Source organism: Glycine max, chromosome 18 (genome assembly GCF_000004515.6).
Source record: "Glycine max cultivar Williams 82 chromosome 18, Glycine_max_v4.0, whole genome shotgun sequence".
NCBI lineage: Eukaryota > Viridiplantae > Streptophyta > Magnoliopsida > Fabales > Fabaceae > Glycine > Glycine max.
In genome coordinates, this window is record NC_038254.2 from 4,388,161 (window position 1) to 4,446,146 (window position 57,986).

Sequence of the window (57,986 nt, forward strand, 5' to 3'; positions counted from 1 at the left end):
GACAAATTATGAGCAAAAGTAATTTCTAAATTTTAATTTAAAAGTTTTTTCCCCCATCAATTTTCTTTAGGTACGTACAGGGACATGGGGGCTCAAGATTATTATATTATGCAATTTCAATTTCTGTGGAGAGAATCCATTGACTTATTTCAGTGGTGAATAAAATAACAAAAGTTTAATTTTGAATGAAGAGTATGAATAAGATGTAGACTTGTTGTGATTTGATGTTCTCATGTGCAATGCCGTGGACTGAGTGTCTGAATCGCAAAACATTTTACTTTCGATATTGTATCATGTTAGTAACAAATAACAAAGAAGATAAAATTTGTAGGTAATTAACTCTGGCATGTATATGCATTAATTGTTGAACAAATTTTTGTGTGTACTGGACACACACGAACTCAGTCTCTTATGAATATTGTAATAAGATAATTATCATCGGAATCAAGACGGCTTGTAAATTATAAAAAAAATATTCCACAAAAAGTTTGTTGGAAGTTAAAAATTAAAAAAGTTAATTGATTAAGTTATAAGTATTTGATAAAATATCTCAAAAGTATAAAATAATATAAAATAATCAAATCATGAAAGATAATTAATAAAAAATTAATAATATATTGAGAATAAAAATAAAAAATTAGAAACTAACATTTTAAAAATATTATTATTTCAAGTGGTATTTTAAAAAAACGTTAAAAATTACTAAAAAAATTTATTTATCTAATATTTAAATAAAATTTTCAGCAAGTAAAAAAAACTAAAAATTAAAAATATTTTATAAAAAATAATCAATGTAATTTTATTGTGCGAAATAACTAATCATTTATAAAATTATTTTATACAAAATTACTCCGTAATAATCGCCCTTATCATTATATACACTCCTTGCAAAAGAAAAAAAAGGTAAGGATTTTGTTATTATAATGCTGAACTTAATGAATTGATATTATAATAACAATAGTTTATTCGGCTCAATTAAAATTGTCTCCAGTAAAAAAAGATCATAAAGGTCTTATAGACAAAAATATATTAAATATTTTTAAAATTTTAAGACAATAAATATTTCGAATTTTTATTTAATAATTTTGTATGAATATTAAAATTATTAATTAATAAATATTACACTATTCCGAATAATTCACTCAAGCACAACTAAGCAAACAAGACAAATAAAATTTGGGACACAGTAAAGGCAAGCCCCAATAAAATGTGTTGGTCACTTAATGCATGTGATTTGGTGATAAATTCTTTTCTAGGATTCTACTAAGGCATTCACAGCCTCTAGTTACCAGCCAAGAGTCATTAATTGATAGTAGTTAAGATGAAAAGGAAGAGACAAGAACATGAAAATGAAAGCAAAGTTGACAACTTTTTCATATTTCCAAAACTGGCCTTTTTTCTTATCAAGAAAATGCAGGGTTTATAATTTTGGTGTCAGGTAATTAAAATTAAGTTAAAGTAAATGTAGAAATAAGTGAAGTTTAATATAGTAACTCAAATCATTAATCCGATAATTATACAAATTAGATTAATAAACTTAAAACAATTATTTTTTCATAAGAACTTAATTCAACATCATGATGATGCATAAGTTATTATTGTAAATCTTATTATTTTTTATTCTACAAATACAAAAAATAACAATTATTATTTTACTCAGCTTAATATAATTCTAAATAAATCTGCACGTCTAAAATTTCATAATTAAGCTATTATAATCACTGTTTTCTTTAAGTGTAGCAGCATATTTATACATTTGAAGTAATAATAAGTTTTTGAAGTTTTAACATAATTAATAAATAAATTGCCTGAATTTTAGAATTTTACCCAAAAAAAACCATTTTAAAATTTTCATTGTGTAAATTAATAATGAAAATACCTACAAACCAGTAGTCTACATAAAATTGGAATAAACCATTATTTTATTAATACAAATAATGCTTGATCTGTCAAGCTAACCTAAATGCCGACCTAAATTTACACACTAATTTAAGGTGGACTTTACGTAAGGGAAAAACATTGTTGTAGACTTTTTCTTTTTTTGAGTGTAAGAGTCATAAGTATAGAAATAAAAAAAAGAAATATAATAAGTCATGCGATATAATAAAAAGAGAAAAAAGAAGATAAAAATATCTACAAAGATATAAATATAACTAAGAAAAGGGTGGAAATTATCAATAATATAATATAACATAAACAATAAAATGATATCTTTTTAATTATGTTATCAGAAGTTTAATTTTAAAATTTATACATATAAAAATATATTAAAAAATATCAATCGCTTAAATAATTTTTCACACCTCAAAGGATACCTTGAAAAAGGTTAGATAGAAAATATAACAGAAGAAAATTAGTAGAAAGTCACCAAAACCATAAATTTGCCTTTTCAATTTTGATGTTGCATTTTCTATTAATTAATTTATTTAAAATTTTTGGCGAAAAAAAAAACATAATAGAACTGAAAGAAGACTTTTTCATCTTAGCCGTTTAAGGAGTCGTCATCTCATCACAGATAATCATAGTACGTGTGCATTGTTCTCTCTCTCTCTCTCTCTCATATCAAACCACTCTAAAACTTTCAGTTACAAAAATGATAAACAAATATCAATATAAAAATTGAAGAAAGTCTCAACCTCTCTCTCTCTCTCTCTGGGTCTGGGTAGGTCAAGAAAGAGAAGGTTGAGTTTGAGGAGGTTAGTGTCCATTCCATTCTGCATTGCCTTGCTGTGCTGTCAATTTTATTCATTTTTTTTTGTTTCTCTATCTTCATTTAATTTATCTGCAAAAACAATAAAATTAAGTCACTTTATTCAATGTTTTTATTTTTTATGAAGCTTCTGTCTTCTGTTTCTGTACCTTGTAGCTGCTGCTATCATTCTATTTCTCTCTAGCTTAGAATGCTCCTCAATTTCAACCAAATTCCCTTGCTTTATGGGCTCTTTGTGTTCTGCATGCTCTTCCCAATGAAACCCACTTCCAGATTGTGTTAGTAACAACTAGTTGAGATTCTGAAGCATAAGCACCCCCACCAACTTCAGTTTCTGCTTCAGCAAATGCTACTTCTTGTGTTGTTTCATCTCTCTGAATTAGTGAATTCTGAGACAAACACATGCTTCTAAACCTCTCCCATGCTTCCTTTCAGGTGACTGTTCACTTAAAATTTGTCCTTTTTCTCTCTCTCTCTGCATATCCAGTGGTACAGTACTCCTAATTTAGCATGCAGATCTTGGTTCTTTGAGTTTTTGTTTTTCTTCGTAGTGAATGCTTCTCAACATTGGGGGTCTGGAATGTGCTTCCAAACCAGTTTTGTTTTCTTCTTGATGATAATTGTTATGTTTGGAACACCTGCTTTTTGGTTTTTGCTTAGGATCTGAAGGTAATTGAGGAGATTTTTTTTATTTTTCACATTATTGTAACTTTAGTAGGTAAACTTCTTTGACTGTTTCTGATCTTGTAATTTCCTTCACAATCTATCAAGTGGGGTATGCTTTTGAAGAAAAATTGAGTTCTTTGGCCAGTCATTTCTTTCAATGTAGAAAGTCAAGTCATTCCTCTTACTTCTTGGGAAGCCAAAAAAGGGGAAAACAGGAGGGAAGCTTGTGTTGGTTCGTAATTGGCTATAAAATTATGTGTTTCAGAGAATAAAGTGCAGAAATGTTAGTTCCAGTTATCAAACAGTTCATGAAGTTACCACAAAGCTAAAAAAGCCGCCTACTCCTAAGAGTCCAAGACTTAATTTTACAGTGAATCTTGTCCTCTCCTTGGATTCTCCCTGACTTTTCTATTCTGCCAACATCTTGGAAATTCTTTTTTGTTGCACATGAATTATATTCTTGTAGCAGCAGAAAAATTTCATTCACTTTCTAACTTAATTTCTCTTTATGTTGTCTAGCATAATCTTATGTCTGCGACAAAATTAGGAGGGATTGATTATTCTGATAAACCAAACATTGTCCATGTCCTTTCTTGCCAAAGCTTTCTTAACAAATTGTCTTCACTGCTGATTGTTCTTTGTATTTGCTTTATAATTTAGGAATGGACATGCTTAAAGTGACTATTTTGACTGTATCGAGTACATTTTTTGAATAGTTGTCATTTGATATGTTTTCCTCTCCGCTGATTGAAAAAGATCCAAATGATGCAAGTACTTTTGTTCCTCTTAATAGAACTTTTTTATTTCTTTTTTTTTTTTGGATTGTGACTGTTGTAAATAACATCCAAGTTGCTGAGCTTAAGTTGCTTTTGTTCTGTTGTAACTTTATAAAAATGTAGCTAAAGTGAAGTATGCTTCTTCTATTTTACAGGATTTAATTGTTTAGAGAAGATACATAAAGATTCAATGTGATAAACTCTTGAAAATAAGTTTCCTTTTAATCTATATTTAATGGTGTGCTGGTGTAGTACATTTCTTAGCTGTAAAACTAGAGCTTCAGTAGATATTTCATGTTCTTTTGTTCATGGAAAGTGTATTCTCCTACTGTCTCTCTCTTAATGGTGAAGATCTTACAAGTAAGCAAAAGGAGACAGCAAAAGTTTACCTGGGGCTTGCAATTGACTATATGTTTCTCAATTAGGATGCTTCCTTTTTATTAATCGTGAATGGTTCTGTTTTAATTGTTATTTTCTGAAATGTTGTCATTAGAATTCTACTACCCGAGTTTATTATATATTGTTTCTTCATTCTGCTGGATCCTAACTTTAATTTATGATTATGGTAATAAAGCAGGAAAGTATGACAGCCCACAAAGTTTACTCCAAATTTAACTGTCAATATCTTATTCCTTTCAGCAAACAACTCTCCATGAAGTTCCATTCTACTTCAGTGGCATCTTTTCTTTTTGTCATAGTTATTCTCTTTCCTCTGGCTATTGCTGATCTAAGTTCTGATAAGCAAGCCCTTCTTGATTTTGCTAATGCCGTCCCGCATCGTCGAAACCTGATGTGGAATCCATCAACCTCAGTCTGTACATCTTGGGTAGGCATCACTTGCAATGAAAATAGAACTCGTGTTGTTAAAGTCCGGCTCCCTGGAGTTGGACTAGTTGGCACCATCCCATCCAATACACTTGGCAAGCTTGGTGCTGTGAAAATTATTAGCCTTCGCTCCAACCTACTCAGTGGAAATCTTCCTGCTGACATTGGTTCTCTTCCTTCTCTTCAGTATCTCTACCTCCAACATAATAACCTTTCTGGTGATATACCTGCCTCATTGTCTCTCCAACTCGTTGTACTCGATTTGTCATATAATTCCTTCACCGGTGTTATTCCGACGACATTTCAAAATTTGTCGGAATTAACTAGTTTGAATCTCCAGAACAACTCGCTATCCGGACAGATACCTAATCTCAATGTCAATCTGCTCAAGCTTTTGAATTTAAGCTACAACCAATTGAATGGCTCAATTCCTAAAGCTCTTCAGATTTTTCCAAATTCTTCCTTTGAAGGAAACTCTCTCTTATGTGGACCACCTCTAAAGCCATGCTCTGTGGTTCCCCCTACACCTTCTCCTTCCTCGACTCCACCTCAATCAACTCCTGGAAGACAAAGCTCAAAAAACAAGTTGAGTAAAATAGCTATCATTGCTATTGCTGTTGGAGGAGCTGTGGTGCTATTCTTTGTTGCTCTTGTTTTCTTTATTTGCTGTTTAAAGAAGGAAGATGACAGAGGCTCCAATGTAATTAAAGGGAAGGGTCCTAGTGGTGGTAGGGGTGAGAAACCAAAAGAAGAGTTTGGAAGTGGGGTTCAAGAACCTGAGAAGAACAAGTTGGTTTTCTTTGAGGGAAGTTCTTATAATTTTGATCTTGAGGATTTGCTGCGAGCTTCGGCTGAAGTTCTGGGGAAGGGTAGTTATGGTACTGCATATAAGGCCATACTGGAGGAGTCAATGACAGTTGTGGTGAAAAGATTGAAAGAAGTTGTTGTAGGCAAGAAGGACTTTGAACAGCAGATGGAGATTATGGGAAGAGTTGGACAGCACACAAATGTTGTGCCGCTTCGTGCTTATTATTATTCAAAAGATGAAAAACTTTTGGTATATGACTATGTCCCTGGTGGCAACCTACACACACTCTTGCACGGTATGCATTTCTTTTACTTAGTTTCTGATTTTCTGTTAAATATTCAAAATTCTAAAATTAAACTTGTTTTCTTTTATCCCTTGTGTGGGCTTGTTTTATTTGTTTAGAGACATTTGGATGTTTGAAGTCCTTTTGGACTATTTTATTTTCTATCTACAGTTGTAATTGTCCTTGTTATAGTATCTACTAAAGCCATCTAATATGCTTCACTTTACCGTAAATTGGATTTCAATTTGATTGCAGGTGGTAGGACAGGTGGAAGAACTCCATTAGACTGGGACTCTCGAATAAAAATATCCCTTGGAACAGCCAAAGGACTTGCCCACGTTCATTCTGTTGGTGGTCCCAAATTTACACATGGAAATATTAAGTCCTCAAATGTCCTCCTCAACCAAGATAATGATGGCTGCATTTCTGATTTTGGCCTTGCTCCCCTTATGAATGTTCCTGCTACCCCTTCTAGAACTGCAGGTTATCGTGCTCCTGAGGTGATTGAAGCCCGTAAACACTCTCATAAATCCGATGTGTATAGCTTTGGTGTCCTCCTTCTTGAGATGCTTACCGGGAAGGCTCCTCTCCAATCTCCGGGACGTGATGATATGGTTGATCTCCCTAGGTGGGTTCAGTCTGTTGTTAGGGAAGAGTGGACGGCCGAAGTTTTTGATGTGGAGCTAATGAGGTACCAAAACATTGAAGAAGAAATGGTTCAAATGTTGCAAATTGCCATGGCCTGTGTGGCAAAGATGCCAGATATGAGACCTAGCATGGATGAAGTAGTGAGAATGATCGAAGAGATCCGGCAATCTGACTCAGAGAACCGGCCATCTTCTGAAGAAAATAAATCTAAGGACTCAAATGTTTAAACTCTATAGATTAACAGTGCCTTTCGCTTAACCAGGAAGTGACAATAAAAGGGTATATAAGAGTGCATGCTCGGTCACCTTTCTGTCCAATTGTTCAATATTTCTCACAGATGTTCCTTGAGTTATTTTCTGTAGTTAGGTTGCTTTTCTTAAATTCTTATGTATTAACATCCTGATTCAATTAATGATCTCGATTCAAGCACATTTGGTCCCTTGTAATTGTTGTTATGCTGTTTTAACACCATTTGGATATGTTTATTAGATCACCTTATCCATGACTAGGTAATGTTGAGAGAAAAAAATCAACCTCTCTTCAGTCTTAAGTCTCTTGTTACATCAATAATTGCTTTCAAAACAATATATTCAGTTTAGCTTTTCGTGGCTCCTCTTTAGTTTCCTTCCCTTCTAAACAGGTTTCTCTATTTCCCTCTCTCTGGGGAATTGGAGCTGCTACAGTCATCATGGAAGACATTAAATGTCACTTAATATTTCAGTTGCTTGCATGTTGCTTTATTTAATAAAAGATATAATGAAATTACTCTCATCCCACCATTGGCACAGCACAGATGATGTTAGCAAGAGAAACATGAGTTCTGATGGAGACAATAAACTCCCAAAAGGATAGAACAAGGTTCATATCATCAAAAGGGTGACCAATCAGAACCATCAGTTCAGCAGCGATAATGCAATTGGATCTTATTAGTCACTTACTTTAGAAATGGGGTTTAGTTAATCATTGAGAAACATGGTACAGGAATAAATTAAGGTGGCCATTTCAAATGCATAAGTCTCTTCTAGATATAGTCAGACTTGAGAAAATAAGTTAAAGAAACTAATCCTGACACCCATAATTGATGAGCTTTTACAAGATAGTTGATTTTGATATCTTTCAACAATGTGAAGAATGCTTGTAGACTCTTACTCCTCTCACTGCAAACTTTGTGCATCACCAGATATAGTTTCTCCCTCATTTGCTAAGAAAAAAAAATTATGTCTAATGTCAATTTTGTGAGAAAAAAAAGGTTATGGTGTCACAATTTTGTGAAATGCCAATTTTTTTTTTTTTTATCAAGAATTTATGTTAAGCACTGATCCGCTCATGGTTGCAAAAGTCAAGGGTCTTTCAGTTAGGCACATAAATTCCACTGCCATTCCTACTTCCCCTTGAAAAGAACTAGAACCACCAGCAGCATAGACACTTGTGCAATATTACGCTTATGTGTAAAAGATTAATATATTTTAAACAACAATAATTTATCATTCATTTAATTCAGGAAAAAAAAACAACTCCTTTTGACGCAACCTTCAATTTATATATATATATATATATAAATATATATATATATATATATAAATATATATATATATATATATATAATTAATGTTATAACAATAAACATTGATTGCCTATTTAAAGGTTGTTCACATAGCATTTTGCTTTGTAACATACTATCGAGTACTCGATTGCATTCGTCTAATAATCTTTCTTTCTCTCTCCTAATTTGTTAAATATCTACATTACATTATATGAATATCTTAACTAACTAACTAAGAATTTTAACTATACATGTCAACTATAGCTAGGCGAAACTGCATGCCCCTCTAAGAACCTCTCTTGCCTCCATATGTTTATCCGCCAACCTTGATTTACCATATATAGCTTAGTGCATTTGTGGTGACACAATCTTTGAAGTTAAAAAAAGCCACCATACAAATAACCAGTCTTCTTGGCTAATCATGTTAAACTAAGTAACGTTCCTTGGACACAGGTGTGGTGGTGAAATGGAGGAGGGAAAGAGCAAGCCGGCGTTGGCGAAAAATCCAAGTGGTAGCCTTCGACGTGTCCTCCGGCCGCCACACGGGCTCCATTCCTCCATCGACCACCTTGACAAGGGACGTTACCTCCCATGTTGTTGCTTTGCATGTTGTGCATGGTCATGCCTTATCATGTTCCTCTTAATCATAGCCATTCTCTTTCTTGGCATCACCTACTTGGCTTTTCTCAAGTCAGGGATGCCAAAAGTCAACGTGAGAGCCTTCAACATAACAAAGTTGCAAGTTGATGATGGGTCACAAAAGATGAATGCGGTTATAGGCTTAGGATTAATATTCTCTAACAAGAATGATAAGCTTAAGCTTTTATATGGGCCTCTTGATGTTGATGTCACTAGTGAGGATGTGCTGTTGGGGAAGAAAAAACTAGGTGGCTTTTATCAAAATCCCTTGAATGACACCCAATTGGACATGACCATGACATTGGAAAATGCTGATGTTGACAAGTATGCTGCGGAGGACTTGATATCAGACATCAAAGCCTATGAGATGGTGTTTGATTTGTATGTGGGTGGACACATTGGTTTTCAGGTTGGGAAATTGCAGATGAATAATGTTCCCTTTCTAGCATCTTGTCATCAAATCAAGAGGGAGGATGTGGATTTTGGAAGAAAGCCTGAATGTGATGTTAAGCTGTTTGCTGCCAGGTAAAATTAATTATCTTGACATCATTGTCTGTTTTCAAAAGTTTGTGTTGGAAATACTGAATAAGGCTAGGTTTTTTTATTATTGTTTTTAGCTTTTGGTTGTTTCAAAAAGCTAAAACAAACACAAGAAAATATAAAAACAAATATTTTTTTTTTCAAAAATTAAAAAATGTTATTCTTAAAAACAAAACTGTAACAAACAGACCCGGTATTTGTGAGAAAATGTCTTGAAAAAAATACGAATTTGTTTTATATATCTACATAAGTTGGTAATGATTTCCATGAATATTTCTATGTAATCTGTGTAGTGAATGATCCCATTGGTTTGCAGTAATGCAAATATGATATAATAAAAAAACACAAGTTCTCCTTTGGAAACATTAGAAATTAACCATGCACTTTCCACGCCTAAATGATGTTGGTTTGAGGAATCAACTCTGTTTTGATGTAATGTAACATATAAATGTAGATGTATAATGTATACATATTATGCTTATATCATCTTGTACGTAGATTTTGGATACGACACAAAAAAAATTTAGAAGCAAACTAACTAATATACTAACGACTTTCCTAATTGTTGATGTGTACGTACAATTTTGCTGCAGGCCTTCAACAAACTGAAGAAAGCAATTACAAACAAGTTTTGCTTAAGCACAATTTTATCGCATCCTTCATCGGAGGAGGACGAGTAATTTATTCATAGGGATGAGAGTTTCTGCAAATTGCCAAGTTTATTAACAAGCCATTAGAGACATAAACATCTTTGAAAATTTTCATTCTAGATAAAATTCGGTCCTGTTCATTGTGAACATGTATATATGGTCTAATTAAAGACCTTGTTATCAATGTTTCAACCACTTATATAGTTGGAGAGTAGACAAAATTAACAAAGAAAAGAAGATTGATTTACTAATTTGACCAAACTTCTTGATCTTCCCCTTTTATGCTTCTGCAGAATTAGTTCTTTGAAGCTCTAGATAAACAGAAAGGCTTTTCATTTACGACAGTGTCAGCATATCCCAATGGAACAGCATCATTTTCAGTGATTACCTGTGAATCACATAATCATATCATTAAAAGTGAAAAATATGGCAATAAAGTGAATTGAAAAGGTGTTATATGGTTAATGACAAAAATAACCAAACAAAAATACAAGGGATACATGAAAAGAGAACACAATAAAGCAACTGTGAAAATGGGACCCGCACCCGTGGACACCCATCCAAATCGTCTGATTTTGATTGGAAAAACCTAATTGATTGAGTTCGAGTTTCAATTTTCCCTGCATTTCAATTTTACCTGTACCTATTAAATTACAAAAATACCCTTTATATATATATATATATATATATATATATATATATGGCTTCTCTCTTGTGGATTAATTTGTTTCTGTAATTCTTATGTCCTTCTCGGTTGGATTATTAAATTTTTCCTTTATTTCAATGAATTTTGGGGGTGGGGTTGAGGGAGGTTTTGAGATTCGGGGGCGGAAGTGGGATAAACAAAAACCGCCTCGATGTCATGCCTAGACTTATCAGTAGACTCAATAATGTCGATCTAATTCTCCCCACCCTTTCATTATTCCAGCCCTGATGTTCAAAAAACAAAAATCCTATTATTGAATAGCCAAAGCATGCTTAAATACAACACACATCATAAAAACATAGGAGGTATCTTAAACTGAGTCATGTTTAACACTTTCAGCAGAAAAAAATCTAACCTCTATAGTTGATGGATAATCACATGATATCATGATAGATTCTGCTCTCTTACATTCCCTGGGTGAAGGAAGGCGCTGCCATAATTCTTCCATGACAAAGGACATAAAGGGATGAAGCAATTGCAGTCCATTGTCCAGACAAAACCACAAAGTTTCTTGTGCAAAGCGTCTGTCGGAAGCAAACTAAACTAAGGATCATTGCCAATAAAGTAAGGCTTAATAACTTCAATAAATAACACATCACACAATTGATACTGCCACCAAGAATACCTTCTTCTGTACTGCTTCTGATACTGCCTCTCGCGGTATGCCCAAAAAATCAGAGCCACCATTGGAGTTTATTTTCCCATCATCCGTGAAAACATTAACGAATTCAAGGTTGTGAAAGAAGGTATTAATTAAAAGCTTGCCTTCATATTATAACAATACCTTCTTTTACAAGCATGGCCTTATCTATAGGTGGGTTTGACAATGGACATTTGCAATATGTTTTGTCTTTATGTAATGCTTTTTATTCATAACCTACTGAATTATAGGTTTTTCATCGATGCTCATTTCAAACTATAAGTTTCTACACAAAAACAAATTTATAGAAATCTTTGATTATATGAAGACAAGCTTTTAGTTAAATTTTTTTTTATATCACAGTCCAAATCATGATCGTGGATCGTTCTTTTAAACATATCGGAAACAAAGAATTTCTTATTTTCTCTTCTGTGTATCTTCTCAATTTTCTCTGATTTTCTGTTTTTTTTTTCAAATCTTTGAAGATTCTATTTTTATCTTTTTTTAGATTATTCTCAGGTTTCCTATCTTCTCCAAAATCCAAATCATCAAGATTTTTTTTTTTCAAATTTATCCTGGTTTTTTTCAATCTTCAAAGATTTTATTTTTATCTTTTCTTTTTTCATATTATTCTCGGATAAAATGGGATATCCACAAACAACATCTCATAAAATCCTTTTCTTTTAAGAAATGAATTTTCTATTTGTAAACAAAACAAACATGAATTATTTTTTCTTTTTCCTAAAAATTGTTTTATACCATAATAAATTTTTTAATCTTAATTAAATTTATAGTTACTTCAACTCATAACACGAAAATTAATTCCTCCCCATACAAATTAAGCATGTGAAATTTTACTTAAAATTAAGTTAATAGTTATTTTAACATGATTTTGGATAATTCAATGTGAAACTTAACATACACGTAGTTTTAACATCTTTATCATTAATTATTTTAACGAAATTCTTAATATGCACTTTATTTTAGAAATTTCTTTATTTATAATTAAAATGTTTTACCTATGATTTTTAGGGAAAAAAAGATGAAATGAATAGAAAATAAGTAAAAAATTTCCTGTCCAAAAAAGTAAATTTTCTAAGTTGTTTGAAATAAAAAATCTAAAATTGATAGCTTGTTTGGAATAAAAAAAAAACTTATTAATAGAAAATACTCTTATTTTAAAGTTAAAGTATTTTTTTCATATGAAACCTATTTTTAATTTATAATACAAAACCTTAAATAAAAAATAAAAGTATTCCAGAATTAAACTTATTAATTATTTCACTAAACTGTAAATAATACACACATTAAAAAAATATTTTCAATTATTCATGTATGTATATTTTTTTCTTTCATTTTTTATTCTTTGCACCTAACTTTCAAATGTAGACGTTGATCCTACGCTAAACGGAACCTTCTAGAACCCAAAGTTTTTCTCTCAGTTCTTCGTCAATCAAGTCAACCCCCCTTTCAATTTCAACCCTATCTCTGCTCTCTTTTTCTTCATCATTTGTTTTTGGGTCTCTCTGTTTCCAAGTTTTTGAGTTATGGCATCGAAACGCATCGTGAAGGAGCTCAAGGATTTGCAGAAGGACCCTCCTACATCCTGCAGCGCAGGTCAGAACCCTAAAATTAAATGCTACGCTACCAGTTTCAATTATTGAACCCTTTATGTTGTTTTCTGTGTATGCATGACCTTGTTTGCAAAATCTTAAAATCGTTTCAGTTTCGAATGATTCGTATTCTGATGCCGTTCTTTTGCCCCCTTCACCTTATATAATCATGTAATTGAACTGATGCTTCAATAGAACAAAACCTAATCCATTGTTATTGTATTGTATCATTATTGTGTCTCTGTTTTTATCATATTAGCAAGATGTGGTTATAATTGTTATCCAAAGATCTTAGGGATGATTAGAAGAAGCAAGGTTTTATATTGTGGTCGCATTATGGTTCTTGATGTTGCAGAAAATTGCAGACAAACGCGGCCATTACTCGAAATCACGGTCAGGGACCATATTTTAAAACCTTGATTAAGAGTTTTACTCGAGCCTTCAGGATTTCCTAATTTTGAAGTTGTTTGTTTATGAAGATAGTTTTTGTGATGTGTTTTTCTTGTGTTAACTTTTGGAAGGTGATGTTGTCAATATCAGGTCCCGTGGCGGAGGATATGTTTCACTGGCAGGCAACAATCATGGGACCTCCTGATAGCCCATATACAGGTGGCGTATTCCTAGTTTCAATTCATTTTCCTCCTGACTATCCATTCAAACCACCAAAGGCAATGATCTATCGTACTTTGTTACTTACATTAATTTCTTGTATTATCTGTTCTTCTAATGTCGTAACTATGTTGAGACTTGTTCGATGTATATTGATATTGCATAGAAATAAGTTTGCACTGTCTCATGTTGAGCTTGTACTGTTTTGATGTTGCATCTTTATTTATCGTTCTCTATTATGGAAAATGTATTTTGTGTGATGAGATTGTGCAGAAAGAGTGCAAACCAAATGGTAGTTTGGTGGTATGGCTCCTCCTGTCTACAATGGTAGTGCAAGATCAAGTTAAATTCTTGATAACTTTAGCAGACACTGCCTGCACTATTGCCAGGTTGACTGGCTTTCACTTTCCAAAACAGCTTATTGAGTGCCCATGATAGGTTTCAGACTGTATTGTGGATCAGTTCCTTGTTATACTGGTCTACCCAGTCTTTCAAGTTCAGCAGCTTGTCAGGGTCAGTTTTTCCATTGCTGCAAATGCTGGTATCCTTCATTGTGATAGTGGTTCAATTTTCTATGAAGTAGGAATATATAAAAATCAATGAAGATTAAATGATTTTTAAAGATTGGAGTGCAGTCTAGATTCAACAATATTGAGATGGTTACAATTGAAAAATTATGATCATTTTAAAATAGTTTTTACATGAAAGAAGTAAGGAACTGATTTTGCCTTGTGGCTTGCTTGTCTGGCTGTGGGAGTGCCTCAAAAACATAATAGGGTTAATGATTCTGGTTTCTGACTGTTGTGAAAGGGGGTTGTTTGTCATCCCTGGTTCCTAAAAGTGTCAAAACTAAGAGAGGAATGGAATCTCTTGGAATTTTAGGAGAGTATTTTCTATTTCTTCTGCTTGTTATAATATTATTTGATACATTGTCATTTGTCAATGTCAAAGTTTTTACACTGTCAAGTGTCAACTAATCAGAAATCATACCTTGGTATGGCTTTGAAGGTAGTTTTAAAAGTCAATAAATTTATCATATATTGCGATTTGTGATTGGGTAACAATGTACAAAGCCTTTACACTGCCAGGGCGTATATTATTTATTCTTGTTATTTTATTGGGCTGGGGAGGGAGGAAGGAAATTTGCCTTGGGTGGTGGTGCCTCAGGCTATCTGAGGTGCAAAGCCAAAAACCTGCCTCACCTCAGTGGCTCAAATGCTCTGGTGGTCAAGGTGATGGCAATTGGTGACACTTGTGTATAGTGGTTGATACTCATAACTGCTCCTTCTGTGAACACTAGTGCCTCCTATCCCTTTTTGCATTTATAAGAAAATTGATGATTATCAGTAAGGATTATTTTTGCAGAGATACTGTGGTGCCAGATTGGCTGGATTATAGTTCTGTTCTGAAATGGTTTATAGGTCTTTCGTTTTTGGCTGTCCCTTTATCTTCTTGCACATTTGGTGAAGGATGGTGTTGGAAAGTATTGCTAATAGCAAAATTAAATTATTCGGATGTTGTTCATGACAGCCATCACTTGATTGCTTAAAACGTTGAGATGTCAAATGAATTTTCCTGTTGTTATGTCTGTTTCATTTTTTTATATGCATTATTTTTATTCTTCTTGATGTGGTTATTTGATAAATTTATGCATCCAAGTACAGTAGAATTACCTAGTTTAATTTGTTCAAGATACTGGCTGGTAGTCAAGTTTGTTAATATCTTGAACATCTGTCAAGAGTAATAGTTTAGAAATGCTGAATTTAGCATCTTTGAGTACTGCAGGTTGCATTTAGGACTAAGGTATTCCACCCAAACATCAATAGTAATGGAAGTATATGCCTTGACATTCTAAAAGAACAATGGAGCCCAGCACTAACCATTTCTAAGGTTTGAATTACTTATCCTGTGTTTCTTGATATTTAAAGATTTTGCACAAAGTTTCTGCTCGTGTTACTTACTGGTCTGTGAAGCATCGATACGGCCCCAAATAGTGGTGTCCCTGTTTCCAACACGCTGATGACATGGACATGTGCCGGACATGCATCGGACATGCATTCACCGTGTCCAGCTTTTTTTTTTTTAAAAAAAAAAAACCTTAGACACGGTTCTAGACATTGGAAGCCAACAGACACGACACGGCTTTTGTTATTTTTTTTTTTCAAAATCATATTTTTTTAAATCTTAAAAGATAAAAGATTAGGTTTTAAATTATAATAATAGATTAGATTTTTTATTATTTACTCTTCACGCTTCCTCTTCACGTCGTTTATGCTTCCTATATTTTTTTAAATCTTAAAGATAAAACATTATATTTTAAATTATAATAACAGATTGGAATTTAGATTAAATCAAATTAGAATACAACGCGTAGTAAGAGGAGGAAGAACTTAGATAGATTAAGATTAACAGTTTTTTATTTATCTTTTCAATTATGATGATTTATCTTGGTTCTTTTTTAGGTGAGACTCTTTATTAAATATATTAGCAAGTTTGTTTTTAGATTATTTTTTAAAGAGACAAAGTTTTTGCCTTGTGAAATTTTCTTTTGAATGATAATGGTGCTACTTAATATAACTTTTTGATGCTTATTATATGTGTGTGTGTGTATGTATATCTCGTGTCCCTGTGTCTTATGTTTTAGAGTTTAACCGTGTCGGGATGTCAATGTCGTGTCTGGTGTCGGTGTTGAAGTCCGTGCTTCATAGTTACTGGTCATATCTAGCTGTAATTTCTGTGTTACCATGTTCTTATAGAAAGATTTGTCATTCCACTTTTAAGAATTGGACAAATATGTATTTCTGGCATGTAAATGTCTGTGCCTACTAAGTTCAGAAATACAAACCTTGCTAAATGTCAGGAAATTGGAGCTTATACTCAAATCAAGGAATGTGGCTTATTTTCATGCGTAAAATTGTCTATGCATGTGTTGTGTCCTTGTTTAGTTTCTATTGATACAGATTGTGTGGAACTGTTGTCTCATTAATGTTTTTAATGTCTGAGAGTCTAGTATAAAAAATTAACTAAAGATTTGTTTATTGTTTAGGTTTTAGAAGCTTATTGAGAAAACTATAAACCATGTTAGAAAGAGTTATGTTATTCCCACTTAACATTCTCGTGTCACTTTCTACAATTAGGAGATAGGAGTGTGGAATAAGTTGAGTGATGTGAAGGAGATAGAGAAAAAATGTTGCGAGAATGTGAAGTGGGAATACATTACTCAACTTTTAGAATTTTTTTTCATGGTAGCAATCTATTTAGTATAGAATTAGCCTAAAAAACAAATAGACATCTATTCTTTGTGTTGACGATATAAATTTCAAGCCACCTTGATGCGATAATCATATGATTAATGGAAATTTTAATGGACCTGCATATGGAATGATGACGTCAACCTTATGTGACATGGGGCTGTTTTGAAACTTGGAAAAACTAACATCCACTACTTTAGGTCCTTTTGTCCATTTGCTCATTGTTGACGGATCCCAACCCTGATGACCCGCTTGTGCCTGAAATTGCCCACATGTACAAGGCTGACAAGGCTAAGTATGAAGCCACTGCTCGTAGCTGGACACAGAAGTATGCCATGGGATAATCATGCTCCTCCTTTAGCTGCTCACTGTAGCTGCGCAATCATGATTTATGAAGAAACAAGATATACTTTTAATGAATGTTTTGTCTTTTTTTTGTCAGTGGAAATCAACCATGGTAAGGGAATTGATGATTACTTGTGAATATTTCTTTGCAAGACATCGGTCATGGAAGAAATTGTTGTAAAATGTCACAAATTTTCTGCTTGTTGACTTGCTATTCCAAATGATGGTAATGAAATTATAGTTAGGAACAGGTAGTAGCTGCCTATTGTCGTGGAACTTGATCTTTTTTTGGCTTGGGACAAAAAAAATCTCTAGTGGGATTATAAAATCATTAAATAGCCATAATAATAGTAGACTTTTTTGTGTGTTATTGGTCACACCTTGAGTTCATTGTCCAAACACCAAAGGGTCCTTAAACCTTGTCAATTGTGTGCTTAAAAGAAGCTTGGCCTCTTGCTATCAATGATTCTCAAATTGGTGTGCGTTTGGGCAATTGTTTTGGTGACATGTGAGGACGCACAATGGTACCCGTCATCGATATCAAGTAGTGAATGGTAACAAAATTCAAAGTTGTATTTTCGGCCATTCCAGGGATTGAAATAATGTCAATTTTATCTTTATACACTATTTTTTTCTCGAAAGAACGATTAAGATTTTGTTAGTACCCACTAATCCATCAAGCGTTTCAACATTATCTGCCAAAAGTTAGTCATAATTTTGAGGAACAAAATAGTCCTTCGGGAGAGTGAAAGTTCACTGTCGTGATTCTCGACACTGGACGTGTTTTATGCGTGCTGCACACTGGAAAATGAAAGGAATAGGCAAGTAAATTGAATAGACTCCTTACCAAGGAAAATAAACCCATTTTATTTCCAAAATCATGCAAATGAGATGAAAAGACCCTTACACACTGTTGTACGATATTATTGGGTTTGACTTCAGAATTTAATGTTTAGTACAGAAACATGCCTGCTGGAAACCACTAGCTATGCAGCATGTAAGACACCCCCATTTGAGGCAAGTTCATCACAAGTTGCTTGAATTGAAGTCAATGGTTAATAATAATATAATAACAGTGGCAGAGAAAAGTTGGCAAAAAAAGGCTAATTAGAAGAGTCATCACTTAATTAACGAGCAACAAAAAAATAGAGGGGTCAGGGTCATTCATCAGCGAATGCAAATTGTTGCCACAACGTAGATAATATTACACGTGCTTGACTGGCTAGCATGCTTACATGTCTTTGCTTCCTCCTCAAGCCAAAACGTAACCTAACTAAAGCTTTTTAAGCAATTTCCTCCCTAAAATACTCAGACCCGTCTTATGATGTTAACGTTTCCTTTCAATTGTTTAATTCATTCTTAGCTATTGTTCTTTTGCCTCTTTCCTCACATGATGATGATAAAAGGCAATAAAGAAATCCCCATTTCTCTTTCTTTATTTGTGAATGTCTCTTGTCAAATTTATTACTATCTCTTTATGACATCTACCCATATGAAAATTTCCATTGTTATTAGTTCATAATTTCATATCCTTTCTGTGCTAGTGATTCAAGCAAATCTAAGGCTGTAGGTTCAAGTCCTATAATACTTGCAACACTTAGGATCAAAGTTGCATGTGTAGTCTTACACTGTCTCTTTAAATTATGTGACTATATTTGCCTTCTAATAACTCAAGTAACATTGCACATTAGAAGAAAAAAAAAATCTTGACTTGTAATCTTTTCTGTGATTGATATTCCAACTCACTCAGGTACTGTTAATTAAGGTATCCCATCCCAGCAGTGTCTCACAGCGAATAGACAAACTCTGCAAAAAATTGTACTGAAAAGATATTACTGGCATCTGCAAGGTCATCATGGGTTGGATAAGCCCAATGCTCAACAACGGTATACTTGGCACTAGTCCCTCACTTGTACCTTTTCTTTTTATCTTCTTTCATTGATTTTTTTTTTAATTCATGTGATGCGACCACTTTAATAACAAACTATAAAAAGTCACGTCAATTTTCCAGTTTATATAGGTCATTGCTTCACGTCCTTGTATATTTGTAGCAGCCATTGTTCTTCTAATCTCCTAATTAGAAAAATTCCACCAACATGGAACCCCGTCAATTGCGTGGTCTGAGATTCACCAACGTGGAAAGATGGCATCGTTTTTTCGTTGGACCTGACTTTGTTCACTTTCTCGGTCTCTTGTAATGTACCCCCTCATTATCGTAAATCAAATTTTAATTGCTAATAGTCTAATAGAGACTACTATTTACACACACAAAATAAGAAGGTTCGCTTTACGAAATGAACTGTTAGACACGTTTTGAATGATAATTTGGTCCCAAATTTGAAGGAGTTAACACAAGATGAAAAAAAAAGTGTCAAAAAATTAAAATGATCATTATAGTTAGGAGAAGATGTTAAGAGAGGCTGAGGATTTTTTTGTGTTGCCGACAGCGACGTGTACACACAAACACACACTATAGTGAGTCATGACCCTCCCCACTCACTCACACTCCCTCCAATTTCCCTCTACTCTTCTGTCTTCACTCTTTTCTCCCTCTCTCTCTCTCCTTCAATTCGTTACCCAAATCTCCACCTTTCACGAGAAAAATATTTCCTTGATCCTCCAATGGGGACACACCCCGTGGTGCACCATAAATACCCTTTAATCCTACCTCTCTCTCCTTGCTTTCTTCCCTCCACTCTCTCTCCTCTTTCCCGCCAACCTCACTCACTATAACAATAACATCTCTGTCTCTCTCTCTTCCTTACCCCTTGCAATAACCACCCTAAACCCTCCCATCTTCTACACCTAGCAAATTACTGCCATCAACTTATTTTCCTTCATCACCCACCACTCTCTATTTCTCACTTGCTTCATGCAATTAAAACTACCACTACCACCTTTTTCCATTTCCTTACTCTTTTCTTCAATAAAATGAGTGACACACACCAAACTTTCATGTCCGTACAACCACCCCTGAATCTCCACCACCCCTTTAACCCACAAGCCTCAAGCTCAAATTTTGACGGCGACCCACCATGCAAAACCGCCGCAAAAACCAAACCTCCGCGCAAGAAGCTACTCCGGGTAATTCTCACCGACCATGACGCCACCGATTCTGACTCCTCCGGTGACGACGACGACCCAAAAAACCCACCGAAACACAAAAAGGTGAAAAGACAAATCACCCACATCACCATAAACCTTCCCTCTTTCTCAGAAGCCCCAACTCCAGCACCAATACCAACACCTTCTTCGTCTTCTTCTATTGATCCGACCCGTTTAACCCTACCCAAGAAACGACCCGCCGTGCCTCGCCGCCGTAGCAAGTTCCGCGGGGTCCGGCAGCGGCCATGGGGACGGTGGACCGCAGAAATCCGTGACCCGAATCAGAGAAAACGGGTCTGGCTCGGAACGTTCGACACGGCGGAGGAAGCCGCCGCCGTGTACGACGACGCCGCCTTGAAGCTCAAGGGCCCCAACGCCGTCACTAACTTCCCCCTCTCCGCCGCCGGAAAAACGGAACATGATACCGCGCCGCCGGAGGCGGCTTTCTCCGGCGAAGGTTTTTCATCTCCCACTTCCGTTCTCACTTACTTTGACGGAGACTCGACGCCACTTTACGGTTTCCGTTACGGCGAGGTCGACGCGTTCGGGTTTGACATCGATGCGCCGTTTAGTTTGACAGACGTTAACTTAGGGGTGCTGAGTCAGCGGTTCGGGAAGGAAGATTTCGGCGAGTTTGACCCGGACGAGTTCTTGACGTGGCCGAGTTAAGGGGCGTATTTATCATTTCGAAAAAAATACAGGGAATGTTTAGTAATTCTAATGAAGTTTTTTTGTCGTATTCTGCATTGAATTCCGAAACTACCCTCGTGACTAAGTTTTTGTGCAGCTTAGTAGAGTGTTAGAGAGCAATAGAGTGATCCAAGTAGTAGTAGAGAATTTTGTCCTATGTTAATTTGTGTAATTAATTGTATTGTTATGGAGAAAGAGGATATGATGGAAAGTATTAGAATGATTCTATTGTAGTTTCTTATATAATTTTATAAAGTAAAGTATTAGTATTAATTAAAATTTTGGTGTCTAAAGTTAGATTATGTTAGGTTAAATTAGTTGGTTAGTCTTTAATTTAATTTTTATATTTGACTTGGTTTTTAAATTTTTTGTATTTAATTTATTCTTTCAATTTTAAGAATAGATTTACCATATTATCTTAATTGGACTAACGATATTAAAAAATCAAATTTTATCATTACTTAAAACTATTAAATAATTATTTTAGATCGTCGCAAAATATATATTTAGACGGTATGATCAAATTTAGATGACATGATCACTCAAATTAATTTAGATGACGAAATCAAATCAAATTAAATTGATTTTAAAAATTAAAGGATCAAATTGAAAAAAAAAATTAAAGAATCAAATGGAATCAATTTTAAAAATTAAAAGATTAAATTAAACAAAAAAAAAATACAGAAAACCAAATTGAACTTTTAAAAAAATTAAAAACAAAAAAAACGAATTTAACCATTATCTTATTATATTGTGACCATGCATGATTAGTTTTTTTGTTTATTCTAATTGTGTAGGCATAATGCCTTGTTTGGTAAGGGCAAAACTAATGATTGCCTTTTTGTTTGGAAGATTTTAGTTTTGAGATTCGCCTTGTGGGATTCTGTAGGTAGTTGTAGGGTACAAGAATGATTTGGTTAATTAATTATTCCAATAAGAATTGCCAATGTACATGCTTCAGATATTTTGTGTGAAATAGGCAGAAAAACGTAAGAAGGGGTTGTCTTTTTTATTTTTGATAAAATAAGAAGGGGATATCTAGAGGGAGAAATCATAATTAGAAACATATATCCTGCAAATTCAGCGTAAAATATTGTTCAAAATATTCGATTTTCTATTTTTCTTCATTGCTTTTTATTTAATTTAATAGAAAACTGATAGTTGAATAATGGATATGATCAAAATATATTTGAAACGTGATGGAGTATAAGTACAGCAACTTATGTATGACAATAATTAAGATTGATTAAAGGTAATGCTTATATGGGAGAAAGATACACTTTTTTATTTCAATGGAATTTTCTTTAATTGAAAGGTAATAAGGCAATCATTCATATAAGTGTGCTCAACCTGGTCCTACTGTTTCAAAATCCAACTCTATTTTCAGACCTATAGAAAAATGGCATTCTCTTTCATCGCAAGGCTTACTCTGTTTCTAAAAGATACAGTCATTCTCATGATCTTTTTGGTACATAAAAAAAAAAAAGGAAATTGTAACGCTATTTTTTTATTTTTTTTTGGTAAAGACATTGTATCATTAACTTAAAAATTGGACAAATTAAAGGGTAGAAAATGATTGATATTACAACCTCATAGTTTTAGTGTGTTAACAGAGATTACGTGTTATTAATAAATTAATATTTGAAACTCATAGTCATACACTAATGTTTGTGTTAATTTTCTGTTCTTACTAATCTTAATTAGAATGTCAGCAACACGGACTTTAATAATGTAGTAAATATAATCAAATACTAGTAAAAAAAGTACATTAAAAACAAATAAAAAATAGTTATAAAGAACATTTATATTGGATGATAAAGTATTTCAATATTTTATACTACTATATTTTTTCCTACTGGTACAACTTTTTTGGTCATAACAACTTTTTTCTACTGGTACATCTTGCTCTCTTGCAAATTTGCAAGAAATTTGCTACTGATTAGTCTTAATAATATTTAGACTTACATTGGTACTTGTAAAATCTTATGAAAAATTACCCATACTTAAAGTCAAACTCATTTAATGAATAATAATCATACTCCTTATCAATAATTTTCATAGATACCCACTAATTACCATATCAAAGTGTAATAATTTTCTTTCAATTTGGTAGTTGAGACTTGAGAGTAGAGGCTAGGAAAAGAAATGTGGACTATTTATTTATTTCACTGAGAATCAAACTCCATATTACTCTTTCAGCCTATTCCAACTCATCACCACTAAATTAAAGCAATTATAAGGCAACTTAAGTTCAGCCTATTGCAACTCTTTTAGCCACTAATGCAATTATAGGGTAACTTAAATAAATCTTATTTAATTGACCATAGTTTTTAAAGACATGGATGGAAAAAGGGGTGTGGGCCCCCAAGAGCCCACAAAGAGGTGGCTGCTTGTGGTTGAAATGAAATTAATAATAATAGTGGGCTACCTTGTTGGCTCATGCTTCTCTCAAATGACTCAACATAGTGGCCGCCGCCGGCTTATGCACTCTTAAATTTCAAAGGCAAAGGGAAAATTGGCTTCCTTGGACGTCACGTAATAGGTGCATTAACCCAATCAAGATTCACCTCTTATTTGCTTTCAAGGTAATGATAATTCGAAATTTGTTTATTTGTTATATTTTTTCATGTTGTCCCATTAAAATGATGTCGTTTAGAAAGTTGTGTTTTCAAAACGACGTCGTTTTAAATCAAATCTACGTCGTTTTGGAGAGATAAGATCATAATAACACGAAAAAGGATAACAAAAAAATCAAGTCTAATAATTCTATTTGAGTCAAGATAAAATTATGTTAGGTTAAAAAGAAAATAACTAAAACTCAAATTTAAAACACGTTAATAAAAAATATTCATTATTAATTTCTATTAAGTAAAATGTTACATATTTTGACATAAAAACCTAACATATATACAGTAATTTTTTCATTTAGAATAAAAAATATTCTCACAAAAATTACTTTAAGTTTCACCATCATCATTGGTTGGCCTAAGTCAAGCCACTATAAATAATAAACCTATTTCTTTAAATATTTAATCAATTACATATTGATATTGAAATTCAAATTTCAAATTTCAAATTAATAGTTAAATGCTCATACTAATTCATCCGGAATGATTGAAATTCACATATTTCATCAAATTTAAGTAACTTTTGTTTAATAAAAGAGTGTGGGAAAAATAAAGTGATAAAACATGTTAGTAGCATTTTCCTTCCTTTTACAAAATCTGCCGCCAATTATCTTTAACATAACAAATATGGAACAAATATCTTAAGTGAGGGTTTGCTTCCTTAGAGGTGACCTTTCACTATCTTATCTTATGTATATCAATTATCTAATAATGTTCATATACTTTTGTGTTAAGTGGCATTGCAAGTACAAAACGACAAAAAAATGATTTTTTTATTATGACTGTCATTTCCTTTGGGGGATTTTTGTTCAACTATATTTTTACGTAAATTGAAATTAATACAAGATTAAATTAATTAATATTTTAAAAAATAATTATATTTTTAAAGAATTTATTTTTCATATTAAGTACTTTTTTTTTTGCATATTTAAAAAATCTCATATCAGGTCACAACTTCAATAATTTAGACAGATAATATATCTCCTTAATGACCAGGTCTAGGCCAATCATTTGAGATAGAAAGTACCATATTCTAGATATAAGTATACAACGTACACACAAAAATTACAAAAACGATACAAGCATATTGCTGCTGAGTGTTGAAGATTCTTTTTTTTCTGCTTTAGCAATAAAAAGAAGAAAAATTATATTAACTAATTAAAATAAATAATTAAATTAGTCCTTGAAAAATATGTTATCAACCATTAATTTATTCCTTAAATATTGAAAGTTATATTTAAATTAAACTACTTAATTTACTCTTCTTCATTCCTATTAATCTTTAGATTAAGAGTTTTAAAAACTAATTTAATAAAAAAATATTTATATACCAATTTAAAAAATTAAATATATATTCAGAAATGATGAGTATAACTTTCTTTAAGAGGTGAGCATAATGTTAACTAGTCAGATATTAATACATTTTATAGGATAAGAGGACATAAGTATCAGCCAATAGAAAATTTTGTTTGAGTGTAGTAGAGCTAATATTTTTAATAAAGTATAGTAAATCTAGTATAGACAACAAATTTTTTACTTTTAGTATTTAATGTGTTTGTAAATTCATAATTTGAAATTAGAGATTATTGGTTAAGATATAATAATGTTACCTGTCTATTATAATCGTATTTAATCTCAAATTCAAATAAGATTGTCTTACATGTAATTTATAAAAAATATATATATATTCTCATAGCAGTTGATCTACATTCCAATGATTTAAAATTAATGCATTGACTAAACTAGTTTTAGTATTCATTCTTTAAAAAAAGTTATAAAAATCCCGAAATTATTGGGTTAACGATGTTCAAAGTGCATGCATGAAATGTTTGATTTGGTGACCAAAACAGATACGATCATACGAAGCAGAAAAAGCTCAAATGTGACAAGCCATGTTGGACATTTTAGTGTAATTGATCTCTTTATTATGTTAAAATAAGAGTGCACGCTTATTTTAATGTAATAATGAGATGTTCGGTTTAGGTAAATTTTGGAAGTTACATGGAAGTTACTAAAACTTCCATCAACGGCAGTTTTTAAAAAGAAATAACTTCCATCAACCGCCAAAAACCACCTGTTCTTTGATCATAAATAATCATTCTGGTTCAGAAAGCATAACGGGTGACAAAACATACAAGACCAAAACAAAACTCTTGAATTATAATCTTCTGATTTTATCCGATTGAACAATTTTGGTTGAACCCCGAAATTTGATTCAATCTGAAAGTGTTATACACGACTTCAAATTTATCCAGTATTATCTCGATTTTCAAATTAACCAACAAAAGATTGAATCAAATCTTTCGAGATGACAAACGATAGTTCGAAGATGACAAGCAAGTTTGCGAAGTTGGACAAGTTTGAAGGGCAAGATTTCAGAAGATGGCAGAAGAAGATGCACTTTCTATTGACAACATTGAATGTGGTGTATGTGCTGAGTACACCGATGTCGGTGTTTATGGAAGACGAAACTTTGGATCAAACAAGGAAGCGTTTGAAATGGGAGAACGACGATTACATTTTTCGTGGACACATTCTGAACGGTATGTCTGACTCTCTCTTTGATATTTATCAAAATGTTGAGTCTGCTAAAGAATTATGTGACTCTCTTGAATCCAAGTATATGGCAGAAGATGCCTCAAGTAACAAATTCTTAGTTAGTAATTTCTTTAATTACAAAATGATTGATTCGAGGCCTGTTATGGAACAATATAATGAACTGCTGCGGATTTTGGGTCAGTTTACTCAACATGATTTGAAAATGGATGAATCCATTGCAGTTTCATCTATAATTGATAAACTGCCTTCTTCTTGGAAAGACTTCAAGCATACCTTGAAACATAAGAAGGAAGAGTTGACTCTGGTTCAACTTGGTAGTCATTTCATGATTGAGGAGTCGCTGAGGGCTCAGGAAATTGACAAAGTCAATGATAAAAACGTAGCAGGTTCCTCTTCTGTTAATATGGTAGAGGAAAGTCGAACAGTTAAGCAAAATTACAATGCTAAAGGTAACAAACGAAAATTTCAAGGAAATAAGAACAAAGGTCCAAACAAACAGACAAAATTGTCATGTTGGAAGTGTGGGAAACCTGGTCATTTAAAGAGGGATTGCCGGGTGTTCAAAGGAAAGAACAAGGCTGGTCCAAGTGAGTCTAATGATCCTGAAAAGCAACAAGGTCAGATTGTAGTGAATAATTTTAATTCGAATACGAATTCAAATTATGTATCACTAATATCTGATGCATTCTATGTGCAGGATGATGACGTTGCTTGGTGGTTTGATTCGGGAGCAACAAGCCATGTGTGCAAAGATTGTCGTTGGTTCAAGGAATTTAGACCAATCGATGATGGCTCTATTGTGAAGATGGGCAATGTTGCAACTGAACCAATCCTAGGATTAGGTTGTGTGAATTTAGTTTTTACTTCCGGAAAAAGTTTGTATTTGGATAATGTCTTATTTGTACCTGGTATTCGTAAGAACTTATTGTCTGGTATGGTTTTAAATAATTGTGGTTTCAAGCAAGTACTTGAAAGTGACAAGTACATCTTGTCAAGACATGGTTCGTTTGTTGGATTTGGTTATCGTTGTAATGGAATGTTTAAATTAAACATTGATGTTCCTTTTGTTCATGAATCTGTTTGTATGGCCTCGTGTAGTTCTATAACTAATATGACAAAATCAGAAATTTGGCATGCTAGATTAGGACATATTCATTACAAAAGATTAAAAGATATGTCAAAAACAAGTATGATTCCTCCTTTTGATATGAACATTGAAAAATGAAAAACTTGCATGTTGACCAAGATCACTAGGAAACCTTTTAAGGATGTTAAAAGTGAGACTAAAGTCTCAGACCTTATTTATAGTGATTTGTGTGATTTGCATGTTACTCCATCATTAGGTCATAAAAAATATCTTGTTACTTTTATTAATGATGCATCAAGGTATTGTTATGTATATTTATTAAATACAAAAGATGAAGCTCTTGATAAATTTAAAATTTATAAGAAAGAGGTAGAACTTCATCAAAATGGGCTAATCAAAACTCTTCCTACGGATAGGGGAGGTGAGTATTATGATTCGGTTTATTTTCAATCTATTGGAATAATACATCAAACTACAGCTCCCTATACACCACAATAGAATGGTGTAGCCGAAAGGAAGAATATAACCTTGAAAGAAATGGTGAATTCCATGTTATCCTATTCGGGTTTAAGTGAAGGATTTTGGGGTGAGGCTATGTTGACAGTCTGTTACTTGTTGAACCGAATTCCTAACAAAAGGAATAAGGTTACCCCATATGAACTTTGGAACAAAAAGACACCAAATTTGAGTTATCTCAAAATTTGGGGATGTAGGGCTGTGAGAACTCAGCATAATTTGGCCGATCATTTAACCAAAGGGTTAAGTAGAGATCTCGTGAAAAGGTCGGCTGTGGGATTAGGATTAAAGTCCATCTGAAATCTCTTATGTTAAGATACCCAATTCCCATCTAATATGACATTAGGTGCTGAATTCAATGTGGAAAGCTTAACATGTAGAGATTGAAACACATCATCGAAAGTATCCCAAAAGGTATGTGTTTGGTTCTGTAAGTTAAGGAGGTTGAAGTATAACTTCTCAATGGTTCTTTTGAAAAATTGCATTTGCAGGTGCAAGAAAGAAAATGACTACCTATATAAGCATGAAGTTTAGCCGCTTCAAGAAGCTGAGACTTGGCTTTGATATGCTTATGAAGGATAGGGACATAGGCTAGTAAACTAGTGTCGAGCAAGAGTAATGTTATAAACTATTGTGCAACTTATCTTCATGTATTCATTATGAATAGAAAGGGTTCAATCCTTAGTGACACCCTGATATTCGAATATTTGAAACGTGTAATTTGCTAAGATGAAATTCAATCGTCACGATATTTCATCTATGCAGTAGTTTGTTGTATGTTATGACTTTGGTGATTTGATCGGTAATTACACTAACATGGGGGAGGTTTGTTGGACATTTTAGTGTAATTGATCTCTTTATTATGTTAAAATAAGAGTGCACACTTATTTTAATGTAATAACGAGATGTTCGGTTTAGGCAAATTTTGGAAGTTACATGAAAGTTACTAAAACTTCCATCAACGGCAATTTTTAAAAAGAAATAACTTCCATCAACCGCCAAAAACCACCTGTTCTTTGATAATAAATAATCATTCTGGTTCAGAAAGCATAACGGGTGACAAAACATACAAGACCAAAACAAAACTCTTGAATTATAATCTTCTGATTTTATCCGATTGAACAATTTTGGTTGAACCCCGAAATTTAATTCAATCTGAAAGTGTTATACACGACTTCAAATTTATCCAGTATTATCTCGATTTTCAAATTAACAACAAGCCACTACCTTATACGTACATACATTATTATACAACACAGCCTCTTCCACTATCTTCAATTCAATTTTTTTTATTAAACACTAAAACAAATTTTCATTCTATTTCAAGTACTAGACCATCGTTATGTCGGTGAGTTAATGATTTTTTTCAATTAGAATTCTCAAAGATTAAGTTACTGTATTATTTTTTAAAATAAAGTAGAGATTATTTCTGAAAGAATTTAATATTCTCATAATCCTAACGTGGAAATTAAGGGAAGTTATAAAGAAAAAAAATGTATTTATAAATCATTTCTGCACAAATTTTTATATAATAAAGAGAAAAATAAGAAGAGAAATATAAATTACAAGACTATTAATGTGATGGAGATAAAAAAGGAATTTTTTTTATAAAAAGTACTTTAATAATTTATTATACAAATAATATAATAACTCAAGAATTCGTATCTTGTAATCTTGTTTAGTTTCCCGAATAGGAAGCCTGGTTATTATTTAAAATTACCAACACAGTCCGCATTTTCATAAATCCAACAATTTAATTTATTTCTCCTTTTCTATAATTACTTAAAATAAAATGAATTTTTTTTTAAGGGATGAGATTTTTTGCAGTGCTGACCACCCAAATGCACAACTTTTCATTAACAAATGCTGACACACTATTTACAGTCTATTTCAAATAATTCTTTAATTCCTAGCATTTGTGCAGCTTGCAGTTGCACATGAAAGAGAGAAAGTGCCATTGCCTCATTGGCAGTTGTTGTTTGTCTCTTACTTCACTCATTCGACCCATTCTTGACTACAAGATAAAGTGAGCAAAAAGCTTATTCAGTATAACCATTTTGAAGTGGTGGCTACATGCTGTTGTTAACCACCATTCAATTTCTCAACTTGTTCATTAACCATGCCAACAACTTCAATTTTTGTTTTTCCTGTTTATACACTGCTTTAGATATCTTATGACTTTTCTCTAATGAATAATGAACCTAATTAATGTAATTACTTTATCACTTTTTTTTTTTCTAAACCTTACACTAGAGGCCTATATATAAGATAATTTCCTTACGTTTTTTATTCTTCATGTAAAGGTCAACAAGACTTGAGCCATTATATTCTCAAGTGGCCGAGAAGGAGACTTGACCTAAAAAGTGAATTCCAAATATATTTTAAAATATTCTATGAAATTTTGGTTCTGAAATATAAGGATTTCTGAACTGTTATTGAGAAACTTTCTCTCCTTTTCTTTTAGTGTGATTAAACTCATTTAACTATTTACCCAAAAGTTAACTATACCAAAACTTAGATTTCTCCAGTATCATATAGCAACTCTAAGATATTTTATTCTTTTTTAAGGGTAATAAGAGAAAATAAGCAATGATCTTATTGGGTGCAAGTAAATTAAGCAAGGTACGTTCTAAGCAAGTAGAAACAAAATCATATCCAGCGCTGGACATGTGACATAATTACAATTTCAATTACATTTTTCTGTGTTTTCCTATGCTTGGGAAAATAGGTAACTAGTACATTATTTTTAAATAGCCTTTAATGGATTCATAGGCCACCTTCGGCTGTAGCAATCCAAGTGTTGTACTAGGTACCTAATCTGAAGGAACACCCAATTAGATGTGTTGGAGAGTCACTGAAATGCTGACATAAAAGTGAGGAGCATATTGATGGACTAGCTATCATGTAATGGCACAAAATCAGTCACACACTTACACTCACATGATGAGAGTTTTTCACTTGAAATTGTGGTGCTAATGGGCGGCTACCATAGTAAAACTTTAATAAATACTCTTACCACATTTCCTATTGTTGTGAGGTCACCCAGGCATGGCAGGTCCCTTAATTATTAAGTTAAGTTCAAATTTTATGGTTGGTATTTATTCTAAGCCTAGCTTTAAATAAACTTGTTGCTGTCATAATTAATTTAGTTTTACAAGTGAAAGGATTGATTTCAGCTCTTTTTACAAATGAAGTGAAGAAGACATCAAACCATCTGATTTGAATATTAGTTTTGGTAGTAGCTAGATAGAGCCAACGGATTATATGGTTCGAAGGTTTTACAAATCAAAAAGGCTATTTGAGACTTTGAATGATGTGAGGGAGACAAGGAGACAAAGGAGATAGGTAAGGTAACAGAGACTTTGAAAGATGTGATGAGTGATCAAACCAAATGCAATTCAAGGGAATATTAAATTTTCGTAAGTACCTAAGGGGCCAAACGTAGGAAGGTTCTACGAAGGTAACAGCAAACTTTTTCAAGTCATGTTAATGCAAGGGTAGCTGTGTTCTTCATCAATTCAAATAATTCAAAAATTGGAGAACATGCAAAATTTCATTGTTCCTTCTCTTTGAAGTGACCCTTTCTCCTTGTGGTCTCGCTGGTTTGGACTATTCAAGGCTCAGGAAGTTGTACACAAGACGATATTTGTCAAACCCAAATCATTATTTAATACTATTTATTTATGGTGTAGCTTTTTTCTATAGTATATTTTGGATATTATAAACGAAAAGTCAACAGACTAAAGCATTGAAGCACTCTTCATTCCACGTATAAATTACTACTAAGAGAAGTTACAATTGAGATTCCTCATTGAAATGAGACTCTTCTCCTAATGTAAATCTGTCATTCAACTAGCTATTTTGGAACTTTAAACTCTCAACAAAATTCAGAAAAGGTTTAATTTAATTAATTAATTCATATCTATTAAGCATATGAATTGGTTAACCGATATAATACCCCCTACTCACAAGCAAAGAATAGTTTCATGAATAACTATATTAAATCATTTATATGTAACATGTACCAAGATATTTTTTCTATGATAAAATAGCTTTAACGAGAAAAGCATGGTATTATGGATGATGCAATTTCTTTTTTTTAGCCCAAAATATCTTTATCTACAGACTAATTTCTTGAAGTGTTGAGATTCATTTAAAGATTTGACATTCTATAACAAGTATCATTCTATATATATGGATTCAAGCATTAAACTCTTAATCACATATTATACAGGTTTTATTATTTATCAGCTATACCACACCATGCATATTGATTGAATGATGCAGGGATAGCATGAAATAAAAAATCCTGTGAGCCATCCATGAACAAACTTTATGTGTAATAAGGGTTAAATTGAGTCTAACAAAAAAGGTTAGTCTCTCTTAACGTGATGAATAAAAATTTGAATTCATGTTAAAAGAGGTATTTACATTTAATACCATGTTGTGCTTTGAACAAAATTGCTAAAGATACACGTGAGAAAAAGAAGGGGAAAAAAACGACTAAATGTTGAAAAGTGCACTGTGGCTTATGTGTAGTAGGAAACTTCAGCACAACATGTGGCTCCCCAAGTCACCAAAACTTAATGAATACAGCCACCACGTTCTCAGAAAAAAGATGAATGGGTTGGCAACAAGTGCATAAAACAAGCAAAATAATCCTTTGGAGACATTTGATAAAAATCAAAACCCATTACACTAGCTTCCAAGAAACCTCCCAATACTTTTGCATTCTTCCATTTCTGACAAAAGACCCTTGATTCCAATTTTCAATTTTTTCTATTGAGACCAGCTAAGTGCACATACCAGTCAAATTTCAAGAAGAATTGGTCTAATGGCTCTAGATTCTAGAATATATAATATACAACTTACCATAATTTTTAATTAAAAAAACCATTTATTAATTCTTTAACCGATTGTAAAGCTTTTTTTCTTCTCCATTATATTGAACAAAAATAGGAAGATATATGGATACCAATTAATGAATGGTACAGGATAAAAGTAATCATGAGCACGTCTGGGGCCAAGCCTAAGTATATATATATATATATATATTTTGAATAAAGCCTGAGTATTTTTTTAGGCACGGGATTATTGGAAGCTAATGTATTGTAAAGAACAAAATGTAATTATTAGTATGTGAATAAATGGCTGATATTGAAAATAAGGACATTGCAAGTACAACGTGAGTAGCGTAGCGTACAAAGAAAAGTGGCAATGAGGATAAGTGTCTACGAACAACAATGTCTTTGATGGATGGAGTGCATTTTTTAAAATTTAAGTAAATTTTCAAAAATATAAATCACACAAAAAATATTTAAAATAATATATGAATTTATAAGAATCGTACACATAATTAACTTAGGTAGATTTTAAAATGATATTAATAAAAATTAAAATTATGAAGAAAAAATAAAATAAAATATAAAGATTTTGGACATAAATTTTAAAAATTGAAGATGACATAATAATGTCATTATTTAAAAGAGGATAGAATAAATGATTAAATGACACATTCTGATTTTATATATAAAACATAAATCAGATTTGGATAAGGCAAAATAATTTTAATGTGAATAATCAAATATAAAATTTTTAAAATATTAATATAGTGTAAATAATTGATATTTTTAAAAAAATATGTTTTCTAAAAACGTTAAATATCTTGATGATAAAATTGGTTGAAATTTTAAAAAAAATAATGTAAAAATTGAAAATAACTAATGATATATTTTTTAAAATTTAAGAAATACTATTAAATAAAAATTTACACATCTTAAGGAAAATAATAAATTTATTTTTTATCTCATCCTTGAAAGTAATATTTATATTTTATTACATAGATGTCAATATATACATTGTCATTGACTTTTTCTTTATAATAGTATATGAATTGGAAAAATGATCATTACAATGCATGTGAACTATCAATAGATATTATTGAATACTAGTACAAAAAAGATACTCCGTGTCTAAACTTGAAAGTTACGTATATATGTAATTGGGTGTAATTTGTTTTGAAATATGTAATTGTTGTTGGAAGTTAAAATAAAATATTACAGTGGTTTATACTAATCGAGGGTAAAAAAACTCCGAAGAAAGATGACATCAAATGAAATTATTTCCTTTATAATAATTATAGATTTAATTTTTAATTTAGAATTGTCATTTTCATTTAAGTGGTCAAATCATTTAAAATTAACGTCGAATAAGAAACAGATGGGCCTTAAGTTTCGAGGTTCGTTGTCTTGTACGCGGATGTCCACTGGTTTTGGTTTCCATGTCTATGTTCAATGTGCCCAATTCGGGGGAATTGTTTTTCTCACCTTCAGTTTTACTCTTCCCATCACCCAGCTGTTTCAAAAAAAGTAGGAAATGACCTCACTATCCTTTAGCCATATCCCTACACCCCCTGTCCCCTTCTCTCACTTTTTTATTTCTTTCTCTAATTACGTTTCCACCGCACCTCACCTTTAAATTATATTTATTTTAATCTATTTTAACTTAATGTTGTCAACTTTAGTTGGCCGGAAATGAACATTTTTTAAAAATAAAGGACTACTTTGGGACATTTAAAAAAAATAAAGGACCTGGTTGAAGCATTCGAAAATATAGGGACATAATTGAGTTTTTTAAAAATAATTAAGGACCAAATTAACAACTAAGTCTTTTTTTTATTATTATTTTCCTTCTTTAAGCATTGAGCGCCATCTAAAAATGTATAAATTGTAAATGTATTATATGTATACAAAACATTCTTAATAGCAAAATTTAGACATGAAAGCGGGAGGGTGTAAATGCAAATGGGATAAGGGAAAATTGAGTGATAATAGTTAAATGATGATAGGGCTGATCGACCATTTGAGTCCTTTTTACAAATTATTTTTAAAAATAGGTATGAGTTTGCTTTAATAGTAGATAAGGTTGACTTGTAAGTTTATTGACACATTATCACTTTTTTAATAAAATAAACTAAATAATTATGTGGCACAATTTTGACAAGTCAAACTTGCGGTTTGACCTTATCCACGATATAAATAAACCCATGCATTATTAGTTTCGGAAGAGATCTATTTAAAAGAAAATAATTTATATATAAAAAGTGACCCAAATGAATCAATAAGTTGATTCTATAGATATGAAGCTTGCCTATAATTTTTTAAATAAGTGTTAGTATATGGTTGAGTGAGTAAACCAGGACACTTTTAGAAATTATTTATCAAAATAGATTTTTAGAAACATATCATTAAAGTGGGATTTTTTTTACCATTGATTGGGACAACACATAATTCAAAATAGTATTAGTATTTTTTTCATAACACATTAATATTTTTGTATTTCTTTTAAATATTGAATTGGAAGTCTAGATGACGTCTCTTAATCACGCTGGTCATAAACTTTCAAGTCGATATTTAAAGGGAAAAAAAAAACAAAATGATGGCATGTCATAAAAAATATTACTTTAACTAATAAGTTAACTCTGTTAATGGCTAAACAATCTCACTTTTATAGTATGTTTGAAAATAATTTCATTTTGATAAATAATTTATAAAAGTGTCCTAGTTTAGTCAATCAATTATGCTATATTATTAGTTTGAAATTTTATTTAAGAAGTAAACCTTTCTCAACAAATATGTATATCTATCAACTATACCATACAATATTTATATTAACTCCTTTATCAAAGTACCAGTGCCTAAATCCACCTGTATATATAACAAACCAAAAGCCTTTTCTTAACAAAATCATATCTTCTATTCTTCCAAACATTTGTAGCTTCCCCATAACAAGTTTAAGGGCACTTCCACATTCTAAACAAGGAAAAGTTAAAACTAGTAAACAAAAAATAACGTTGGTATCATGTCATATAACATCTTGTTGCAATATTCTCCCTCAGAAAACATACTGCCAATAAAAGGATTCACCATTCCCAACTCTGCAATTGCAACAGTTGGGAAAGGTTGTTGAATCTCATTTCTTGCTTCTGTTTTATTTTATTTTATTTTTGTTTCAAATCTCAAAGCAACATAATCTCAATTCTTATGCCATAATCATATATATTTTATTTACTTTTCACCTCAATGCCTTCAAAGAAAATGACAAAACGATCCTTAACCTCAGAGATGGAACGCAACGTGAGGCAAATGCAGAAGTTGATGGAAGAGGATGGAGACTCATTTGCACAAAAAGCTGAGATGTATTACAAGAAGAGGCCAGAGTTGATTTCTCTTGTTGAAGAGTTCTACCGTGCCTACAAATCAATGGCTGAACGTTTTGATCACATCAACACACCGTGTGATCTTCAATCACAGGCTTCAGGTGTTTCAGATTATGGTTCTGAGCCAAACTCTTACGTGCCTTCTCCTTCTCCTAGGAAGATGGGGCGTCGTATATCAACAAATCGCGCCGCGGGGTTTGATGTTTTTCTTGGTTCTGGTGGGAATGTGAATACTTTTGATGCATGTCAAAAGGATGGAGATGGTTCTTCTACATTGACAGAGACTGATGAGGATTATGATGATGCTTCATCCATGAACAGTTTTTCAGGCTTCTTTGGGAATGGAAATGATCATAATAGTATCCACAGAAGGGTGATGGAATTGGATATTGAGATACCACATGAGGGGAAAGAAAAGCATGAGGAGGAACGTGTGAAGAATGATGAATTGAAAATTGAGAACAACGCCGAAGATTTTCGTGTCAAGATTAATGCATATGAACAAGAGCTAAGGATTGTGAATGAGAAGTTGAGGGTATCAGAAGAGGAGATTGGTAAGCTGAAGATTGAGCTTGAAAAATATAGGTCAATGGAATCAAAAAATTTGAAGGGTGGTGTTGGATTATCTTCAATTGTAGAAGGGATCAAGGTGGGAGGGGAAACCTTGGAGTTGAAGAAACTTCGGGAGGAGCTAAGGGTGACTAAAGAAAAACTTGAGTCTTCAGAAATGCAAATTGTTTCGTTGAAATTCGGGGCTACTAAAACATTTGAGACTATTCAGCAATTGCAGGAACAGCTTGACTTGGCTCAGAAGGACATTGCAAGTTGGAAAACAAAGTTCAACTCTCAGAAAAGAGAGAACTCTAAACTCCAAGAAAGGCATGCAAGGATGAAGACTAATGTAGCCGACCGGGATCACGAGGTTAGAGATTTAAAAGCTGCTCTATCTGATGTAGAACGGAAAATCTTCTTTGAGAGAGCAAATATGAAGTCCGAAATGTCCAAGTTGTTGGGGGAACAAACTCATTTGGAGGAGAAGTTCAAGGAATGGGAATGCCAATGCCAATCTTTGGAAGAGGAAATAAGAAAAATCTACTTTGAAAAAATAGAGATGGGAGAGACACTCAAAGGTGAAATTGAGCTGTTAAAGGAAGAGATTGAATCAAAAAAGAAAAACATAGAAGATGTCAATGTAAACCTTGATGTCATGAAGTTAGATAGAGATAATCTCAAAGAAGAAGTTGGTTCACTCAAGGAAGTTATAAACTCAAGAGATGATGAGATTGAAGAGGCACATAAACAAGTGGAGGAACTAACATCAAGAGCTAAGAAACAAGAGGAAGAGATTGAGAGGCAAAGGGTTGAGATCTTAGAAGGAGCTGAAGAGAAACGTGAGGCCATAAGACAACTATGCTTCTCACTTGAGCATTACAGAAATGGGTACAATGTACTTCGCCAAGCTTTCATAGGAAACAAGAGGGTTCCTCTTTTGTGCACCTAATCTATCATTAGCACCGTTGTTGATTCATTTGCATGTGAACTTGTATAATACTACCCTACCTTCCTGTTTTGTAATTTTTTTTTCCTTATCATTGTTATTTATGTGTCTAAGATGTCTTTCATATACTTTGGGGTGTGTAATATATATCACCCAAGGTTATGAGAAGGTATAACTTAGAAGTGGTTTGGGATAATTTGACTTGTTAAATTTCATCCGGTTCAGTTCAGTTAGAAGAGACTGAGAAACTGGTTAGGTTTGTGGACCGTTGATTTGCAGATATTTGTACCCTCGCCATCTTTCTGTTGAATTGGAAGTTGGTTTTGTGTAGCATTAAAAGTGTGAAATTCTGTGATAGTGTGATGCGTTCGGTTTCAATCATTATTATCATTAGACCTATGCTATTCATAGTTTTCTTTTATATAATAACTTTTTTTGTTTTTACAAATAGTGTTCTTTTTATCTCTATTTCGTTACTCATCTTAAAAGACAACATTTTTCTTATCGTCAACTTCAACTTGCTTGCTTACCTTTTAACCTCTTTCAACGCAAGGAAGAAGATAAAGGGAACACGATGTCACATGTCACTGCAAAGAAATGCTTCCTTTCTTATAGACTAGAGTTTATAATGCAAAATGCATATTATCAAATTCTTATATATTTTTTGTTTACACTTAATTGTACATACACGAAATAAAATCCCCCGACTTAACTACTAGTCAGCCGTGATGTCCATAGGGACCCAAATTCATGGAAATCGTGTTTGGTTTTTCACTACAAGTTATCTTATGCCTATCTTCTTGAAGCAAAACAAACAAACTTATGGGATGATTTGGTACCGATGAAGAGGAGAGAAGGGGTGAGAATTGGGTTTAGGGTTTAGAATTGGCAACGATTTCGGATGGTTTTGGGGAGCATGCATGATTTGGTTGTGCATCAGAGAAGGAAATTTTCAAAAAAAGATGCTATATCCCACAATTAAAATTATCCACTCTAATTTAAGAAGATTGGAGAATATTTGAACACGATTTGACACTTGCTTGGGTGTGTCTTCCATGTTAGGAGTGTTCACTGATACGGGCTAGGAGTGTTCACAGATACGAGTCATACGTAAATCTGAATTGATTCAAACCGATCTGAATTGAGTCATTTATATATTTGGATCAAAATCGAACCCAACCAATCAAAATCGTTCATGTACGGATTGGTTTACGGGTTTAAATTTATAGATTCGATTTCGATCAAAATCAAACCGATCAAAACCGATAAAAAAATTTAGAGTTGTTTGGTTGACTTTAAATACTGCTAATATTGGGACTCCAAGTGTTGGAACGGTAAGTATTGAGACTACTAGTGTTGAAATTTTTTAAAGTATTACTTTCATGTACGTTTGTTGTTTGTTTCACCTTTTTTCATGTTTATTTTTTCTATAATATTAATAGATCATATTTTATTTATTTGTTTCAATAAACCTGGTTGCAACACATCTGGTTGTAACAAATTATGTTAACGATATTAAATTAATCAATTTTACTACTTTGAGACATTTGATAATATTGTGTTAGTTGTATTAGATATTTGGATGAATCATGATATAAAATAGTAATTTAAAGAAGAAAAAAAAAGATCAAATTTAAATGGATAACTCGTTGACTCGAACTAGACCAAATCGTTCATGAATAATTTGGGTTGAGTTTAAAAAAAATTGTGAAAATCGAACCGAATCAAACCTATCAAATTTGATTGGATGAGTCGTGAATTTGACTAAAATCGTCCTGAACCAACCCACAAACACTCCTATTCCCTACTCTTTTTCTCACTTTTTCTAATATAATAATAATAATAATAATAATAATAATAATAATAAACAAAATAATACAAATAATATTTTTATTAATAATAAAAATAAAAATATATTATAATATTATTTATAATAAAAATAAACAATAATATATTTTATTTAAAATTAATTCTTTTATTTTTTTTACTTATAAAATCACTTTAATTCAAATACTTCTCATATTTTCTACTCTATTACTCTTCAACCAAATTATTATCATTTTCACTCTATTTTTAGCTATTTTTCGTTGTTCTATTCTCACCTATCCTCTTCTCTTCTCTCTTATTTCCTCCTCACAACCAAACAATCCCTACACATTTTTTATGGGAAAATTAATAGAAAAACATGTATTCGTTATACAATAAGATACCAAACATGATCTTGTATGCGGGGAGAAAATAGGCTTTTTTTTACCAAAAGGGAGTAAATATTTTTGTTATTTTTCAATCGGGAATATATTTTAAAAAATTACCCAAAATGAGATAAGTCGTAATAGGTTTTACAACTTTTGAATTTTTTATTTTTTTTAACTTAAGTCGTAAAATTCAGTTAAATTTTTCTTTTTTTTACGACTTTGAAATTGTAAGGAAATTTTTTTAGGTAATTTTTAAATCATACCCTCGATTGAAAAATTACAAAAATATTCACCCCTTTTGATAAAAAAAGCCAAGAAAATACTATAATTTTCAAATGTGTTCTTAGTTGAATAGCCATTTTGAACAAAGGGATATCTCAATTGATAAATGTAATCAACAGTCACCTCCAACATACGATTGTCATATTTTAATTAATATAACATTTATGTCAATTTTAATTATTATATAGTATTAATAAATGTTTTGAATTATTCTACACCCTAAATTGCTCAATTTGTCACATCAGAGATGCAAAAACACATATTGAGTAAAATGAATACCAACAAAAAAGATTACCCCAATTTCATGGATGGTACATGAATATTAAAAAATGCTAACACAGAAACAAACCATGGAACTAATAAGTCGTTGATCTGAACTATCCTAAACTCGATTTCCTTGAATAAGATCTCAAATTCAAGTCATGTGGATGAAAAAAAATATGATTAGAAAAAAAAATTTCACTAAAAGTGATCAATCAAGATCCTTAACGAAAATTAATTATTAACAAAATTGATTGATCCTCCGCACTAATGTCATGGTGACACAAAAAAAACAAAACCATGAGTGTGTGAAATGCAGCAAGCTGGACATATACATTTAATGATGATGAAATAGTTGTGCGAATAAAGGTATATTCGGCGCAACACAAATTTAAAGAAAACTTGCACTTCTATGATTACATAAGATGCACTACCTACATTACAACTCTACAAAACACCAAGGCGTCTAGCAAGCTACATTGTTACAACGGTGTGAAACAATACGTAGACTTGGGAACTTGACAAGAAACTTCTCCATCTCCTGCATCTTATAGAAGCAACAAACCTATAAATGCACTCAATATCAATTATGCACCAGCACTACAAAACAAACAATATGCACCAGGAAACCATTAGATAGGGTGGAGAGAAAAATAATTGTTGCAAGTGGAATCATGGTAAATAAGTTTGACTAACCAGTCCGGACCACTAACGGAAGATGGAAACAACCCAACCCCAGAATAAATAAAGGTAAATATGCTAACCAGTGTTCTAGTGCCCTTGGGGCATTGGTTAAGGAAGTAAAAAGAAAAAAAAATTGTTAGTATGCATAAAAATGCGCACTCTGATTTTTAAATGTGTCCCCATATGATTTTCAATAAAAATCTCCTTTTTAATTTCTTAACCAAGTGCCTAAGGGCATTGGTTAGCAAAACCCATAAATAAATAACCATCATATTACCAACCTTAAAAGAGGCTTTAGCAGTTGTCATCAATCAAATATGAGAAGAACAAAATACTTCATTAATCATCCCAGGCACTATCTGCTGCTCCCTCTCTTTTAGTGTTTGTGGCAGTAATCATGAATTTATATTTATCTTCAATGTTCATTGAAGCAGCTCCCAATCCTAACTGTTTGGATAAAGCAATGTTTGCCTCTTTTTGTGCAGCTGCTGCTTCTTTCTCCTTCCTTCTAGCAACCTAGAGCACAAAGTTGACCGTCACACACAAAGCTATATATAATATACTGAAAATGAGTGCTCGGGAGAAATTGAGCATCTTGGACTGTTACACAAACCTCCAACACGTATGTATAGTACTAATCACAGTCAAATATCAATATAGTACAAGTAGTACAAGCCCAGCTCAATAAAACTAACACCATAAGAGTCCTAAAATATAAGGGTATGCCAAATGGACCGTAAGAGTCTTCGACATTCTGGCAGAATGAATATATAGTACCTTGAATTTTTTGTATTTATATTATATGCGTAAAAACTACTAACACGTTTAGTATATATATCAATGGGTAAAAACTCATTTCTTTAATTTTTACCCTTAGCTTTAAGGGTATGCCAAATGGACCATAAGAGTCTTGAAATTCTGGAAGAATGAATACAGTACCTTTCCAGTTGCAAATGTCAGTGTGTTCCCAGATTCAGCATCAGCTATTGCTTTCCTTATATTTGCCATGAGGAACTAATGAGCAGAATCATATTAATGTTAAAATCAAGATAAAAAAACAGTTCACTTTTTTCTATATATATATATATATATATATATATATATATATATATATATAAAGGGATAGCAAGTACCATGTCACGATCGGTGTAAAATGAAGTAGCTAAGCCAGTTGATCCCGCACGCCCTGTCCTTCCAATCCGGTGTACATAATCTTCCATGGTCTATAATTGAGGCAGCCATAACTGAAGCTTCAGGTATGCATTTGTCAAGGAAATTAAATTTGACTGAAAAATACCAGGCAGATGAGATGCCATCATAGCAGTAACAGAATGGCAATCCACTAACTGGAAAATCCCTGTACTTTTTCTGATAATCTTTTTCTAGTGGATTACAGATAAAACTAGGTCATAGTTTTTGCTTGGAGCAGAAATACCTTTGGAAGATCTAGATTGATGACATGTGACACTCCTGTGACATCCAAGCCACGAGATGCGACATCAGTGGCAACCTGAATGATATGGTATCAATGGTTTAATATGGTTAGTGGATAAAAAATGCCAAACTATTTAATGTAACTAAGCAAGGCAAAAATTGCCAAGAATCCAACCAATATTTTAACTAGAATTATCTGAAGAAAAAAGGAGTACATATGGATATCAGAGGTCCATATACTGAGCATGCAGAAAATGCAATGCATGGTAATTTAATGAGTTTACTAAATTGAAGAGCAATTGACATATTTTGGATCATAAAAGTAACCATTTGAGCCTTAACATTTTCTTCTTTTCTCCGTTTGATACAACAAGAAATTTCATCTAGCAAACAAAGGGAATAAAACAAGCTAAAGATGGCTTCACTGTATTTAAACAAGCCACTGCTGGCTTTTTTTGACAATATTTTCATAACTACTAAATATCCATCCAGAACCATTAGTTGCAATGAATCATGACAAGAATAACAGATTTTGTACGGGAAGGAAAACTAAAATAGGAAAAATAATGTACTGATAAAATTTGAGCAATGTAGGAGAGATTACCAAAATGTTGGTGGTGCCACTCCGAAAATCATGCAAGGCAGCTTCTCTTTCACTCTGACTGCGACCACCATGAAGAGAAACTGCAGATAATCCTTGAGCTACCAACGCTTCAGCAACTTCATCACACCTTGTCTATATAAACATTAAAAAACTAATAATAAGAAATATGAAGATATCAATTTTCAAACAATCTACTAGGATTATTTCAATTCAGACTAAAATAAAAATAACCAACTTCAACTTTGAAACTCTATCAAAACTAACCCTTGATTTCAAATTTTGGAACTAATCCACCTAAATCCTCAATATCTAGCAACTAACCCATTTCAATCCCTGAATCCACTTCACCTATTTCACTTAAGAAAAATAAAGCAAGGCAATTATGTTGAATCTGGCAAAACTTCATACAACAAGCATGACCCTAAATGAAATTTCTTTCAATATCATTGATCAAATGGGATTTTATATATTTATTGCATTTTGCTGACCCCACTGCGTGGGATAATAAAGCATATTGTTAGACCTTAATGTCTATTGCCAAAATATCAGGTTATTCAGGTGAATTCACCAGGTTAAATTGAAGCAAGTTGCAAAATCATAGTTCCAGGAATGCATGTAACAAATTTGGTGCACTGATCAAATTAACAAATATCATTTCCCTATTAAGAAGATTTGGAAACTAAATTCAACAATCCTAACTTGAGCTTCATTCAATTCCACAGTGCATTATTACAATAATACAATACGCAAGACAAGAGAACAAACAATTTAGTTAAGTTGCAATACAAAGTGAGAAAATTAAAAAAAAAAAAAAAGGGACGTGTAAGTATGCCATTCTTGAGAGATAATTCTGCACAGCTAACTAAAAAAATATGAGCATTTAACTATTAACATTTTGCATCTAAGCGTATATGTGATGATACAAATGTAGATGCAATATTGATACATAGCAGGGACACAGAACAAAGCATACCTTCCTCTCAACAAACACAATTGTTAATGGAAATGGATGACCACATTTTTCAGCCTGTGATGCCTCCTCTACAAGCAAATCTAGAAGCCGATCAATCTACAAGAACATGATAAGATTTCAGAAAAGAAGCCAAAAGAAAGAAAAGCTAAAGATAAAATGTTGAGGAAAGCAACTAAAATGCAAATAAACTAGATAATTTATTCACTTTCTCCACTATTTCTCAATTTTCTTCACTCTTATCTCTATAACTTCTCTCACTCTCGACCCATTTTCTTGTCACTTCTTTACTTTTATGCAAACGTTTGCCTCATGCCATGCATTTAAGAACTAGCATGCAACAATTCCCTAGAATAAAGCACCCCCTCCAGAAACAAGGGGAATGAAAATAAGAAACCAACAAACATTAAAAACAATCTTTGAAAATTAATGATAGCAAATATTCTATGAAACATGAAACTAAATTTATAACTTTTAGTCCAGCTCTTAACAAAAGTATATATCTCCTTTTGTTAGCTTAGTAAATGTACCTTCTCATTTTCAGAAATTTTCACAAGAGTTTGTGAAACATTAGTTGTTGGGCTACTCACTTTCCCCACCTTCACTTGCACTGGGTTAGCCAAGTACTCCTGAAATTTAACAAATGATTGGTGAACTTCAAAAAATTTCCTTCCACAACTTAACTTACAAAGAAATATATTGATGAAAAATAATCTTCTTCAAAAGAATGTGTTTTGGGGCTAGCTTTAATTGTATAGAAGAAAATCATGGACGAAAAAGATAAAATAAAGATGCATAAAAAGAATAATGATAATTCAATTATCATACATCTACAAAATTCAATGTGCTACTCTTTGTTATGATCAAGCAGCAAGGCTGCTTAAAAATTTATGTTTGTGAAAAGCAAATAATGAATGATAGAACTATTGTTATTTGTCTAAACATTAGCACACAATGTCATTTCAAAATATCCGAATATCACCTGTTCATTATTATAATATTGTTCAAAGGTGAAAATAACAATGCATTAAAAATTCTGTCAAGAATGAAGGAAACCTGACCTTTGATAATTCTTCAATCTCCACAGGCATAGTCGCACTAAACAGCAGTGTTTGATGCTTCTCTGGAAGATTTCTCATTACCTAAGGAAAATATTAGAATATTCATATTTTCTCGAGTAATCTAGGCATCTAGCAACTATTAATTAAAACAAGAATGTTATATTGAAATAACAGACAAGGTTATCTATTGCTGAATGCTTATAACCCATTCAAATGAGATCATATATGCAATAATAAGGTACAAGAACCTCAAGCATGGCCATAACAGTTAGTTCACGAAAATCCAACCCAAACAAGGTACAAACAAAATCGAAGTGCAAGAAGCTTAAGTTGTAGAATGAAAATGAAGTTTCCATCCAGACAAGAGGTATCATTTTCATTGCTAATTTTGCTTTGGAAATTGTAACCTCATTTGCTTTCTTATCAAAGGGACTTCTGTTAAATTCTTAAAGAAGTTTGGGCAAAATACGTCTTGTTTTAGCATCATTGCAACAGTTGAAAAAAAGAGTAAAGAGGAAACAATTGTATTTTGAAGACTTAATTAAGTTTTTCATACCTAAAATATAGGTTGTTTTCAGATTACTAGCTAATATTCATTTTTTTCAACCAAGTACCTGAAAAAAATGTTTCATTTTACTATCCGTCGTTAGTTCCCTTCCGTTAAGTGATGATGTGGCAGATGTAGTGTCACGTCATCAAGCCTTATCACTAAACACATAAGCACAAGCGGCCAGCTCACCAACAGAAAACAACACATCACTCGCCGCAAAAGGATCCTTTTCCACCTGAGATTCATCCTGCTTTTGCTGCGGCTCCTCCTGAGGCTCCAGCACGGCGGGGGCGAGGCTGGCGGCGACCTCGTCCCTAGCCTTGAGCGTCTTCGATGGCAATTCGAAGGTCGCAAAGGTGAAGGTGTTGATCCCAGCCTGGTGTTCAAGGGAATGCACCTCCACGGAGGGCCATGTTTTAGGGCCGCTGGACGTCGCAAGGGGGTCGTCACCGATGGATTCTGTGGCATAGGCATCATCAGGGGCGGAGTGCTTGTTGGAGGCAAAGGCGCAGAGTTTGGTAGAAGGTGGAGAGGGCGCCGAGGGTGCGTGAGGGAGGGAACCACTCCCGCGTCTGGAGGAGGATGTCGGATCCATTTGCGGATTGCAGAGAAAGCACCAAACAAGACATCGCTACAAGTATCTTCAATCTAGCATCAATGCTCCCCTTTCCCTCTCCCTCTTATTTTTCCCTTGTTCTTTTTTTTTTTTTTGGTTGAACCTTCATATTGAGTTCTTTTTTGTTGGTGGCGTGGGGTGGGTTGTTTTCTGTTGGATAAGGAGAAGAAGGGGAGAAGGGGTTGGACGGCGAGGTGGTGGCAGTCGACGGTGGCGGTGGTGGTTTTCATTAGAGAAGGGGAAGAAGGTGATGACGTGGCGCTAAGGTGTTAGTGATAAGGCGTAATGATGTGACACTCCGTCTACCACGTCATCACTTAACGGAAGGGAACTAACGACGGGTAGTAAAATGAAACATAAAAATTTTCAGGTACTTGGTTGAAGAAAAATGAATGTTAGGTAGTAATTTGAAAACGGCCTATATTCCAGCTATGAAAAACTTAATTAAGCCAATTTGGAAGCATTGTAAAGGAAAGCACCAACACTACAATGAAGAAGTCACACTAGTTATCTTACATCAGGACTAAAACTGTTATGAAAACAAAAGAAAAACCTCAAATATAGGAGAAAAACTCACAAAATACTAACCTCCCTTATCTGTGGTTCAAAACCCATATCAAGCATTCTATCTGCCTCGTCCAGAACAACAAAAGAAATTCTAGAGAGGGAAGTGTTGCCTTGTTGTAAGTGATCAATGAATCTTCCAGGGGTGGCCACAGCTATTTCAACTCCCGCTCTTAGTTCAAACCTCTGTCATAGAGACCAAAAGGAGAACATACAAAATTATGTTACCTTCAAGTGGAGCTGAAATAAACTTAAAATAAAAATTATTCCAGACTCCTTGTGTCTGAATTTTTTGAATTGTTGAAACATGATGCTTGTATTTGCTCCAATCCAAGTAATCAATATTGAATACATATCCACATCCAATACTCTTGGATACTTCACTAATATGTTTCTTGGAAGCATCCATTGTTAGACATCACCATCTATGTCAAATCTTTATTTTAAATTTTAAAATGGGTAACATTATTTTTTTCCTTTGTATTTGGATATAGAAGCATAGTCTCTTACTGAAATAGACATGGAAGCTATCCTCTTTAGGAGAAAATGAGATTGACACTATTGTTTTTAGGCAATAGGAAGTTATTAATAATGATGACAGTGATTAATAATGTCTATTTTGTTTTTAATAATGTCCAAAAAGTATTTTTTAGGTTGCATTTGCAGAATTATAATTGTATATTTATTGTATTGTATTTTATTAATTTTAAACTATATATGTATCCTACATGTATGGTATACAATATATTTTAAGAATAGTTGCATCCGTGAATTGGATACACATCATATATGTGCAACATATAAATAACACAAATATCAGCACATATAAGGAGAATTAGCCGCGTGAAACTGAAAACACAGCTTTAACTCATGTCCAAGGCAAAAACTTACACAAAAATTGTATGATGCTCTCAGGTCATACTTAACAGAATTTTGCAATGGCAACAAGATAAATAATAACCATTATCATTTGTCTTAACCAAACTTTCACAAAACCAGGAAAAAATAACTAAGAGATAAAGATTATGACAACATTTATTTACCTGCTTTTCAATGTTAGTTCCGCCCACAACTATGGCAGTTTTTAATGACTCGAGAGATCTGCTAAAAGCTTTAACCTACCAAAAATCAAAACACCATAAAGATGCTTAAGAAAATGAAAACAAAAGAGGATATTCACAAAAAGGGAAAAATAGTAAGAATGAAATTACTTGGTGTAGATCCAGTGTCAGGCATAATAAGAGAAGATGCCCAATACAAAATGAAACAACATATAATTCATAGTAAGATAGCAAGAATTTTGTACCGACAAATTATTTTTATAAAGATCCAAATTTCAAAAAGTTTTAATAAACATAGAAAATAGACAAGCTGTGAACCAAGGTATATGAAAAGCATTAGGATATCGTTCTAAAATTATTGCTAGAATTGGAGAAATAAACAATAAATCATTCCCTAGATAATCCACAATTAATTCACAAAAAATTACGTGTCACCTCTTTTTCTATTTGTTGAGCAAGTTCTCTGGTAGGAGCCAAAACTAATGCCAGGGGACCATCATTGCGCCGAATTGGAGGTTGGGCCAGGCAATGCTAAAAATAGGAAAGGAAAAACAATTAAATCACAAAGAAAAGGATGATCATTTACAATTGGTTTGTTTTGCGCCACACAGTATCTAAAGATGAGTTCAGTCAAACATGTCATGTCTAATAAGTTCAGACCTGTATCATAGGAATTGTGAAAGCTGCAGTCTTTCCGCTACCAGTTTCAGCACAACCCAATAGATCCCTTCCACTGAGAGCAATTGGCATGGCCTGTGCCTGGATCGAAGTTGGCCTGGTGTATTCATGGTAAGCAATGTCCTTCATGATACTCGGATGCAAACACTGAGCAAAAGAAGGTCATAATTGTACACACATTTGCAATAAATCAATAACAGCTATAAAAAAATCAGTTCAGATAGTTCATAGTTACCTAGAAGAAATATAAATATGATTAAATATTAATAAAATTAAATACCATATCAGTAAACGATTCTATTGGAGCAGGCGCAGGTGCAGGAGGAGAGTCAGATGCGACAGCAACATCAAGATTAAGCCTGGATCGGATTTCTTCAATCTGCACATACCAAGCAATAGAAATTCAGCAATCAATATTTTCTCATGTAGTTACAAAACAGGAAGACACCATAAAATAAGTATAGCATTAAAACGTAAAGATTAAAAAGAAAAAACAAACAAACTAGCTAGCTAGCTGATGAACTTCTAAAAACAGGACAATAAATAACAACTCTATTAAAGGCGTCCTAAAAGAGTACAAACTAAACGGTTGAATCAAAACACATGGTAGAGGGAGAGATTATTGGCATCAAGTAAAAAAGAAAAGGACAAGCAAGAGGAAAAAATCATCAGCACTCAATGCATTGAAGAAAAATCTATACCAGCCATGGATCACGCACAAAGTTGAATCTAACTTCAACACAATTTAATATAAAAAAGGCAACTTTTACATATTCTTTGGCCAAAAGTCACCTCATCCCATCTCACTCCGCTTAAAGCTCACTCCACGGCAATACAACTCTGCCCTAAAGTTTTAAATCCAAACAAAGCCTTCGACTTAAATGCAGTTAACAAAAAAAAAATCTCTGATTCTCATTGTTGCAAGCAAAGCATTACATTTTACTATAAGCCTCATTCCAATTGAACCAAAATCTCATAATCAACTTCGTGAGCTGAATACCGATTTCCGCAAGCATACAAACACTCCAATTGAAACACAATTTCCTCCACCGAGATTCAAGAAAAATCCTAACCACGTGAATTGAAAAAACAAAGATAAAGGCTCACATTACTCTAAAAAAATCGAAATCAAAACATTCATTCGCGTCAAAGGTCGAGAGAGAGACGGAGAGAGAAGCACGTGAGATACGAAATTAACAGAAAAGAGGGGGAAACGACGATTGGATTGGAACCTGCTCGGGAGTCATGCGAGAAACGCGTTCGGAGGGTTGCCATTGGGGGAAGACGGCGTCGGGGGTGGCAAGAATCCGCGGCGAGGGAGGCGCGGCGGAGCTCCGGCGAGAGGCATTGTTGTGGAAGGAGAGAGAGGGAGAGCAATTGGTGGTGGTGGTGGTGTTGGAGGGGAATGCGAGCTTGTGGTGGTGGTGGTGGTTGTTGTTGTTGTTGTCAAGGGTTACGGAGGGGGTTCTGGCGGTGGCGACGGAGGTGGAGGTGGCGTTTCTGAGGTGCGGAGGCACATACGACATCGTTTTGGCGTCGAAAAGAGGGTTAATGGAGAAGAAAAGAGTGAGTGAGGTGAATGGGTGAAGTTGGTGATATGATAATAATGATGATAACGAAACGACGACGACGACGATGAGTGTCGAAGAATTAGTGAAAGCCTCACACGTAGCTCTAAAACATGCTTACTCTATCTCTCTTTGCTATGGGCTTACATGCTAAAAGTCCAGACCCGATTAGGATTAGAAATAGAAATAGGATTCTATATTGTATGATTTGCTTAATGAGTTATTTATTTTTATATATTTATATTTAATTTTTTTTTATCATTCACCGTGATCGGATTGTTTAAAGTTAAGTTTTGGTTCATTATATTAGTAATTATTGTTAGTAAAAAAAATTATCATTTAAAGATCATTTAAGGGAATAATTTAAGAGTTGATTAAAATTATATTATTGGAGTAAAATATATGAATTGTTTAACTATCATGTGGGATGGTAGGAAGGTAAAGAACTCAAAATAAATTGTTTAAATTTTATTCATTAGAAATGTTGTTAAGAGGTTAAAAGAGAAAATAGGCTATGCATTGAAAGTGACACCTTATTGTTAAATCATAATTCATCATGTATGATAATTTTATTGATTTTTATGATAATTATCCTAAGAGTCATATCAACGTTGATTTATGATTAGATAATAATATAAAATTATTTTATATTGTTAATACATGACAATTAAATTATAACTAAACAAGTAAAATTATTATTTTTGTCCTTAAGAGTGTGTTTAGATGAAGCAACAAATGCTTCAATTTAAATTCATTTATTTTTAAAATTTTGTGTTTGTCGGGGGAGAATGAAGAGAGAATGTGACAATGTGAAAGCGCCACCTCGCAAGAATGTAGCAGTGCTAGTGAAACGGCCTCATCTCCACCGCGGAGCTCCACCTCGTGAAAGCGCTGCACCTAAGAGTCTAGCCACTGTGATCAGTAGAGATTGAGCGGCGTCAGGACCCGAAGGCTCCTAGTACGACGACAGAGGCGGCTGGTTGAGACTTGGCGGCAAGCCGAGGCCGTGCTGGACGTCGATCTCGAAGGCCAAGTTGTGCTGGCACTGCACACCGTTGTCGGCGTCGAAGAAGAAGTAGTTCGGTCCAACTATGGTCAACGGAACAACGACGACCAATGCTTCGCCGAAACCACAGCTTTCGCCGTTGTACACGAAGGTTCCATTGTCGGAATAATCAGCGATGCAATTCAGGTAGGTCATCTTGTCGTATGTCTGAACCACTGTTTGGTTCGAGTTCGTATTGAAAACTAAGAATCAGAAGAAGAAAAAAGCATAAAATCAAATTAGATTTTCGCACTTGCTTCATGAAACTCAATCGGAGCACGCTGTCGAGCTCGTCGGCAGAGATCTTGCCGTCGTCATTGGCGTCGAAGCGATTGAAGACTGTCTCGAGTTCATTCATGTCTTTGAAGTACGAAAATAACTTGTTTTTGAGAATTTGAAATTCACTCTTTTAAAGATAAAATTTAAAATTCTATTCTTTCAACTAACTAAAATCTCTTTTAAAATTCTAAAATTTTGAATTCCTTTTACTAAAATATGCAAACAGTTACTTTTAATGAAAAAAGAATTTAAGTTCCTATAAAAAATACATTACCTAATTAAATTACCCTATCTAAACATACTCTAAAAGTATAACATATTATTATATTAGTCTGTTGTTCCTCCCAATCGGGATCACAACAAAATGGCAAAAAAAATATGTGTTAAAAATTAGAGGAGTTGTCACCAATATTTACTTTTGAAAAAACCTTTAAAATGATCTTTGAACCTAAAGAACAAAGTCACGAATCAATTACGCATAGAAAAAACGTCCAACAACACGTAAGGAGTTTATATATATCTTTTATCATTTAGTTTGAAAGGAGTGATCCTATACTCCTACTACGTACATATCTTCATGTGCAATAAAAATCATGGTTACATACTTCTTTTGTAAAAAATATTTATGTGTTTGTGTTTTTTAATTTTGTTTTTTTTAACTAATTAATTTGATTTAATGATGCCAACTAAGAGAAAAATTTTAAAACAATTAAGAAAAAAATTTACATCTAAATTTTACAACAATATCACTTTAGACTTGGCTTTGAAGCCTCATAACCTGAATCATAAAAAAATATTTGAAAGGTCAGTTTTAAGTTGGCATAACACTGAGTAAATTATGTTATAGTGCTTTTTATTATATCTTCTGCCTCGAAAACATTTTATTAGATGTAATATTTTAATTTTCTTTAATATGTTGGATATCAATGTTTATTCTTTAATATTTTAATGTCACATTTTGTGGGATTTTCTTATATAATATTTTTACTTTTAATATTTATATCTTTTGGTGTACACATTTTGTTAAATGTTTTTACACCTTAATTATACTTTAACCCATTTCCATCAATGTATTGGTTAAAAGATACAACGCTAAAAAAACCTATTATTGAAGTGTGACAATAGTAATTGTCCTCATTTTCACCGAAGGAGAGTATGTGGCAATTTGTATAATATAACTATTGCGATTATGGATGGAAGTGGAGTGTGATAGGGTTTTTGCTTTTCGAAGTGGCAAAGTGTTAGTTGTTACTCCCTTCATCCTTAATCATAAGACCCTTTTTAGAAATTTATTTGTTTCTTTCATAAATCATAAGACTCTTTTTAATTTGTAGATGTATTATGTGCATGTCATAAATTTATTTTTTCTAGTTTTTATAAATTTTACTTGTTTTTGACCCATTTTTTTAGTTTTTTATATCATTTTTTCTCTCTCAAGATTGATTTAGGGGTTTATTCAAACTAAATTCTAGATTAGTTTGCAAAATTTTCGGTCCGACCAACGGGCTTGGTTCGATTTTACAAATTAGTTCAGGATTATTTTATAAATATGTTAATTTTGTAAGTCATATTTAATAAAATATTAAAATTAAAAATTTAGTACACATGGCATTATATTATTGGTTGGCTCATGAAGGTATTGAAAACCCTTCAACTAATAGTGACACAATAGAATTTACCTTTTTATTCTTTTTTAACCCTTATGAATTGAAGTTCGGTTTAAAGATAAATAAAATTTGATCAATAATTATTTCTATCAATGATTAAACTTGGATACTATCCAAATAATTTAATCTTAATTTCAACATATTAATCATTTGTGTCCAATAATTTGATTTTGAAAATAGAATTTTAGTTAGGGATGAAACAGGAAAGGGTAATTAAGCTTATTAAAGACTTAAGTTTTGTTTTCTATTAGCTTGAATATGTTGTAAATATAATTTCATTTAGTTTTAGTCACTCACATTTTTCACTTAATTTTAATTTTTATAAACTTTTAAAAATAATTTATATTATTAGTAAGTAGTAATATAATATGACATGTATCTAACCATATTATGCGAATAAGGTGATGTATGAAGTGGCGGTGTGATAGAAATATTTTTTAAAAAAATAAAACTCACGAAAACCAAAATCAACAAAAAGAAATTGATAACTAAAGTAAAATTAAATTATATTTATAGAGATAAGAATATATTTTATTCTATTTTGTTTTAAGTTTGCAATTATGATAAAGAACTGTCAATAAATTACACTGTAATTTAATAATAAAAAATATATACTAATAACACAAATTTTATAATTTATTAATCGTTGAATTATATCTACGTATTATTAATATCATTTATATTAAATTTTGTCAAAATTGAATAATAATAAAAAAAAATCAAATAATCCATATTTTAATTTATTTTAAAATATTTTATACTATGTTGATTTTAGTTCATATAACCGAAATAACAAATGATTTTAGATTAATATAAAATTTTATCTATATAATTTATGTAAAAAAAACTTTCAATCCAACTGAATTTTAAAAAAATATTATTTAATTAAAAATTATAAAATGATATAAATAATTATACGTTAATCTAATTTGATCCCTTCTACATTTTCTTTTCTTTCTTTCTCTCTCTTATCACTCAACTTCATTCTAGAGTGGAGTGGTATCTCTATATATGTTGAGTCTTATCCTTTTGTAGTAACATCAAAGAACAATAAAGATTTATTATTTGATATGGAAGATTGTTTATTCAGGATGTCACAGCCACATCATACATGAAATTTCGATGCAATATTTGTCACTCGCAGCACATGGAATAAAAGCTCAAAACATGCTACAAACGAAACAAATACACAGAAGCACTTTCATAATTTTATATTACATATTACTTTAATCTCATGCATTATTATTCCCAAAGACAGAATTTGTTTCCCCATGAGTTCATGCATTTGATCAGCAGCAACATCTATCTACTCTAGTCCATGTCTCTGTTTATACTGCATGGCAAAGGCATAGATCTGGTGTGGGTGAGGGAGTGACTTGGCCACACTCTTTTTCCATGCACCTCTTGGCCAAGCCAGAAGTTTGGGACACTCTTCCTCTATGCTTAGTTTCCCGCAGGTCTCAACCGTGTAAAAGCAGCTAGTGAAGGGAACAAGAGCCACATCCACATACCCAAAGTCCTCACCACCAAAATATGGCTTGTCTCCAAGTTCATCTTCCATGGTCTTCAAGCATCGTATAAATTATTTCTTGAACTCTTCTTGTTTTTTACCCTTCCCTGTCCATACCTTCTTCACAGCATTGTATACCTACATCAAACAGTCACTTAACTTTCTTTACCCTTCTTAAAATCAACTTTATAAAATAATTTGAAAAACAAAGAACCAGAACTACAACCAACTAGATAGTAAACATCTATCCCCTTATCATGTCCTTAGATATTATTATTAGTTAATGTGTATGGTTAACATACTAAATAACAGCTATTCTCATAAAAATAATCAACCATACAATTATATATAGATAATTTAAATTTTGATATCATCTTAAAATTTAGGTTTTAGGCTTATTCAATTTCAAAAACTAATTCAGAATTTGAGAGTGGAGTTGTCAAAAATCCAAATTCTAATATGATATCAAAATTTATCATAACTATTATTGTTGAACTTATCATGTCGTAGTTATTAGGAACATTATTTGACCGTTCACAAATATCCAATCTTCAACCTGAGGGGTATTGGAAATTTCATATTTACTAGTGATATGATCAAAACAATTTATATAATTGGAGATAACATTCAATGTAATGAAATTTTTTTTATAAATTGAAAGAATCCATTTTTGTTATTAATGAAGAAAAAAATAATTGAAAAATCAAATAGTTATTCAACAAAACCTGGCTTGGGATCGTTTGTAAAGGTCAGATGGAAGTAGAGAAGGTTTGAGGTTCCATGCCTCATCAATGTACTGAACAATGTTAAGTGATTCACAAATGGATTTTCCATTATGAATCAAAACTGGTATCATTTTGTGAACCGGGTTCATCTCTAAAATCAGAGAACTTTTAGCTTCCAAGTCTTCTTGTTTGCACTCATATGAGATACCCTTCTCTGCCAAAGCGATTTTCACTCTCATTCCATAAGAGCTTGGCCAGAAATCCAACGGCACTACATTGGCTTCTGCCATTTTCCCCTTCGTATAGTGTGTGGCTTGCTTAGAATATGTTTAATTTGAGAATGAGATTGTTGAGATATATGGTTTAGATCTTTGTGGGTTTGGGGTATTTATACTTGTGGATTACTTGTTTGTCGAGAAATGAAAGGTGGAAGCTTTACCAACAATGGTGTCATTGCTCATGTTGGATTTGAGATCTATCTTTCTTATGCATGCTTCTTGGTCGTTCAACTTAGTCTTTTTGATTTTGATTGTAGGGATATTGTTATCTAATAATTTTGCAATATTTAATCCTTTCTTTAGAGCATACATGGTGCCTTGCTGGAACCACTCAAAGCGTGAAAGGAACAAATTCAGATACATTTCGCATATTTTAATAGAAATCAAATTTAACACAGCAGGTCGTGAGTACAAGAGTGAGCTAGATAGATATGTGCATGGTGTATCTTAAATTTAACAGTGTATTTAGTTTCGGTTTTTATTTTCTATTTTTATTTTTTAAGGATTAGAATTCTGAAAACATGTTTGATTTGATTTCTTGTTTTCTGTTTTCATGAAATAAAAATAGTGAAAATTTATGATATATTAATTTCTTGTCTTTTTGTATTTTTATATTTGCTTAAAATTATATTTAAGGTTTCTATTATCAACTAAAAAAACCGAAAACAAGAATTTATTGTTTTCATTTTCTGGTTGTTTCCTATTTTTATTTTTACTTTCAGAAATCCAATCAAATACATTTTCATTATCGTTTTCTATTTTCAATAAAAATGAAAACAAAAAAACCAAATCAAACACCTTCTAACTATATCTTGCTCGCTCTTTTATTTTAGGAATTTTATCCCTTATGCGATAATGTGAACACTTCATCCAATCACGTGTAATTTTATTGGTGAAAGGGATCTTTGGTGCTGCCACTGTCACTTCATCTCCAAATTCACAGTCCTTGGTAGAGTCATTTATGAACTTAAACGTTAGAAACTATAATATATAAATACCTGGAAATTAATTAATGAGCGAGAAAGTATTTTGCCAATAGCTAGCTGTCTACTGCACCATGACAATGCCATAACATGACCTGGTATAGCTAAAACTTTTGGTGCTACATCATCTTTGTGACAATGAAGACAACCTTTGTAGATTGTGATTCTTAAAGTACATAACATTGTATAACTATATACAAGTTTTTATATCTAGGAATTTTGCTTTTCAGTGCTTTTCATTTTGATATCTGACTAATTTCATGTTTATCTTTAAAATATTGGATTCAATGTACAAACTGCTTTATAGAATTATAGTTCTCTGTTATACATCGATATAGTTTTGCTGAATCAAAATCTATTCTCATAAAGTTGAATGACAAAACTAGGGTACTCAAAACAAAACAAAACCAAATGGATCTAAGATATATGAAAATTACTTAAATTGAAAACAACCAAAATAAAAAAATCTACAAAACCACACATATATTTTTTTTTTTGTTTACAAATCAAATCAAACAACCCACATTTATAATTATATTGATTTTTATTATGACAATTAATAATAAGTATTAAATAATTTATTATTTTTTCTTTGTTTTATAATTAAGATGTATATTTTACTTTCAAATGTTAAAAACAAATGTACTAATATTATAAAAAAATATCGTTAAACATCAAATGATATACAAATTATTATTATGTTACATAAAAATAATATTATTTTATACTAATGCTAAATAGAAGTAAAAATAATAATTTTTAACTAAAATATATTAAATAAAATTTAATAAAAATAAATTCATTTTTAAAATAATATAACATAATTATGTAGATTTAGTTGATAAATTTAAATTACGATAACAGAATTTTTAAAAAAAAAACCCCACAAGATCGAATTATAAAAGATTAATTTTATTTGACTTTAATTTAATATTATATTTGTAAGAATATATCAGTGTTCCGAACTGATGATATGCTATTATCATACCTGTCTAAATCTTAACTCTACACTTCCAATAACTCTTCCCCTTTTACGCTTTGCCGATTTTAGTTGTAGGGTTTTTACACTGTTACAATAAATTTTCAGTCTCCCACATATCATTATTCATGTAGTAGTAAGAAATGGAGACAAAAAAAAAGGATTAAGAAATTATTTATCTACAATAACATTGAAAGCATCGCATTTTGAACATTTAACAAGATTCATCTTGCTAAATCTTAGCACCTCTGCCTCATCAACGTTTGATCCTTCTCTTGGGATGACAGCACAATAATCATAAGGTAAAATAATTTGATCAATATACAAACTTCAAAGAATTAGTAAAAATGGTCATTTACTAAACTTTTGAGCACTTATTACACTAAGTAAAACCCAAAAAGAAAAAAATGAGAAAAAGAAGGACAGCATCCACTTCAATT

General features: G+C 32.4%; 7 protein-coding genes and 1 pseudogene across 18 annotated transcripts; 5 read left to right on the forward strand and 3 right to left on the reverse strand.

The window, feature by feature from the left end:
* The first annotated feature begins 2,533 nt into the window (after positions 1–2,533).
* LOC100786831 (probable inactive receptor kinase At5g58300) lies at positions 2,534–7,145 on the forward strand. Of its 6 annotated transcripts, none has more exons than XM_006601986.4 (4): positions 2,534–2,696; positions 2,867–3,145; positions 4,727–6,080; positions 6,324–7,145. In XM_006601986.4, the coding sequence occupies exons 2-4, from the start codon at positions 3,113–3,115 to the stop codon at positions 6,941–6,943; spliced, it is 2,007 nt and encodes a 668-aa protein (XP_006602049.1). In that variant the 5' UTR covers positions 2,534–2,696; positions 2,867–3,112; the 3' UTR covers positions 6,944–7,145. The 6 variants fall into 6 exon arrangements, with proteins under 6 accessions (XP_006602049.1, XP_006602050.1, XP_006602052.1 ...); XM_006601987.4 differs by having other exon boundaries at positions 4,730–6,080; XM_006601989.4 differs by having other exon boundaries at positions 4,792–6,080.
* Positions 7,146–8,705: 1,560 nt separating this feature from the next.
* On the forward strand, positions 8,706–10,162 carry LOC102662992 (NDR1/HIN1-like protein 6). Its single transcript, XM_006603050.3, has 2 exons — positions 8,706–9,423; positions 10,032–10,162. Exons 1-2 carry the CDS (start codon positions 8,726–8,728, stop codon positions 10,045–10,047), a joined length of 714 nt encoding a protein of 237 aa, XP_006603113.1. The 5' UTR covers positions 8,706–8,725; the 3' UTR covers positions 10,048–10,162.
* LOC102659901 (valine--tRNA ligase, mitochondrial 1) lies at positions 9,834–11,728 on the reverse strand. 2 transcript variants are annotated; one of them, XM_041012060.1, is made up of 4 exons: positions 11,420–11,728; positions 11,150–11,318; positions 10,337–10,476; positions 9,834–10,141 (listed from the first exon to the last, which is right to left on the reverse strand). In XM_041012060.1, the coding sequence occupies exons 1-3, from the start codon at positions 11,479–11,481 to the stop codon at positions 10,384–10,386; spliced, it is 324 nt and encodes a 107-aa protein (XP_040867994.1). In that variant the 5' UTR covers positions 11,482–11,728; the 3' UTR covers positions 9,834–10,141; positions 10,337–10,383. The 2 variants fall into 2 exon arrangements, with proteins under 2 accessions (XP_040867994.1, XP_006602053.1); XM_006601990.4 differs by lacking the exon at positions 9,834–10,141 and having other exon boundaries at positions 10,144–10,476; positions 11,420–11,726.
* Positions 11,729–12,804: 1,076 nt separating this feature from the next.
* LOC100527105 (putative ubiquitin-conjugating enzyme E2) lies at positions 12,805–17,620 on the forward strand. 3 transcript variants are annotated; one of them, XM_006601711.3, is made up of 5 exons: positions 12,805–13,051; positions 13,403–13,440; positions 13,588–13,656; positions 15,442–15,546; positions 17,108–17,502. In XM_006601711.3, the coding sequence occupies exons 1-5, from the start codon at positions 12,982–12,984 to the stop codon at positions 17,249–17,251; spliced, it is 426 nt and encodes a 141-aa protein (XP_006601774.1). In that variant the 5' UTR covers positions 12,805–12,981; the 3' UTR covers positions 17,252–17,502. The 3 variants fall into 3 exon arrangements, with proteins under 3 accessions (XP_006601774.1, NP_001234969.2, XP_025982366.1); XM_026126581.2 differs by having other exon boundaries at positions 12,831–13,051; positions 13,588–13,715; NM_001248040.3 differs by lacking the exon at positions 13,403–13,440 and having other exon boundaries at positions 12,820–13,051; positions 13,588–13,715; positions 17,108–17,620.
* A 1,927-nt stretch (positions 17,621–19,547) lies between these two features.
* LOC102660028 (pathogenesis-related genes transcriptional activator PTI6) lies at positions 19,548–21,270 on the forward strand. The gene has a single exon (XM_041012061.1). The coding sequence runs from the start codon at positions 20,184–20,186 to the stop codon at positions 21,024–21,026; it is 843 nt and encodes a 280-aa protein (XP_040867995.1). The 5' UTR covers positions 19,548–20,183; the 3' UTR covers positions 21,027–21,270.
* Positions 21,271–35,752: 14,482 nt separating this feature from the next.
* Positions 35,753–37,907, forward strand: LOC100787006 (protein NETWORKED 4A). Its single transcript, XM_003552858.3, has one exon. The coding sequence runs from the start codon at positions 35,918–35,920 to the stop codon at positions 37,553–37,555; it is 1,638 nt and encodes a 545-aa protein (XP_003552906.2). The 5' UTR covers positions 35,753–35,917; the 3' UTR covers positions 37,556–37,907.
* A 2,697-nt stretch (positions 37,908–40,604) lies between these two features.
* On the reverse strand, positions 40,605–50,211 carry LOC100787545 (DEAD-box ATP-dependent RNA helicase 20). 4 transcript variants are annotated; one of them, XM_014771063.3, is made up of 15 exons: positions 49,745–50,208; positions 48,793–48,891; positions 48,495–48,659; positions 48,270–48,365; positions 47,817–47,891; positions 46,798–46,959; positions 45,044–45,124; positions 44,513–44,611; positions 43,986–44,081; positions 43,013–43,144; positions 42,410–42,484; positions 42,108–42,197; positions 41,914–41,988; positions 41,256–41,490; positions 40,605–40,890 (listed from the first exon to the last, which is right to left on the reverse strand). In XM_014771063.3, exons 1-14 carry the CDS (start codon positions 50,036–50,038, stop codon positions 41,314–41,316), a joined length of 1,716 nt encoding a protein of 571 aa, XP_014626549.1. In that variant the 5' UTR covers positions 50,039–50,208; the 3' UTR covers positions 40,605–40,890; positions 41,256–41,313. The 4 variants fall into 4 exon arrangements, with proteins under 4 accessions (XP_014626549.1, XP_014626550.1, XP_014626552.1 ...); XM_014771064.3 differs by lacking the exons at positions 40,605–40,890; positions 41,256–41,490 and having other exon boundaries at positions 41,929–41,988; positions 42,108–42,260; positions 49,745–50,211; XM_014771066.3 differs by lacking the exons at positions 40,605–40,890; positions 41,256–41,490 and having other exon boundaries at positions 41,929–41,988; positions 42,108–42,218; positions 49,745–50,210.
* A 4,166-nt stretch (positions 50,212–54,377) lies between these two features.
* On the reverse strand, positions 54,378–55,596 carry LOC100788076 (probable glutathione S-transferase parA; annotated as a pseudogene).
* Between the last annotated feature and the right edge of the window lie 2,390 nt (positions 55,597–57,986).

Excerpts from the sequence above, each read along its gene's own strand:
- LOC100786831 (XM_006601986.4), top strand. The coding sequence starts at position 3,113 with ATGCTTCTAAACCTCTCCCATGCTTCCTTTCAG. Across the intron at positions 3,146-4,726 it reads TCTCCCATGCTTCCTTTCAG|CAGGAAAGTATGACAGCCCA; the intron begins GTGACTGTTCAC and ends ATGGTAATAAAG. Across the intron at positions 6,081-6,323 it reads CCTACACACACTCTTGCACG|GTGGTAGGACAGGTGGAAGA; the intron begins GTATGCATTTCT and ends ATTTGATTGCAG.
- LOC102662992 (XM_006603050.3), top strand. The coding sequence starts at position 8,726 with ATGGAGGAGGGAAAGAGCAAGCCGGCGTTGGCGAAAAATCCAAGTGGT.
- LOC100527105 (NM_001248040.3), top strand. The coding sequence starts at position 12,982 with ATGGCATCGAAACGCATCGTGAAGGAGCTCAAGGATTTGCAGAAGGAC. Across the intron at positions 13,052-13,587 it reads TCCTACATCCTGCAGCGCAG|GTCCCGTGGCGGAGGATATG; the intron begins GTCAGAACCCTA and ends TGTCAATATCAG. Across the intron at positions 13,716-15,441 it reads ATCCATTCAAACCACCAAAG|GTTGCATTTAGGACTAAGGT; the intron begins GCAATGATCTAT and ends TGAGTACTGCAG.
- LOC100787006 (XM_003552858.3), top strand. The coding sequence starts at position 35,918 with ATGCCTTCAAAGAAAATGACAAAACGATCCTTAACCTCAGAGATGGAA.
- LOC102659901 (XM_041012060.1), bottom strand. The coding sequence starts at position 11,481 with ATGGTGGCTCTGATTTTTTGGGCATACCGCGAGAGGCAGTATCAGAAG. Across the intron at positions 11,319-11,419 it reads CAGAAGCAGTACAGAAGAAG|ACGCTTTGCACAAGAAACTT; the intron begins GTATTCTTGGTG and ends TGCTTCCGACAG. Across the intron at positions 10,477-11,149 it reads ATTATCCATCAACTATAGAG|GTAATCACTGAAAATGATGC; the intron begins GTTAGATTTTTT and ends TGTGATTCACAG.
- LOC100787545 (XM_014771063.3), bottom strand. The coding sequence starts at position 50,038 with ATGTCGTATGTGCCTCCGCACCTCAGAAACGCCACCTCCACCTCCGTC. Across the intron at positions 44,612-45,043 it reads AGATTGAAGAATTATCAAAG|GAGTACTTGGCTAACCCAGT; the intron begins GTCAGGTTTCCT and ends GTTAAATTTCAG. Across the intron at positions 42,485-43,012 it reads GTGGCACCACCAACATTTTG|GTTGCCACTGATGTCGCATC; the intron begins GTAATCTCTCCT and ends CATATCATTCAG.
- LOC102660028 (XM_041012061.1), top strand. The coding sequence starts at position 20,184 with ATGAGTGACACACACCAAACTTTCATGTCCGTACAACCACCCCTGAAT.